Source organism: Magallana gigas, chromosome 7 (assembly GCF_963853765.1).
Source record: "Magallana gigas chromosome 7, xbMagGiga1.1, whole genome shotgun sequence".
In the NCBI taxonomy this organism is placed as follows: Eukaryota; Metazoa; Mollusca; class Bivalvia; order Ostreida; family Ostreidae; genus Magallana; species Magallana gigas.
This window is the reverse complement of record NC_088859.1, coordinates 9,962,421-10,028,368: the sequence shown is the minus strand read 5'-3', so window position 1 is coordinate 10,028,368 and position 65,948 is coordinate 9,962,421. Positions and strand designations below refer to the sequence as shown.

Here is a 65,948-nt window from a genome sequence, read left to right as displayed (position 1 = left end):
AATCAATAGCAATGATAGAAAAATTGGTAGATAATTATCTCGCAGAAGGCCTATCGATCGATAAGTGGCCGGACTACGGGAGATAACTCTCACTAATTATAAGCAGTCGGTTTTTTTCATCGCGGCGGTTTACAGAATAGACAGGATCCGGATTGCACAACATTTTTTAAACAAAGATGTTAGAAAAATGTCAAGGGGCAGTATAACGTCGCCGGATTGGACAGCATTCAGGAATACACAACATCCGGATTCAACGAGTTTCAACATGTACATTATTTTTCATAGAAATATGGCTTAATTGACCGGGAAAACTACTGCAACGTATATTATTGCACACATACTTAGCATAACCATCGTTTAAAAGCCGTACAATTGTTTCTTGAAAATCGGACCAAGCAGCTTTAACATTAAGAATTACATGTGTAAGACACTTTATTTGTCATATGCATGATTCTGTGCATAAATTATTTTCAATACCTGTTTATTCTCCGAAATGATCTCCAATTCCATTCACAACTGTTGTCATTCAAAATCACGTCAAACAAAATTTCAAATTTTGATTCGATCTCAACTGTTATAAATCCAAGGAATCTATTGATTTTATCATGTGTTACGTTATTAGGTTTTTAGGGGTCTAACGTCCAAAATTTTGATCACCCATATATCATTTGATCTTTCATTCGACATGAAGAAAAGAGGGCTTGCCTCTCAAATTAGAGGACCAGATGGATAAGGGATAAGGGATCGGCCGCAAAAACTTTCTTTCACATATATCCCAGGAACGGAAATGAATTTCTAAACACTTGTTGAACAAAATTTGTTTAAAATTAAACGACCTTTCATTTGATATTAAGACAAGTATTCCTTTTAAAGGAATGATCGGCAATAATGATATATTGATAGCTAGAAGCAATCAACATGATCAGTTTGATGTAAAATAATTAAAAAAGTACTGTATTTTAACAAAATATAGAATATTTTGAATCTGTAAACCATAATTTCATCATTATAAACCGTCAACAAATTTAATTTTGAAATAAATTTGGAGAAAGCTGTTCGTAAACTCCTTGTCTAGTTTTATATTTTTAACGTAATTATTAAATGTTAATGTATCTTCTTCTTCTTCTTCTTCAGAATACTGAGTAGGGCTCTTCAAAGAGCATTAACACGTATACAAAGAAAGAGTTGTAATAAAATAATTTCATGTGACTGAAAAATATTGAATGCCATCTAATATAAATCAAGCCGTCTTCCTAGCTACTTTTATGCAACATCAATAGATCGAGGTCAGTTCATGGAGCATCTTCTTATGATTGAGGTCAGTTCATCGAGGTCAACTGCATTACTGAATGAATCTTTCGATCGAAATTCTTACGCGTGAGACAAAATGTGCATTCTTGAATTAACAGGTCGAACTGTATTTTAAGTATGTTTGCATTTCTTAAGGTAAATGAATTGAAATAAAACTGAGTAAAATGTTTTATAAATACTAAACCAAACTTCAAGTTTTTATAAGAACTACTTATGCAAGCGGAATGTGTGCGCACGTGGAAGCATTTGCCGGATGCCTCATATGGACACAACAGTGATCGGCCGAAGCCGATCACAAAAAAGGGACTCCTCAAATTAGGGATCAAGATGGGCCTAAAGTATCTTATCAATGTAGTCATTTACTGAGTGATGTTTTGTAATAGGTTATAAAAGCAAAATTAGGTATAATACATTTATATATCTTAACAATATAATAATTTTCTCATGCGCTACCTAACTAGGGATTTTAAGGGCCAGAGGTAAAAAGTTTAACCTTTTCTATTTCAATTGGAAGAAATGCAAGTATTTAAAAAAGCAATCTAAGAGAACTTATAAAAAGCATTACAGAAAAGCATTAGCACTAAACTACTATTTTCAGATCATGTTTTGTTGTCGAAAATTAAAGTCGATGACGTCATATCACCTTCTAAAAGTTGGACGGAAGACCTCCTCGTTGCTCGCAACGAGATCGTGTCTAGTTATTATTTTTTTTCTTACAAATTTTGTGCACGCCATTTCTCAGCAACGGCTCATTTAATTTTTGAGAAACTTTCAGATCTGATAGGTATTGCTCTGAACCTTATTGCAAATTTTTTCATTGTTGACGTCACTTCCGTTTTTGAGATATCGTAGATTTTATGATTTTTATAGAGGTATTTTGTCGGTGGAACCCCTCTTTAACTATCGCAGATATAAAGTTGAAATTTTCAGGGTTGTTAGACAAAAGACTGAAGTTATGCATGAAGGTCTTAAACCATTTTTATCTCGAAAAGCGCGGACGCTCTCCTGGACCCGAAAATTGCAATTAAAAAAACGTCGTGAATTTTCGTGCTTTTCTTTCTATATCTCTTTACTGATAATTATTTTGTTAAAACATGTAATGTAATTAAACGTTTGAATTTACAAGACCTTTCATTTGATAGCAAGAAAAAGGGGCTGACCCCTTTTATTAGGGACCTAGAGGGCTCTAAAGTCTTTTATCTATAGCTCTTTACCGAGGGATATTTTGTAATAAATTATAGAAGCAAATATGTTTATCTTACAGTTAAGAAGTTCAACAGCATAACGATTTTTTCATGTGTTACGTAATTAGGGGTTTTAAGGGGTCAAAAACCCAAAACTTTGATCACCTATATCTCCAAAAGTAAAAATATTTTGAAATGCAGTATAGAAGAAAAAATGCTCAAAATGATGAACCTAACAACATGCAACCTTCAAAATTTGGTTCAGTGGCCTTAATAAGGAGATAAGGGACCGGCCTCTGAAACGTTTTTTTTCTCAGATATATCAAAAACAGTAACGAATTTCTAAACAATTGTTAAACAAAATGTCTTCAAAATTAAATGACCTTTCATTTGCTACCACGAAAAAGGGTCTGGCCCCTAATATTAGGAACCTAAAAGGGCTCTAATGTCTTTTTCTATAGCTCTTTACCGGGGTATATTTTGTATTGTTATACTTTCATGTTAAATACTGAAATCTGATTGGTTAAGACGCAGTTAATAATATTTACTATTACCCTCAGCGTTAGCAACGCACTTGGCAACGGGTAACATTAAAAAATATTACATGCGCGAAAATTATGCGCGTACGGTTCGCTGTAGAATTCACGTTATTCCTATATAAAAGCAGTAAAATTTTCGTAAAAATTTTAAAAAAGACATTCAGTATAACAAAATAAATAGTGCCTGTTTGGGAGGATAACAGTTGAAATTGACACCCCTCGAAAACCATTGTCAACCTCCGCTTCGCGTCGGTTGACAATGGTTTTCTCGGGGTGTCAATTTCAACTGTTACCCTCCCAAACAGGCACTATTTATATAATGTATTATAGAAGCAAATATTTTTATCTTACAACCTTAATCTTGCAACCTTCAAACTTTGGTACAGTGGCCCTAATAATGGACCGGCCCCTAAAACGGTTTTTCTCAGATATCTCAAGAATGGTGACGAATTTCTAAACACTTGTTGAACAAAGCTCTTACACCTGAAACAAAAAAGTATCTGGCCCTTAGAATGTACACCCTGTTTTTCTATTCTAAAACATGTTTAGCTGTTTACAGCGAAATCAAGATCGAACATATATCTCAAATTCTAAAATCAGACGGAATACCTCCTCGTTGCTCGCAACGAGATCGTGTCTAGTTATTATTATTGGTAATCGTGGCTATATTCCAATCTGAATTTTATAAATAGGTAGTAAATGCACAAAACAAACCTGTACTTTTGTACTGAATAATATCATAGCATTTATCGCTTTTAAAATACAAAATAAAGTGTAAATTGCTAGAAGAAAATATCACAAAAGTGAAGGAATAGTATTATTTTTAAATTCATCACTCTTCCATTTCCCCTTGTAAACAAACAAGCACAAATATACAAACATGATTTTAGCATTTTGAAACCTCTCTCCAGAAATTTATTAAAGAGAATATAACATTCAAATTTTGACAAATTGTAATAGTATGTTACGATATTGCAATGTTATTTTGAAAAAATGATGAATTAAAAGTCAAAAATTGTATATCGGTTTTGTTTGAATTATGAGATAACATAAACATGACTGAATGCAGTATGTACAAAGTGACTGACAGTGAGATTATTTAGAAGCAAATCATACAGCACACTTACATTCATACTTAAATCATTATGTAATTACACCTACATGTATAATTTGTAACATTTCAAACTTTACCATTTCATTTACAATAAAAAAATAAAATAAAAATAGTACTGCATATAAAAAATGTAGTTGTTATACGTACACGTGCATGCATGCGTATGACTATGACTATATTTATGCAAATATGTTTTATGTGTGATACGGGTTGTTAGACGTTAGAGTTACAACCGTTAATGATACAATGCCGCTTAGTGATATAAAGATCATTAAACGATGCAATATTAATTGCAGCGCCTAATGCTATAAATTATTGCTTTATCAGTTGATATCGCCAACGGCTTATGATATATAACGCAGCTTAATGATATAATTGTATCATTAGGCGTCACAAATGCACGAGCAGCTAGTAGCCCTAACGCCAAAATAATGAAACAAGCACACGACTATATCCTTGAGCAACCGATAATTATATGTATACAAACTTTTTATCATTAAGCGTTGGAGTTGCACCCTTTAATGTCACAAAATTGTAAATTGAATTGTGAAAGCAGTCTTCTATAAAATAACACAATTTCATTTCCCTGTACTTGCTCACTCAGTATTACTATATAATGATGTTATATTTACTATATAACTACATGTAGTTGCATGTACACATGTACTGTTTTGTACAAGTTTTGCATTAATGATGTAACATGATGAAGACAGACAGATAGATGGTTTGAACATATTTTTATTGTTATGATGGTATATACAGTAGGATCGGGCACACGTTCTGTAAACTTAAAACGCCCTCTCCTGTAAAATTGTTGTCATAAAAGTTACATTAAATAATTTTATACGAAAAAATGGCAATATCAAAGGACATAATAAAATACCATCACTGAAATTAGATGTACATCGACAAAAAGAAAAAAAATTACAATGTATGATAAGTTAATTATATCAAATTTTAGACAATGTTAAAAATCTTCAGATCTCTTTAAAAATAACTGAACGTTAAAAAAAGATTCATATTCTGTAAAACTGATGGAGTTATCTCCTTATAACAAAACATGAGTGTCGAATATGTGTAAATTTTCTACTCTAAACTTTAAGATAACATTGAATAAATCATTTACTGCAGTATTATATTTTACACAAGAAAAAATTAACGATATGCATCTTCCAGTTCAAAATAAAACGTAACGTTGGCTTTTACTGACAATCATGCAGAACTTGAAAGTATTTTCACTGATTGTGAATTTTACTTTGTTTTTTTTTTTTTCTTGATCAGGTACGAATCACAGCAGGTGAGATTTGATAAAGGCACCGTGTTATCGTATCACGTGACAACGGTACTTCAAAATAAAACTTGCAGAAAGGTAAATATTGTAATAAATTTCAGCGCGGAAAGTCTATAATATTAGATAATGAAGTGGCAGTTTGAATCTGTATTTTATTATATAAGAAGTGTCATTCGATTAGGTTAGTTTAAATTGTTTAACCTAGACAAGTGGGGCATTCAATGATTCATGTAAAGGGGTTTGTGTATATAAAATTTATAATCTGTTATAACTTTTCCCACACCAATGTGCATGTGAAAATAGAATTAAATGTGCTCGTGAACAAAGAATTAGTTCCATGTTAAAAAACGGGTACCTCAGAGGAAAAATATCTGTGATAACAAAAAAAAAACATCGTTAAAAAGTTGGTAGCCTTGTGTTTGACACACTGACATGGCAACCCCCCATTCCATCCACATGCAGCATTTCCTATACATGAAAATGATGTGTTTGTTGGAATAGGGAGGGGTAACGTAAGCAATTTATAATCTGTTATAAATTTTCCCACACCGATGTGCATGTGAAAATAGAAATATTAAATGTGCTCACGAACAAAGAATTAGTTCCATGTGCATCATTATTATGACCTGATGCAAAACAAAACAGATGACCCATTCATTTTTCAGTGAACTAGATCGATAGGCCCATAATGATGTTTTTTCTCATGATTAATCTTAACAGCACTTGAATTTTGTTCCAGGTGTACAATACATATAATTTCGACAAGATTTGCCATGGCTTAATTGATATAATAAATTTTTTAACTGATGCTGTCACTGGTGTTGCATGGTCATCTAGACAAGTCAAATATTAATCAAGATCAAGATAAAGAACATGTGAAATCAGTGTCACTGTATAAAAGATAAAATAGAGAAAAGCCCATAAACATATTATAATCAGAATATTCTGATTTTCTGCATGAATAGTAATTGAATAATTCTAAGTCAGAGCATGGCTTACATAGCGGATGTTATTAAAGATAGCAGGCTGAAAGAGAAACATCTGCCTTTTATTAGACTAGTCGATCATCAGCTCTAATATAGATCAACACATAGTATGCAAAACCAATACAGACAATCCCACTGACCTTGCAGATCAATGCATGTGCATGTGTTGCACTATACCCACTGATACTATCACATGAATAAAATAGATCTTTCTGTTTAAAAACAGGGTTTTTTTGTCATGGATATGGTTTATTTTCAGACGAATAACACAGTTCTCTGAAAATCAGGTGAACATTAATTTTTCATGCCGTTTCAAAGAAAGTGTCAGCAGATAATCAATCATAAAAGCTATTATTACAAAACTTCCAGATGGCGGGATTTTTAAATGCAATGATGGAGGGGGTTTTGAATGTTGTGGACGTAGCACAAGCCAGCATCAAACCGTTCAAAGTCACAACGGTCAAACTAGACGATTACAAGAAGTAAGTAGTAGGGTACAGTATGGATATACATGTATTACATATATATATATTAATGTATTACGGTACTGCTGAACAGTAATAGATGGGTAAGTTAGGATAAAATTAAGCTATTGACTATATACAGTGAAACACTCTTATAACGAAGTGCCAGGGACGGACAATTTTACTTCGTTTTAAGTGTAATTTTTATATCTGTCAAGTTTACAACACGTAATAAAGGCTCAGGGAACTTTTCTGTAAACGTCAATTCATTGTTAGTGTGTTCTTTATAACCATGTTTTACTGTAGTTTATTTGTTTTTTCAGTACATATATACTAAATGCTAAAAATAAATGATCAAAGTCATTATCATAGTGATTAATGAAAGTGATTTTCTGGTATACAATTAATGTTAATACACAATAGATGTTTAGTACTCTATAAAATGAATGAAATGTATAGACAAGATTTATCAACATGCCTATTGGTCATGGTGGTTAGGAAGTAGAGTAATATAGACACTTTCTTTTCTGTAAAGACTGCTTCAAATGAATTCAAGTTAAAGTTCAAGTTTATGTCTTGATAATCAAAGTTAATAATATTTGACATTGAAGATCATTCAGATTGAATATTAAATTGTATCTATTTATCTGTTATCAATACACATATACAAGTACCGGTACAGATGATTGTACATGCATGTATAATAGATGTTTCACAGGCACCTGACTTTTACATACATACCGGTATATTTTTATCAAAGTAAAAAAAAATATATGTGTATTATTAGCAAGGGAGTATATTTTTTATTACAGGAAAGATATATAATCTGATGCCAGCCTGTGATACATTTGCATAATAGTAATAATTAAGTATTTTACAGGCTACCTATAAAAGCAGAAGATGCCGATGGTCACATGACCTTGTTTAAGCGACCTGGCTCAATGGAGTGTGTGCTTTCCAATAAAGTTGATAAAAGTTTTAGGTTGGTAAATCAGACCATATGAGACCATTTAACATTAAACTTATGTGTTGAAAGCTCCTTATAGGAAAATTAGAACTATGGCTATCATAAATGCTTGAAAGTATTCTATGATAGAATTTTGAATAATAAAGCTGCTGATGATTCTTCTGTGAAAAATTTTCATTATTACATGACATTGTATGTTAAGAGCTTCAGGGTGTCCAACAAATGTTATCTAATAATAAATGTGAAAATATATATCAGCAATGTGAACTTAAAAATATATTTGTGTTTTACAGATTTTTAACTTGTATCTATCATTTGATTGAGGACAATGTCTTTGCAGTATATTCCGCTTGACCAATGAAACAGATGCTCTCACTTATTTCCGACAGTACAGTTCAATAATCAAACCTCTAACACTAGCCAGCAGCTCTATATATGATGAAGGCAGGCTACAGAAAATATCGGACACCATCAAGGAGTACCCCCTATGGAAACCTGTCCACATCGCAGCTTATGTTGGTTTATACGAATGCTTCCACTACGACGTAATCAAGAGGTAAATTCCCCTCCACAGCACCACTCCCTACACTCTTGCCTAGGAATAGGCATGTCTAATTATACCCTGTTCCAAAGGAGAAGGAGGTTTACTATTTTACGCTTGTGCATCTGTCTGTGTGTCTGTCCATCCATCTGTCTGTCCGTAACAAAAAATTCTGTCCCATTTTTCACGGCAACTATTCAGGTGCTTGAAATTTTAACACACTCTTTGTTTAGGCATGCCAAATGATGGGAGTAATTGTTGTACCAATCCAATGTCACCTTCCTGTTGAATGATGACTTTGTTTATATTTAGCTTAATATTTTCAATCAAATTTTCATCAAAGATTTTTCAGAAAATGTTCTTTGCAGATGTTTGAAATTTTAACACACTTTTTGTTTGGGCATGACATACATGTATGATGGGATCTATTTTTGTTCCAATTTGAAGTTAACCTCTCGTTAAATGTTGACTTTGCTTATTTTGAATATTCATGTCAAGTGGGGGTATTACTAGTGAGAGTTGACTCACAAATATCTTGTTTGTCATTGAGTTAATTTAACTTCCAAATGTCTAAATAAATACAATGTATCTGGTTGCTTGATATCTTTGTAATAACCATGCATTGAGGATGGCCTGTTCAGATAAATATGAATTTTGAACATTATCTTTTCAGCCTAAAAAATATTTTTTAGATATAATTTTTTTCAGTGATTTTGAAAACTTGTGATTTAAGAAATAAATAGCATGTTAAAAAGTTCACTTGGATATGAACTTAGTTGGTCATGTGATGAAATCCTGTGAAACCCAAAGGGCCTCTAGGAAGATTTTATTTTGTGCCAACCAAGGTCATACACCGGTGAAGGTTTTAACATTGCTGTTTATTATTTACATTTACATTAGAGAAAGGAATAGTTCAAAATTATTAAAATTATCATGCATGATTTCAGTGTTTACAATGATGAAACCGTCAAGCAATTAACGCTTGGGGTAATCATTGTGACGTCATTATATTGAATGTTTTTGATATTTAAAGGGTCAAATACTGGTAAGGAAGCATATTTCTAAATGTTAACATACATGTATGGATATGAATATTTTCCAGAGATGTAAATCACCAAGTGACAAAGACACTGCTTTCCCCATTAATGACAGCTGTTCAGGGCAAGAACGAACAGTGTGTGACTGGGCTGCTGAACTTGGGGGCGAGACTAGACTTACAGGACCAGCACGGAGACACAGTGTACCACCATGCTGTCCTATTTTATCCAGAGATCATTCCGGTGAGTTCTCACATCCCCAGTCCATTGATTGGAATTCCAAACTCCATTGCATTGGAATTCCAGAGTCCACTGAATTGAATTCTAAACTCCATTGAATTTGAATTTGAACTTCATTAACTGTGCAAGGATAAATGATCATTAGCTTTTGAGGGTTTTCTAATGCATTAGATGCAATTTGCTTCTTTTTCCCCCAGATATTGGCAAAAAAAAATGATAACCCAGATCGGCCTCACAGAGTTGTACTTTTTTTCTCCAGATATTGGCAAAAAATGATAACCCAAATAGCGCTGACAGAGTTGTAAATTACCTGAACAATAAAGGATGGACGGCTCTATCCAGTGCATGTCAGAAGGGGAAATCTGACATTGTGGGGTTGCTTCTAGATGCAGGGGCCAATCCTAATGTCACTGCTCAGGAACTGTTTCCCATCCACTATGCTCTTAAAAATGACGACAACAAGTAAGGCTGTCTTCAGAGTTCTCACATACAAATTTCAGAAAATATTGCTGTCACAGCGTGGGCAAACTGTGGCTACATTTGGTCATTTTCTTGCAAATGAATTAATTAATGACATAGTAAGATAGTGATAGTTATGACATTTTTTTTTTGCAATGTCCCCACCTGCATGAATCACTGAAGACAGCATTTTGTTGTTAAAATAATGACATCGTTTTGATAATTATTTGCAACTTAGAGAAGTATCAAATAACTTTGACTTGATATAGAGAAATAGTTCAATAGGCAAGTTAATATTTGTGCATTTTGGTGAGTTATTGAATAGAAATGCAAAGGCCAGCATACTTTTGTCAAATATCTTATAAAATAGAACTTGTATTGTATAATGATTACAAACATCTTACCTTTCACATCAACACATTTAAAATTGATCCATGTATTCTAATAGCATGCCCTTGTGCCATGCTGCTGTTTTATTCTTTGACTATCATTGCCTATGGCATAATGGAGTGTTTTCATTCATGTAACAATCAAATAAATACGTAAGCAACACCCATCTATTAGATATTAATAAAAATGAAAAATCATTAAAGTAATTCAATATTATTCCAAAATTAGTACTTGTTTGTTTTTGTTTTTCATAACATATATTATCATTCTATTTTGGTAACATTGCCTAAACATACCCATATTATATTTATACGATATAAATTTATTTGTGATAATACAATGTATCTTACAATATGATGTTTCTTCAGGTCAGTAGAACTCATATTTAAAAGATTTCATGATCAGCTTTCAAAAACAGATGGAAAGTATGGAGGTACAGCTTTGCATTGGGCTAGAAACAGACAGGTAACTAGAGCAGAGCTCGTGGAAAAGCCACGAGTAGGTCTTCCGTTGTTGCTGTGAGTTGAAAATGTATGTGATATGGTGTCAATAATTTATAATGACTAAACTTTCAGTTCTGCTTTTGTTATAAAATGTGTTGTGATTGAAAGCCTGTATATAAAACGTGTTTTGAAAAAGAAAGAAAGAAAATGTTTTAGGAAAACTATCTGTCGAACACAGTTTATGTAATCGTTTCAAACATTCTTTAAAAAATGAGATGTGTAATGGCGAGTTAAATTTACAGAGGGTAGCAAGCATTGTTACATGTACTCATGATTCATGTGAGGAATTGTGTTTTTTGGGAGTTGATTTTAATCAACTCTCCTATGCAGTTACTCTAGCATACCGAAACTGAAACTGTGCTTGCACCTAAGCACAAATCATCGCCGCTGACAAGACAAGTTCTTGAAAATAATGAAGCATTTTTTTAAAGGAAACTTTTTTATAAATACCTTGGAAATAGTCAGATTTTAAATGGTACGAACAATTTGAAGTTTTTTTAGTCGTGTGTATTCCTACGCCAGAGTTCAATATATAGTCTCGTTCAACCATCGGCTGTCTCCTTACATCTCCGGCAAGTAGAGAGTCAGTCTTTATTTAGAGGTCGCATTATCAAGCTATCACGTGAACTGGTATCTCTTACTTGTCGGAGATTAACGGAGACAGCCGAGCATCTGGTTGAACGAGACTAGAGTTCATTAATTATTGGTTGGATCCATACAATTTTTGAAATATTTGGAATACCAAAACATAGTTTGATGAAATCAATTCTATTTTAAAATATTACACAACATGATTCATTAGAGGTTTTCTCGAAATTCTAGTCGGAAAAGTCAGAGAATTCACATTATAAAAATGTGCATAATTCAAATGCAGATTATAAACTACTTGCCAAGCAAACTAGCATATCGTTGATTTTAAAATAAATAATATTCGATAAAATCAACTCTCGTCAGGACATCAGTACTTTGATTAAAAAACCGAACCCGCCTACAAAACACGTAACCTTTTCTCTAAGATAACTTCTTTATTTGAAAATATTTCTAAATTTTTGAAAACTATGTGCAAGTTTAGAATTGTTGCGTGATGACAAAATTTACAGACCCTGCAACGTACTACTACACCAAAAAACGTGCGACTTACGTGCGAGAAACGTTTCGTGTAAACCGTTTAGCGTTTCGTGTGATTGTGAAGCGTTTCGTGTAAACCGTTTAGCGTTTCGGGCAAAGCGTGTAAATCGTTTCGGGCAAAGGGTGCGAGAACCGCGTGAAACATTCATCAGACTTCATTCGGAACTCACTGACACTTCAATTCACTTTCAATTGATGAAAGGGAATATATCCAAGATATCTTTATTGAACAATTTTCACTCATAAAATTTGACAGGAACGAAAACAATTTTCTTACGGAGATTTATAATGGGAAATGTTTACATCTTTTCTCCATTCGGAAGTACTCGGGATACCTCGCGCAATTTTTAAACGTTATCATCCGGGCTTATTAATGGCTTATGCAATGCAAAATCCCCGTAGACTTTCAATATTGGGAGTGTATTGAAACCTGAAGCGGTACAGGGGGCGTTTAAACACATATAATCTGGACATTTTTCATATAAGTGGATGAACGTAGTTTGAGCACAAAGGTATTTACTATTATTGAAATATCAAGCAAAAAGTGGTGGAAGAAATAACTCGGGACATAGTATATCTTATAAATTTATGAAACTTTGAAGTGTTTTGAAATTCTTTCACCAGGGAACAACGATGTCTATAATTTTATATAGATCAGTAACAGGATAAGGTAATATCAAACATCGAAGACTGTACGAATATTTAAGAAACTGTTTTTATTACAAGTGTTACCGTTAATAATTAAATCAAAGTTTGCCGAATCTTCCTGGAATTAAACATAGGTTGTAAATTTACTTTGTATAAAAACTTTCTTCATGGTTACTCAGTGTGAAACATTCTTTTCCTTAGACGTTTTACTTTTCCACTAAGCATCCGCCTTCGTTGCCTTTCCTTTACACTACATCTAAATTCATCATGTTCATAAGTGATTATTCGTTCGCATTTTAAAATATTTAATGTCCGTATTCTCGGACTCCATGCTAGGAAATTTAGTTGAATATAAGCTACGTCATGCTTATCCATGTGCATGTTGTCGACGGCGCGCGGCCAAAGAAATTTTCACAATCGTTCTTTAGAAAGCTTTAAAGTTATACAATATAGGATATACATGTAATTTTTATATACAGAACTTAATTAATTTGTTTGCAAGTTTATAACTAATGATTATTCCTTTATCGGCACCACTTATAATTTACTCAACTCTCTCTCTCTCTCTCTCTCTCTCTCTCTCTCTCTCTCTCTCTCTTTTCCTTCTCTCATTCAAGTCCCGAGCGGCAATGCCTTAACTCCGCCCAGCTACGATCTGATTGGACAAAGGTCAGTGAAAACATTAGGTAGAAACTTTTCTGGAGTAAACCCCTATTAAACGCTTCAATGTACTTCGCTGTAACTTAAACGATCATGTTTTGATAAGCATATATATTTTTTTATTTATTTACATCGATAACTCTTACTGAGACCATTCGACTTTGTACAAGCAGCACACATAACTTCGGACATCGGGTGTCTCCTGCACCTGGCTGAACCTGTCAATCAACCTCTGTGTATTTGTTTTCATTGGATGGTCAAGCGTCTCTTTTTTTGTCAATAGCCAGTGGAAAATTAATGACTTCAAGGTAATCGGAATCAGTATTTGATGAAGCATACAATTCAAATGACAAAATTTTTATTAATTATCTTAATTTTTTTTAAACCACTGTTAATGGAAAACAAAGAGTCTTAGAAGTAATTAACACACAGGGATTTGCCTACAATGTACACAGTCATGCAATTACTAGTAATTATTATGGGAATCTTTACGCATGGTACTTAATTCGAACAGATTATAATAATCTATATACACTGTACGCCATTACACATATACGAAGCGCCGGTAATATATACGAATATTGAGTCAAAAATTTAAATAATTTTTATTTCTTGTTCTTTTCAATACAATGTGAAATTACTTTCAGAAAAAAATTCCGAAATACTAATTACAACTTTCTTTTTTGTATAATCATTTGAATTTTTTCTGGGTTCATGTATATATATGTACAGAACATACTTATTTACGCGCGAATGATACGACATAGGAAAAAAATAATCGGTTGTTCGTAGAACATTTTTATCTTACGAATGTGACTAATTTAATTTTAAATATTTTTCAACATTATCAATGTAAATAATATCAGGTGTATTTACTGTTTGTGTTTTTACATCGTAATCTCTGAAACCATGCAATAAAAATACTAATGTTAGCAGAAAAATAAAATCCCGCCGAATACTGAAAAACCGATTTCAGTTAGCAATCATACGGATTTTATTTTTGGTATTGACTATTGAGTTACGGTAACTTTTTTTCTGGATGATTTTATTATTTATTATTTTATGTAAAAGCACCATTCCAACAGTTACTCAATTATATAACAATTGATGACCAGGGGCTATATATGTTCCGAGCTGTGTGCGCTGAAGCGACACAAGATTCTCGGTCGCATGTGGCGATTGAATTTACACAGACTGACCGAATAAACAAACGGGTGGGAAAGTGAAACAAAATGTTACACATGAGAAGAAGCCACCAAAAATGAATTTTCGATAGATCTTGATATCGTTTTGACAATTAAAAAAGTCCAGCGCGAGCTCCTGTCAGCCGGGCGGGAGGGGGCAGCAATGAGTTCGCTTCTACAAAGAAATGAACGACCATGTAGAAAAACTACAGAAGTGATTAATATGTGACCGATAGAATCTAATCTAAAGTTGTTTAAAATTCATGTGAATTTTTTTTTTAAAAATCATCGAATGCCTCAATTCAGGACATTTTTTATCGTGTTAGCACCTACTGCAAACATGTTACATGGAACTTTGATCTGTTGATTATAATTTGATTTTTAAACTACCTTGTATGCTATCTATAAATCAATGCTTAATCAACTGTACAAGTTTAATGAATTTATCTTTTCATCTTAAACGAATATAATAGTTGAAAACATAATAAAATATAGTTGTGTCCGTGCAAAATATGAAACATGAACGCGCGATAAGGTACATGTAGAAGAACACGAACCGACCCCGGATTACTTGTCCACTCGCGCCGGTTCTCCTCAGCCATGTGCGAGGGATGATCATCATTTAACTGTTTAAAGGTTTACTATTTGTGTGTGTGTGTGTGTGTGTGGGGGGGGGGGTTGATTTAAAACATTATTTGTGCAGTTTCTAAAATATTTTACATAAACAAACTAACCATTAATTTATGTCTTACATGTACGATGTTTACGATTTGGAGTAATATCGCTCATTAATATTAATTTACACTCAATTGTTCAATTGAATAAATACAAGATGGACAAACTTTTATAGGATTAAATTAAAACAGTTCCTGTTTTAACGGCTATATTAACTCAAACACGTTCATATGCATGTAAGTGTGCGTCGCGGTGTGAGAATCTTGTGTATTAAATACCCGCTTAATTACCGCTAGGTAGTGCAGCCGTGGCTGATCTCATCGGCCGTTCGCGAAGAATATATTACGTAAAGGTACATGTACAACGCACAGACAGGCACAGTTCAGAACCCAGGAAGATTTGAAAAGTTTGCAGTATAATGACCATACTCTATCAAATAGAAGTTATTTATTTTAAACTTAAAACCCACAATTGATCTGTGTCTATTATTGCTTTAGATTGAGAATGACATTGCTTTTATTAATTAACTGAACAATTTCTTAATTGACACCCAATCGTTTAATCCATTAAAAAATTATGTGTAATCAAAACGAAACCAATTATCGAGTTCGCGGCTAAATACACTCAAACATGTATATGAGAGACACATCTCTCGTGTATTAGATAACCGCTGACCGCTACAGCCGCGAGCATGGTGACCGATTTTCTCGGCCGCGGGCGAGGGAGAGCTTACGTAATGGTACACACACACACACACAGCTCTGATTCAAGGTAGATTTTAAATGTATGGAGTTAATAAATAAAATGTAATTCATAGAGTTTTTTAATTCCATATTTTGTGGTTAAATAGAAAAGAAAAAGAATGTTTTGTTTTCCAATTGCCGTTTTTAATGATTGTGCACTATAAGAACTTAACAACAATGACTTAAACTCCTAAAAAAAAGCATGTACTTCAACAAAAAAAATTCTCATAAATTAATGCCTCCTGTATAAACCAGCATACTTTCTACGGCAACTTTATGCCAGTTGTACGCACAAAGACTTTCGTTAACTTGTCAAATGAAAACAGGTACATGTCAACATGTAAAGCTTTTTACACTCATATTACACAAATCACTTACAAAATAATATTGTTACGACCTTTATGAGATCCCAACAAACAACTTTTCCAGCGACATCTATATCAAAATCCTAACCGTTTTTGAGTTATTAAGCAAAAACTTTTAGGGGCTATTGGCCCTTAATTTAAGGGGCCAGCCCTTTTTTATTGGTGTCAAATGAAAGTCCTTGATATTCTGCACACCTTTTATTCTACATGTCTTAACAAAATATTTTTCGTTAAAAAGATATAAAGGAAAATATGTCTAAATTTTTGCACTTTTTGGAATCCTGTTTTTTGACCCCCTACCTTTTCCTAAATAAGGAACGTAATCCAAAAACAAAAACCGATGTATACAACTTCAATGTCTTTGTTATTCAAATTCGTTGGATTCCCATTCCCTGCTATCATAGTCTCGGAGCCTTTGTCTGGAAACCAAAGGCCCTAAAAAAATTTAAAAGGGGAATAACTCGTTAACGGAAAGGGAATTCTAACTTTTATGAATTGATGAAGATAGTGTTTTGTAAAGTCCATTAGCCCTGAAAATTTGAGCAAAAACCGTTCAGAAATGAGCACGATATGAAGCCTCAAAGTTCGCGTCTAGGAAGAAAAAAAGAAAAATAAGAACTAGAGCAAAGCTCGTTGCAAAGCAACGAGTGGGTCTTCCGTTAATGTCGAAAGTAAAGCTTGAAGTTCCTGTAAGAAGCAGAGCTCTTAAAACAATAACAAGAGAACCTAAAATAAAAAGATGAAAAAAATCGAATATTCCTGGTACGACTTGACAAAATACGAATGATTTTAAGTACGACTTAACAAAAACCTTTCCGATTTTAAGAACGACTGAACAAAAAAAATCCGAATGTGTTCAGGTACGACTTAACAATTATTTTTGGTACGAGTTAATTTTACTTTGAACATTACGCTAGTTTTCAAACCAAGGACGCGGAATCAAAATTTCCGGAAAAATCTATTTTTAAACCCCGATATCTCTGTAATGCATCGTCCGATTTTCAAACGGATTTCAGTTTTGTATTCAGCATGACCAACTCTACAAACCTCATAAACATTTGAAATTGAAACAAAAAATTCGAAAATTGGAAAATTTTAAAATACTTCCGGTTTGGACCGGAAGTGACGGAAACTAAATTCCAGCCTTATGTCCAAAAAAAAACGATCAATGCTTCAACACAGAAAATTCCAAGTCTCTATCTTAAAGCGTTTTTGAAAAATGCCCTAGACAAAATCACTTTTTTTAAATTTAAAAATTGACGTAACGTAAAAACGGAAGTAACGTTGTAGTTAAAAATTTAACATCTTTAAGGGACGATGATGTTTCATAATCCCTGAAAGTTTCATGTAAATCCGTTGAAAACTTTTTGAGATATTAAGCTTTAAAAAAGTCAGAAAAATAAAGAAAAAGAATAATAATAATAATAACTAGAGCAAAGCTCGTTGCAAAGCAACGAGTGGGTCTTCCGTTAATGTCGGAAGTAAAGCTGGAAGTTCCTGTAAGAAGCAGAGCTCTAAAACCAATAACAAGAGTAACAAAAATAAAAAGATGAAAAAAATCGAATATTCCTGGTACGACTTGACAAAATACGAATTATTTTAAGTACGCCTTAACAAAAACCTTTCCGATTTTAAGAACGACTGAACAAAAAAAATCCGAATGTGTTCAGGTACAACTTAGCAATTATTTTTGGTACGAGTTAATTTTACTTTGAACATTACGCTATTTTTCAAACCATGGACGCGGAATCAAAATTTCCGGAAAAATCAATTTTTAAACCCCGATATCTCTGTAATGCATCGTCCGATTTTCAAACGGATTTCAGTTTTGTATTCAGCATGACCAACTCTACAAACCTCATAAACATTTGAAATTGAAACGAAAAATTCGAAAATTTTAAAACACTTCCGGTTTGGACCGGAAGTGACGGAAAATAAATTCCAGCCTTATGTCCAAATAAAAACGATCAATGCTTCAACACAGAAAATTCCAAGTCTCCATCTTAAAGCGTTTTTGAAAAACGCCCTGGACAAAATCACTTTTTTTAAATTTAAAAATTGACGTAACGTAAAAACGGAAGTGACGTTGTAGTTAAAAATTTAACATCTTTGAGGGACGATGATGTTACATAATCCCTGAAAGTTTCATGTAAATCCGTTGAAAACTTTTTGAGATATTAAGCTTTAAAAAAGTCAGAAAAATAAAGAAAAAGAATAATAACTAGAGCAAAGCTCGTTGCAAAGCAACGAGTGGGTCTTCCGTTAATGTCGGAAGTAAAGCTTGGAGTTCCTGTAAGAAGCAGAGCTCCTTAACCAATAACAAGAGTAACAAAAATAAAAAGATGAAAAAAATCGAATATTCCTGGTACGACTTAACAAAATACGAATGATTGTAAGTACGACTTAACAACAACCTTTCCGATTTTAAGAACGACTTAACAAAAAAAATCCGAATATGCTCAAGTACGACTTAACAATTATTTTTGGTACGAGTTAATTTTACCTTGAACATTACACTATTTTTTAAACCAAGGACGCGGAATCAAAATTTCCGGAATAATCAATTTTTAAACCCCGATATCTCTGTAATGCATCGTCCGATTTTAAAACGGATTTCAGTTTCGTATTCAGCATGACCAACTTTACAAACCTCGTAAACATTTGAAATTCAAATGAAAAATTCGAAAATTCAAAATTTTTAAAACACTTCCGGTTTGGACCGGAAGTGTCGGAAACTAAATTCCAGCCTTATGTCCAAATAAAAACGATCAATGCTTCAACACAGAAAATTCCAAGTCTTTATCTTTAAGCGTTTTTGAAAAACGCCCTGGACAAAATCACTTTTTTAAAATTTAAAAATTGACGTAACGTAGAAACGGAAGTGACGTTGTACTAAAAAAATTAACATCTTTTAGGGACAGTGATTTGCCATAATCCCTGAAAGTTTTATGTAAATCCGTTGAAAACTTTTTGAGATATTAAGCTTTAAAAAAGTCAGAAAAATAAAGAAAAAGAATAATAATAATAATAATAACTAGAGCAAAGCTCGTTGCAAAGCAACGAGTGGGTCTTCCGTTAATGTAGGAAGTAAAGCTGGAAGTTCCTATAAGAAGCAGAGCTCTTAAACCAATAACAAGAGTAACTAAAATAAAAAGATGAAAAAAATCGAATTATTCCTGGTACGACTTAACAAAATCCGAATGATTTTAAGTACGACTTAACAAAAACTTTTCTGATTTCAAGAACAACTTAACAAAAAAAAAAACGAATGTGTTTTAGTACGACTTAACAATTATTTTTGGTACGAGTTAATTTCACTTTGAACATTACGCTATTTTTTAAACCAAGGACGCGGAATCAAAATTTCCGGAAAAATCAATTTTTGAACCCCGATATCTCTGTAATGCATCGTCCGATTCAAAAACGGATTTCAGTTTTGAACTCAGCATGAAAATTACTGTAAGATACGTACGTAAAATTTTTAAAATTGAAAAACATGAAAATTCAAAAAAATTGATTTTGCTTCCGGTTTCGACCGGAAGTGTCCGAATTGAGTTTCCGGCCTTATGTCATAAGTAAAACGGTAGTTCTACCTTCTCTGTAAATCTCATAGCTTTATCTTAAATCAAAAAGAAGAAAAGCACCGGACAAAATCACTTTTTAAAACGTGAAAAACGTCAATATCTGACGAATTTGATGACGTCATCAAATAATTTTTTCACATCATAGAGATCTTTTAGATATACATTAAACCTGTAAATTTCAAAACAATCGATGCAAGCGTTTTTGAAATATTTGAGTTGGAAAAAAAATAAAAAGAATAATAATAATAAGAATAAGAAAAAAAAGGAACCGTAGAAAAACAAAAGGGTCTTCCGTTGGAAACGGAAGACCCTAAAAAGAAACAATAGAATAACAAGAGGGTCTTCCGTTGGAAACGGAAGACCCTAACTAGAGCAGAGCTCGTGGCAAAGCCACGAGTAGGTCTTCCGTTGTTGCTGCGAGTTGAAAATGTATGTGATATGGTGTCAATAATTTATAATGACTAAACTTTCAGTTCTTCTTTTGTTATAAAAACGTGTTGTGATTGAAAGCCTGTATATAAAAAGTTTTTTTTATTTTTTGGAAAGGAAGAAAATGTTTAAGAAAAACTATTTGTCGAACACAGTTTGTGTAATCGTTTCAAAAATTCTTTAAAAAATGAGATATTTAATGGCGAGTTAAATTTTCAAAGGGTAGCAAGCATTGTTATAAACAGTATGTACTCATGATTCATATCAGGATTTATATTTTTTAAAAACCGAATCCGCCTACAAAATACGTAACCTTTTCTATGGGATAACTTCTTTATTTAAATCTTTCTAAATTTTTGAAAACTATGTGCAAGTTTAGAATTATTACGTGCTGACAAAATTTAGTAATTAGTCAAAATTGATGAACTTTTCTGCCGGGAAATGTGTGTCGTCTGATATTATTTAATGATACAAGTAGACTTGGACATTCAAAATAATATATAATCAGCTAAAAAAAAAGATCAGCGGGAGAATTTATGCAAAAGCGAGCATCTAAATTTTACACCAGATGGTGCTGTTTCATAGAGACACCGCTATGTAACGTGAATTAAATAACCTTATTTACAGAAATGAATATTACTTCTCTCGACAATGTAATAATATGCAAAATCCTTATTTTTATGTCAGTGGGTTTACTAATTAGATTGAAAAAAAACCTTCAATTGCGTTTGCGTAAATTGGAATTATGGGAAGGAATTAGACAGTCCGTGTTAGAGAAATTCGAAGAAGTTATGAAACTGGCCAGTTTCTAGATCAAACTGCGCATTGGTGTATTAAAGGACTATCATGGGTATCGTCTGTACCCACGGTCCGGAATCCGTATGTGCAGTCATACATTGTATGTACATCCCCACCTACAGCCATACAAATCAGGTTGCAACCTTCATATACACATACATAGTAATATGTTTTACGGTGCTACCGTTATGGCGAGCGCAGCAAGAATTACACATACCTTGCATCATTGTCAACTTATAGTTTTATTTAGGTATCAACGAACGTCGAAGAATTTTTGAGAGAGTATTCCTCTACAATAAGTATGCCAAATGTACTAATTTTAATGGTTATGATACATACAGCGCAACCCCCTTCCCAGAGAGAGAGAACGAGCAAGAGCCAGAGAGAGAGAGAGAGAGAGAGAGAGAGAGAGAGAGAGAGAGAGAGAGAGAGAGAGAGAGAGCCGGAGAGAGAGGAGAGAGAGAGAGCAGTTCCTGTTTGTAGGTGTGTAATTTCCCACTTTTAAATTTAATGGTCTGACTATATGCAATATATACATAATTTTTTTAACTATTTATTTTTTCATTTTATTCCTTTTTATTTATTTCAAAATGTCCTATTGTTTATTTCCTCCCTACTCATGCATGCACAATTAGCTTAAAAATGGATCGTTATGACAGTAAAGTATGGCTCTTGCTAATATATGTATACATAAAATCTCTATATTAAAAAAAATTAAAAACAAATCATCCGTCAATGAGGCAGGTATCGCAGTCTATTCTGGAATAGCTAGTACACGCATTACAGATGTTTGATCCACCTCTAAATTTATCGCGGGAAATATAGCGCGAGTGCACTGTGACGTCATCTATGAATTTGTTCGTCTTTGTTTACGTTTCTCGACTCAATACTGAGGTATGCATACGTATGGAAGCATGTAACAAATCTTTTGAGTCTCGCCATAGCATATGCGGTACTCAAAACGTGTCTTCAAACTTTAAGTCACTGTAAATTACGAGTTAAAAGTCGGCCATTTTTGGCATAGCACCACGGGTGAAAACATTAGAGAGCATTATGGGACGTAGACAAAAAATTTTGTTTGATGAACTGTAGGTTTAGCTCGTTCTTTTTCCCGCGCACACTGGTTCTTAGAGCTCGCTTCGCTCGCCGGCGCTGCTCGCTATTATAGTTCAGGAAACTATTCATCTTGTATTTTAATATATTGGGTAGTCATTGTTCAGCTAAAATTAGTATTCCACTTGCTGTAGCTAACCTTGTAAGTAAATTAAGTTGCATTACAACCTCATAATACACAACTTCAATTAAAAGTTGTTTTTTTAACAATTTTCATACAATTAGCAATAAATAAAATCCCTAATAACGCACATCTATCTCACTTAAGGTAGCTCCATACTCGTAAAATTCTCTGAGGAAAGTTGAAAAACCGAACTGATTTCGACTTAATAGACTTAAAAGTCATCAATTGTTAGAAAAAATATACATGTCATCACACTTTTTGAGATGCCAGATAAACATAAACTAAAGCATATTTTAGCATTAGAAAAATGTATTTTTTTTTCTGTTAAAAGTAAAATCTTGTAGGCAGAAATTTGTTTTTCTTGTTTAATTTTAATGTCAACTTTATCAGAAAACTAAAATTACAAAAATATTTTAAAATTAATCGTTGGAATAAGAAAAACTATAGCATTTAGACAAACAACTGAGAGAAAAGTCAGAAAAAGAGTTATTTCCCCTTTGCATAGATAAAATATATAAACATTTGGAAATTTAGTATAAAATTAAGTGCGAAAATATCTTTAACCTACCAATAATTCTAATTACATCCATGTGATTATATTCACATAAAATAAATAAAACTATCTTGCACAATTTTTAAAGAATTCAAAGTTTTACAAAAAAGTGTGATGTCACAGAACACTGGATCTACTTTAAGTGTAACTTTGAGAAGCGCATATATTTTTGGGAGGCAGATATGTCGCTATATTATAGTCTGCAAGTCAAGTGAATTATCATGGTTTTTCAAAGAAATAAGAAATCTGTCGACACTTGCAGTATTTTGATGATTTCTATGGAGATCGACTGCATTGCATAATGTAGTCGCATTTCCCAAGAACACAATTTCCTTTGACTTCAAGCTTTTAATTATAATACATTATGAATTAATCTGTGCATAACTTAGAAGTTAAGCGTGTTTAACAGGTTAATTTATTAGCCACATTCTCAGGTTACGATTTCACATCTTCAATGTGAAGATGATTGACTTCGAATAATAGTCTTATTGTTTATAAAACACCCTTCCAACTGTTACTCAATTACATATGTTCTGAGAAGCGACACAAGATTTTCGGTCGCACGTGGCGATTGAAATAACACAGACTGACCGAATAAACAAACGGGTGGGAAAACGATACACGTTGAGGAGAAAATGTTACACATAAGGAGAAGTCACCAAAAATGATTTTCGACAGATCTGGATATCTTTTCGCCAACTTAAAAAAAACAATCCAGCGCGAGCACTTGTCAGCGGGGCGGGAGGAGGGGGGGGGGACGCAGCAATGAGTTCGCTTCCACACTGAAACGAACACCCATGTAGAAAAAACTACAGAGTGATTAATATGTGGCCGATAGAACATAATCTTAAGTTGTTTAAAACTCATGTGAATATTCTTTAAAACAATCATCAAATGCCTCAATTCAGGACATTCTTTTATCGTGCTAGCACCTACCGCAAACATGTAACATGGAACTTTGATTATAATTTGATTTGATTTTTAAACTACCTTGTACGCTATCGTATAATTAAATCAATGCTTAATCAACTGTACAAGTAAAATAAATTTATCTCATCCTCTTTAACCTATAATAGTTGAAAACGTAATAAAATATAGTTCTGTCCGTGCAAAATATGAAACATGAACGTATGATAAGGTACAAGTAGAACACGAGCCGACCGCGGATCACTTGTCCACTCGCGCTGGATCTCCTCGGCCATGTGCGAGGGATGATCATCATTTAATATTTGTGTGTGTGTGTGTGTGTGGGGGGGGGGTTAAACATTTTTAGATTTACAAACTAACCATTAATTTATGTCTGACGATGTTTCCAATTTGGAGTAATATCGTTCATTAATATTCACTTACACTCAAATTTTTAATAAGATAAATACAAGATGGACAAACTTTTATAACAGAAACAGTTCTTGTATTTACGGCTATATGAACTCAGACACGTTCATATTCATCTAAGTGTACGTCGCGGTTTGCGAAACTTGTGTATTAGATAACCGCTTACCGCTAGGTAATCAGCCGTGGCTGATCTCCTCGGCCGTGGACGAAGGATAGATTACGTAAAGATACAACGCACAGCTCAGTACCCAGGAAGATTTTAAAAGTTTGCAGTATAATGACCATATTCTAAATAGAAGTTCTTTATTTTAAACTTGAAACCCACAATTGATCTATGTCTGATATTGCTTTAGATTGAGAATGACATTGCTTTTATTAATTAACTGAACGATTTCTTAATCGAGACCTAATCTTTTAGTCCATAAACTTTTGTGTGTAATCAAAACTAAAACAATTCTTGAGTTTGCGGCTAAATAAACTCATATTTGAGAGACGCAACTCTTGTGTATTAGATAACCGCTGACCGCTAGGTAGCCCAGCCGCGACCATGGTGACCGATATTCTCGGCCGCGGGCGAGGGAGAGTTTCGTTAACTTGGCCAAATTGCCGTGAGAACTGGTCAACACGTATTACTTTTTACCCTCATATTATGCAATACCTTAACACAAAAACAGTTTGATAAGATCAATTAAGTCACAAACAACATTTTTTGCAGCGACGCCCATATCGAAAAATTTACCGTTTTAGAGTTATGAGGCAAAGACTTTTAAGGGATCTAGACCCCTCATTTTAAGGGTTAGCCCCTTTTTGATGGTATCAAATGAAAGCTCTTAATATTCTGCACAACTTTTGTTCTATATGTGACTAGAAAAAATTTACAACTAAAAAGTTATGGAGCAAATATATAAGCAAAATTTAACATTTTTTGAAACATAAATTTCGATATAATTTTTTAAGAAGTAAACGTGGGTTAATCAAACATGTAAAACTAGGAGGACAACGTTCAAGATGTCTTCATTAAAGATTTGTAAATTAAAACTACTTGCTACTGATCAACTCGGAGCCTTTGCAGGTACACGAGACCCAGTAAAAAAATATTCAAAGGGGAATAACTCAAAACCGGAAGTAGCGATTTCACAACATTTTGTGCTATAGTAAGCTATTGTCATTTCCAATAAACCCTGAAAATTTGAATAAAATCTAATGACAAACAAGCGAGATATTACAGTTTAAAGAAACGTCTAGAAGAAAAAGAAGAAGAAAAATAATAATGAAGAATTTCCAACAGAATCAGTACAAGGTCTTCCGTTGGAAACGGAAGACCTTAATAATAATAATAATAAAAAGAAACAATAGAATAACAAGAGGGTCTTCCGTTGGAAACGGAAGACCCTAATAAAAAGAAACAATAGAATAACAAGAGGGTCTTCCGTTGGAAACGGAAGACCCTAATAATCTTAACCCGCACAATAATAGAAAGGTCTTAATAAATAAATACCTGTATGCATGTAAATAAGAGAGAGAGAGAGAGAGAGAGAGAGAGAGAGAGAGAGAGAGAGAGAGAGAACACACTGGTTTTTAATCTAAAGTTCTTACTCTGATATTAATAAATTCCTTCGTGAAGGAAAAATGATTGATACATTAGTATGATAATGTGAATTGATAGCATTATAAAATTCTCTTTGAGTATTAATTGATTTTTACATGTGATATATGACTGATCTGTGTGTGTTTGCTAGTGACTAGCAACATCTTTAATACATATAGCTCTATAGGTTTGACATGTTTGAATTCAAATTTAAGTTTGAATGAAATGCTGTTTTCCCACCATTTTATACTGTTTCCATATAAGGAAACTTACCAGTTTTTTTTGACAGATGATTATAGCTGTCATATATTGCCTTAACGATAGTTTGAATATGTTTTTCACATGTTTATTTACTTTCATTCGTTTCAATCATGGCAGATGGTTGAGAAGCTCTGCAGAGAGAAAGCTGACATGAATGTGAAGAGCAATACAGGTCACACGCCCCTACACATCATGCAGGAGAAGGGCCGGGCGGACTGTCTGATGGAACTGTTGTGTTGGGGAGCGGATCCAAGCATCGGAGATGACGATGGAAACACTCCCCTACATATTGCAGTCACTGTAAGATTTTGTTATCAACACTTACTTGTGAGAGAGAAATCTAGAAAAAGAAATACATTTTTTGTGGATGAATATATTGGGTGCAAAATATTGTAGATTCCTAATTTAACTTGAGAAATTAATATCTGTGTAAAACCGCAAGAAGAACATCTTGCAGATTTTAGAATCTCACTTTTATATTTTGGAGAGATCTAAAGCAAATGAAACTATGATGATATTTTGATGTCTGCGATTTTATATTCTTGTGATTTGATGCAAAACGGTAAAATTGTAAAATTAAGGATGTAAATAATGATAAGGAATCTACAGTCAATCCATATCATATAGATACATGAAGTTATATGTTTAGAATATGCTCTAGGCATGAACATTTATTGTCAGAGTAGGCTGGTCATTGAGTGCAAATATATGCAGTAACAGCTAATTAATTTTGGCATGTTGGAAAAAGGTTTTCATAGATGGTAATTTGATGTACATGTATGTTCAAATTGAATTACTGCCAAAATGTGATGGAGAAAATTGGAAAGCTGATATTTAAGACAATAAATACCCAAATTTTTTTTATTCATTTATGAAATGATATTAGAGCTAAACATGTATTATCAGAATTTTATGAAGTGGTCAACTTTGAATTGTTGTACTATTGTATTTAATGTATTTATTATTCTAGAAAGATAATGTTGAGATGGTGAAGAACTTTGTTGTATATGGTGCTGATGTAAATGTCAAAAACAAGAAGAATCAAAGTCCCCGGCATTTAGCTAGTATTTCAAATGGGAAAAACAAGTAAGAAGATTTTACCATTCTTTATGTATGTCCAAAGTGTTGAAAATGAGCTAGCAAATTGAAACTGATTTTCTTTCAAAAAATACCTCACATAATCCTTATTGAAGTAATTTAATTCAGTGGGAAAAAGATAATGATTTTAAAAGCTAGTACATAAATAGCTTCTGTTCATATACTTTAAACCAACTTTTATTCGCGTGCGAGTAATTTTCGCGAGGGCCTCATTGTAGCGAATTTTTCTCACTGCGGACCAGTATTTACCATATAGTTTTAATAAAAGAAACAGGTGTGAATAAGTTTATTTGCGAAAATTAGTCGCCGCGAACCAGTTCATCTCGAATAAATCGCGAAATAAAGTCTTAGCAAATAATAGTTGGTTTACAGTATATTGAGAAAAAGAGCAATTAATATTGTTTTGAAAGGGAATCAGTTTAATATGTTAAGTTCAACAGTAATATGTAACTTTTGTGGTATGTATGTAGTGTTACAATACCGGTAATAAGTTCTTGATGGTAGTTTTTACTGGTAACATTAATTGATATATTAAAGATTGGTCTTAAAAATCTGCCTACACAATAAATTAATGTATTCTTGATTTCAGGGAGCTAATTTTGTACATATTACATGTATCTGGTGCCTCGAGGTGCAATGACCAAATGAAGAAATGTCTTGAAGGGTGTTATGTGAATGGAAATAAGGATGGAAAACCAGATGAACACATAAATCAACTTTTAGAACGGGATCAAAGTGGTAAGGGATATCAAACAGTAATGAACTTCCTAATTTACATCTACAAGATTGTACTGAATTTGATTTATCATTAGGTGTTATATAGGGAGTTTTTTAGAAGAAGTTGCATTAAAGAAAAGTCTTTCTATATAACACCAGTACAACATTTTTGGCCACATACATCATTAAAAGATAGCTCATGATAAAAAAAAGTCACATCATTTTCTGGTTTTCAAAATCTTCAAGGTCCATGAAAACAAGACCCTGTTAAATTATTATATAAAAATGGTATTTATGGAGCCTTTTTACATTCATTGTCTGAAGAAATTATAACAAAATGATCTTATTGTGATCTTCCATTTAATATGATAATTCACAGTCACTTGGAGTTTATTGTTCATTATACTCTATGTTCTTTATGAAGGCCTTCTAGATGAAATGTTATCCTCAATGTGTGAACCCTTCGGCCAGCTGGATGGATCAGACAAAGACCCGGGATACAGGGTGAGCAACTAGAGGAGAATTTCAAGAATTTATGTATATTTAATAAAACAGAAAATTAGAATTCATATTTATAGGCCGAACTTTGTACAAACACACCTTTTTTAACCTGTACAAACTTCAAAATGATGCGGCTTGTCAATCAAGTTTGAAACAATGGCACCCAGTTTGATTGACATGATCGCCCAAGTGTTATCTGGCCAGGTCCGTCGAATTCTGTGTTCTAGCAATTAACAACATTATCTTTGATATCTTCTGTCAGATTTTTAAAGGGGAAAATAAAAATTCGATTTTTATCATTTTTATTATTGATTATGAAAATTAAACTTTTAGTAATAGAAATTACTGAAAGTGTTCTTGAATTTTCGTGACCTTATGAATTCCATAAAGATGAGCAGCTCCAAAACATATTAAATTTTCTTCTTAAAACAAACTTATGAGCTACTAAAGCTTTATTTACTGGAAATACAGGCAATTTGAACTTTGTGCATGAGTCGACTGGAAACAAACTCCATCGTCATCATAACATGGCTGCCTTTACATTCCACATTCTTACATGTAATGATCGTGTAGTTTTCTTATACAATTATTTGTTAAAATTAACTACTAGCGAATATATATACTCTCCACTTGGCAAGTTTGACTCCTACTTTATGATAACAGAGCTTTTGGGTTAATGGTGTGCATTGGCTCTATAATTTGAACCAAGTCAATGTGAAGGTCGTAGCAGATCTCTTTATAATCAGTTTTAGATCGTAGATTATTTCCTATTTGCTATCTCACTCAGGTTGAACAAAAATGCCTGTACATTGTATGTAAGGTGTAATGAGATTGAATTAAAAGTTTTATGTCGGCTTGAAAATTTCTAAGTTATAGGTCAAAGCAAAATTCTCTGAAATGCTCTTCATCATATTGTCCATTATATAAGCGGGGCCCTTTGAGATGGCCACCATCTCGATGTTGTCTAGTTTTTTTTTTATATTTATAGATTAATCATTTAGAAGGACAATAAAGAATTCAAAATTTTAAAGTTCCTTATGGACCACAGATATCAAATTCTACTATTACAAATCCCTCATGAAAATTTCTTGACATTATTGTTTTGTTTTGCTTTCCATTTCAATGAATTAACTTTTCAATTAATTTTGTTTTTATTAATATAAATGAATTTATCAGCAATAGGTATTTAAATTTTGTATCCCTGGGAAATATTCCAAATGAGATACATAAAATCCTGGGATAGAATGCTCATGTACATATAATACAAACATGTAACCTACGTATGGGTGCATGTGTACTTTAATGTTAAGTAGATATCTCAGAATGATTATCACTAATATGTACAAGACATGTGCAAACTGATTTCTGATCTGAAAATAATATGCTTTTATACTTAAATATTGTGTGTGAAATATAATGTTACTTGTTTGTCTTTACAGCTTTTATCTTTGGATGGAGGGGGGATCAGAGGAATTGTTCTGTGTCTAATGTTGATTGCTATTGAGAAAGAGGTTGGGAAACCCATTAAGGAGTGTTTTGATTGGATAGCTGGGACAAGCACTGGCGGGCTCCTAGCTCTGGGAATCTGCACAGGTGAGATAGAAATCAAGGTTTGGTAAAATGACCAAGATACAACTGATGGATAAGACTGGGATTTTGTTTAAAAGAAAAAACCCCAGATACAACTTAATGCACATGATTCTTTATTTAGAGTCAGTTTTTTTTATTTGATGCTATATCTGACTGAATGGGTTTTTTTTTTCTAACTTAATTGTTTCAATTTATCACAAAATTACCCATACTTACAAAATTATGTTCATTAAATAAAAATTTAAACAAAATAGGATTGTCAGAGGTCAAGGTAACAGAACTTTTTTATATTGAAATTATATCCAGTTTTCATCAAATTTCCTAAGAAAGAAGAATATTATGCATGTAAATTTGTACTCCTTCCAAACGTTGCCAATATCTTATCTTTTCTAAAGTCATTTGTGATGATCTTTCAAATATGTTGAGTCAATTTTTTGTCTAGTTTTAAAATGAATATCATAAGTATAGGATTTATGATGCAGAACTTTTATTGAATGAAAATAATGAAAATGATGAAAATAATTTCATCACTTAAGCGTCATTATTTTGGACAAAGGGCAAAAAGAGATACTGTATTCTGGGAAATATTCTACCCCATATTAATTTTGCTCCTTATGCCCTCGTCAGAGAATTAATTATCTCTCTTTAAACATAGGGCATAAATAACCCTGTATACAGTACGTGTTCTCTGATCCTAGAAGTTTTGAAGTTATTCTCTTTAAATATATGAATTAATGATTTGCTATTGTAGGTAAACCTTTATCATACATCAGAGGTCTCTATCTGAGGCTTAAAGACGAGGTGTTTGTTGGATCACGGCCGTATCAAAGTGATAACTTCGAGGCAATGCTGAAACAAGAGTTTGGAGAGGATACAGTCATGACAGATTTCAAAAATCCAAGGTTTGGCAAAATATGATAACACTAATGTTTATATTATGGGATTTTTTTATGAAATAACTAGAAAACTTAAAGAATAGCTCATTCAGTTGACTTTTTCTCTTCATTATTCATAACTGCATTATTCATAATTATAATGGATATCGGAATAGTAGTTATTGAATTTCACTCGGCTTTTTGAGTCACTGAACCTAAAAATCATGTCTTGAAATATATTTCAAAAGTTTGTCTTTCAGGCATCCAGTAATTATAGCGATGAGCTAATTGTCGCTTTTTTCGCAAACTTTTTGAAATCACAAAAAATTATTGAATATGCAGAAATTATATTCTGTATCATTTTCTATGAGAAACTTTTTAAATCACAAAAAATGATTGATGCAATAAAAAATGCTTCACATTTTCCCCATTTTTGCAAATTTTGTTACATGCAGAAAAAAACAGATATATGTGGTATGCCGTATTGGTAATTTGAACTAACAATTAAATTCGTACTCCATGTTTTTTTTTCCTTTAGAACTATAGTGACAGGGGTACTGGCAGACAGACATCCCACCAAACTTCACCTGTTTAGAACCTACAAACCAACACTTCAACAGCTAGAGGTCAAGGGGATTTGTCAGAGAGAAGGAAGCAAGAAGAAGAGGGATTCAAAATCAAAGGACAAGAGGCAGTCGTGCAATGAGGAAGATTTGTTTTGTCCAGCCCCTCCCAATGGTATGTATGTAATTCACTTACACATGACTTTTTATTACTTTCTGTCATGTACATGTATGATACATTTGAATTGATTAGCTTTTTATGTTATAAGTAGATAGTAGTGTACATAATGTAGGTAATTTCACATGGATGTGAACTTGACTGATCATGAGATCAGATCCTTATAAGCTCAGAGAGGTCTTCTCAGAAGATTAAATCACATACAAGTCGAGTTCACATCCATGTGAATTTTCCAATATAACATTCATATTTAAGTTTATTATACATTATATAAATTTCGTTAATTGATAAAATCTTCTACCCATGTGCTAGAGCATTTGCTCTTTAGAGCATTATATGACCTCTTTACTCCAGAATAAGTTTACACATATTTTTTTTTATTTTTCAGTAGTAAGAGAAAGATATTTGCAATATATTGTAAATATTAAATTTCAAAATTAAACTTTTTCAAGTACTTGTCTTAACATACTATATACATATACTCTGTAAACATATTTGTCAAACATTTGTTTTAGAATGGAGTTGATTATTTTGTGTTTTACAACTACACATAAACAAAAAAATAGGAGAATATTTTTTTCTTTCACAGAGCAAAAGGTATGGGAAGCAGCCAGATGCAGTGGTGCAGCACCCACCTACTTTAAGGCCTTTGGTCCGTACATTGATGGAGGCCTGGATGCCAACAACCCAACCTTAGATCTGATGACAGAAATACACGAATACAACTGTGGATTGAAACTGAGAGTAAGGGAACCTGCTTTACACTCACAGCTACATATATGATGTAATATCCAGGAACAGATTGCTGAAATAATTACTGTAAATTCCTTATATTACGCAAGTACTCATACCTGTTAACCCTCCCGCATTGCGCGGGAGACTCCCGCAAAACGGCCTAAAAATCTAAGATCTCCCGCATCCAACCTATCTCCCGCGTGGGAGACAAATTTCTCCCGCAATCGTATTTCTTCCCCATACCCCCCCCCCCCCCCCCCCAACTTCTGAATCTTTACATGCAAATTTCAACAACCACTGCGGGTTTTTCTCTGATTTTGAGCTAAAAAAGCTGCTGTGTAGCTTGAATATATCAAAATTCATCCAAGTACTGTCTACCGTGATCATAGTATGACATGTTATAGTCCAGTTTACTTTTTACGATTACTTCCGGTTTTGACTTAAATCAGTTACGTATTTAGTTATGCATAGGCCTTATAAAAAAAAATAAGTGAAAGCTTAAAACATCTTGATTTTACTCTGTAACACCAAAGAAAACAATACACAGCCAGTGGTGTCACTTAACAGGTGCACAGGTAAAGCACCCAAGCCACGTGCAGTGAGTCGTGACTAATTCTGTCTGGCCAGCACGGTCGGTAAAAATCGAAGTGAGTTTGGAACACTGAGTGTTTATACAAGCTACCGATAAAAAAGCATTTCACAAGAATTTTTAAAGTTTATAGTACCGGTACTATGAATTACAGCGAATCGATGCTATAGATATTACAACAGAGATCATTTTTAAATGATACTGAAGAAATACATGTTGTTTTGTGAATTAAAAATCTATCCTATATATAAGGCAAAAATTAATTTTAATGAATATTATTTACTGGTATTTTCTTAACTGGGTTTCACTGCAAATAAATTTTCTGTGTTTACCCTAGATGTCAGCATGCAGTGATGGTTCAATACTGAACAATAAGACTTAATATAAAAAGTTGCACTACTGACTTCTTGTATTGTACCATGCAAACAAAATAATAGTTTTCTGAACATGTACAGCAACACAAGTTGTAATTGCACACTGGTAGTCATAGAAATAATAAGATTTAAAATGATGCAAATGCATTAATTACAATGGTAAAATAAGGTATCTAACAGTATTTTTAATATATATTTGCATTTCACGTGAAAAAACGTCGTTTACGCAAAATCTCCCCCTTAGCCAAGTTGGTAAGGGGGAGATTCTCCCACATAGCAGCTTTGAAAGGTTAACAGGTATGAGTACTTAATTTTGCGATCAAGCTGTTTTGTATCAAATGGCGAGAATATAAAATCGCAAACGCGGAACATTTATCCATATTACATATAGTTGTCAACTCTCAGAAAATAATGGCGAGGTTAAAAAATCTGCGAGGGGTGCTTCTCGCTATTTTCCACAAATATAAATTCCTCGTGTTTAATAAGGAATTTACAGCAGTACTATGTACATGTGATGAAGTTTTAATACAATTTTTTACTTTTCCAGGAAAATAATTTGTATGTTTTGAAATAATTTTATGATAGAATTCTGTATGACGAATGAAAATGTTGTTATTTTGTGTACCTTGTAGAATGAGCCACATTTAGTTCGCCCCATTGGTGTGATGGTCTCCCTTGGTACAGGGCAGGTCCCCATTAGAGCAGTGGACACAGTGGATGTCTACCGGCCAGAGGGAATTTTTGATGTCACTAAGATTGCCAAAGGAATCTCAAACTTAATCAATCTAATGGTAGACAAGGTATGATTTCTTTTTGTGTTTATCTTTCAGGCATCAAGTAAATGCGTGACTTAGTTATACATAACAGGATTTCTTTTAAATTCACATTGGAAAATTTAATATTTATGTATTAAGTGTACAATGCACAGGTACCTGACAGTAACAATATTTCTTTATTATAATAAAACTATTCCCTGTACAATAAAAATAACCTTGTTATTATAATAGTAAAACCAAAGAATTTTTTTTTTATTAAATAAAAGTTTTTAAAAATATAAGGTGCCTGTGGTACATTGTACTTACATGATATTTGATGTGTTAAGTAAAGAGGTAAGTGTGATAGGATGACCATTCTTATATACACAAGTGTAAAATATACCGGTACTTAATTTTATGTGTTAAGTAGAAAGCTCATTGTGAAGGACAATGAATGCAGGAAAGAGTCAAGTTTAGCCCCCATACATCATTTTAAAGATATATAAAACTGTTTTTAGAAGATTTGGTTTAAGATATATTTTTCTTCTATTTATCTCATTTTATTGTTCTCACTGGAAGTATATGGCATCAGAAGTGACACTTCATTTAGAATTGTATCAGAAGCAGTCAAAAATATGCATTTTTTGTATCTTTTTTTTCAGATTGTTAATAAAATTAACATAGAGCACGGCTTTTAGAAAACAAGCTCTCAGTCAGTTATCAGTTTTGAATTGATTAAGTTTGTTCAAGCCTGCACTCAGTGTTTCCTAAAAGAAAAACTGTTGAAAGATGGGCCATTTTTATTATGAAAATGCATAATAATGGGGAACAGTTTACCTTAATATGGTGCTCTATTTTGGAATTTAGGGCATTGGATAAAAATGAAAAATATCAAAAAAACATGTGTACCAAGAAAAAACCCATAAGTACCGTTAAATATGTGTTCATTTTAGGTGGGGGCATTTTATGTCTTAATCATGTATTGTTGTTTTGGCTAATGTAAACTTTTTTGATCTAGGCAACAATTGCCGAAGGTCGGCCGGTAGACAGATCTAGAGCTTGGTGTGGAATGCTGGGAGTCCCTTTCTACAGATTTAGTCCTCCAATATCAGAGGTAGAAATGGATGAACATGACAATCAGAAACTCACTCAGCTGATGTGGGAAACACAGTGCTATATTGTGGCGAACAGGGATCGCATTAAAAGACTAGCGTCATACCTCAGACGCGAGTCATAAAAGTTTCATTTTCATTTATTTATCATTTCTATATATATATATATATATAATTGAATTGTATGTAGGATGAAAATAGAGTGTAGATTTGATCATTCCATAGGATTACAATAAAACTCATTTAGTACAAACACAGATATAGCGAAGTTTTGTGAAGTTTTTGTGAAGTTGTAAATTTTCTTACAAATCATTGCAAACTTTAAAGGTTGTAACAAATCTACAGACTTAGCGAATCAAGTTTGAGTCCCATAGATGTGCAATTTTTAAAAAAAATTACATTTTTTACAATAAAATGATTTTTAGTTTGAAAACATAGCAATACTAATTGATATAATGGTACATGTAGGAATGAATTCATTTTCACAGAAATCCCTATACAGTAAAACACGGTTATAGCAAACAGGCTTAATATAATGAATTGACACAGCGAATTGATTTTCATTCCCCCTTGACTATATTACATGTTGCAAATTTGATGGTACAATTTATAACGAATTACGCTTATAACAAAGCAAAATCGACCGTCCCTTGCGTTTCGTTATAACCATGTTTCACTGTATTTACCATCTTGAGGAAAATATGTTTATAGCAATTTGCTATACTTATTATTACGAATTCATAATACTGATACATGTATAATAAATTACAGATATCCACTGGTCCTTAGGACTTCGCCTTAACTGAGTTTCACGGTTATTATTTTTTATATTCCTGAAATCATTCATGTATTTATATGTATCTATGACAAGAATTCCAATATACAAGATATTACTTGTAGCTATGTAATGTTTACTATCCATGTAATATGTAATATTTCTGAACATGAAACAGTTGGGTTTGTTGAATGTTAAACAAAGATTTGCTCTTTGAAGCATTAAGCTGTGATGTCCCTCCATATTACCGTGGAGGAAAAATAGTTTAACCAGTGAAAGTGATTGTAATGAGAAGGGTACATTTGTCAAAAATTTAAAGTGCCAATGCATATAGCCTTTGTGTTATTGAAAGGAAATAATAAAATAATTATGTCTTTCCTTTTCTAACTATTGTCTAATCATATTTAAGACTCTTTTTTTAATTTTGCCAAAAATCGACCAAATTCATGAGGAGGAGGTGTATGATAGGCATAAGCATTTCATGAACTGTTAGAAGCTTTTACAAAAGCACAAGAAGCATTTTAATTGGCTGCGTGTGACATATTTCAACTGGTTTAGGCTAAGCTTGACTTTTGTGATTTAGCCAAGATGAAGAGTATGCAGTTATGTATTAATTGGACATTTTTTAGCACTATGGATACATTTGTATATCTACTTGATTTTAAGATATGTGCTTTGTTGTGCCTTACTTTAACATTATATGCGGTGCCAAGTCCTTCCATTTTTGATTTTTCATTAATGTATGTAAAATCTGTCTTCTTGTCTTTGTTGTTATTTAGATGTAGCACACTCTTATTAAGATTTGAAATGCGTATGCATGTATGCCAGTTTTGTATGCAAGGTAAAACCTTATTAAAAGCATGTTCCAATCAGTTCTGATGTGTACATGTATTTTAATCATTGTATAACTTAATCTTCTCTAAGGATAGAAAAGCATAAAATATTGCAAGAAATAATAATTACGTTTACTTTAAATTTTATTGACTGAGCTTACCTGAGATGAAAGCTTAATTGAACATTAAAAAATCATTGTTTTCATCCTCTCAAAAACTCCGAGTTAGAGATTAATTGTAACTGAACTAAAGACAAAGAAATTGAAGAAGGGTTCCTCTTCTTCTAAAGTCATGTGATTCTGTTCCGCTGCGCTGTTCGATCAGAAACTCTTGGCTTGGGAAAATGAAGGGTTGTGTGAATGGACAGACCCTTTCCAGGAATATGAATAATATCGGAGAATAGTATAATTATACCCCCGCAAACGAAGTTTAGGGGGGTATATTGGTTTCACCCTGTCCGTCTGTCTGTCTGTCCGTCTGTCTGTAGACGCAACTTTGTCCCCCCTATAGAATTTTTTATCACTGCATGGAACAGTTTGAAAATTTGTACATATGTTGAACACCATCTGAAGATGTGCACCTGCTATTTTTTTTTTAAGATCAGACAAGATTTAATGATTTTATGACAGTTTTCATTTTCCTTATTCTATATATTGTACACTAATGTTGAAAAGTAAGGGAGGTAATCCTTACAGATTTTATTAATTAATTAATAGTATTAAAACGCTCAAAAATATATTTATATAAATACATCCAGATGGAGGTTTTTGTCTTTATGTCTTAATTAATAAAAAAAAAATAGTTTTTATAAGTATTCTATCAACTGACAATGCAAAGTTTTTGTTTGTCAATGATAAATTCTTGGGAGCTAATAAGAACATCAAAGACAAGTGTGGCTGAATTCATTTGTCCCAAGGGAGCCATTATCTGAGCCATGGTTCAGATGGAGCATGTGTTTAGGGGAAATTGATAATCTGTAAAATGGGTGATGGTTTTGGGGCTATTTTAAAACTGTTTTATGTAAACCAAAAGTTCTATCATTATAAGGAAATAAATAATATCATTATTAATAAAGAAGTTAAACTATTTTTAGAGGTTGTTTAAATTTATTTGTCAAGTAAATTGATGAAGTGACCCTATTGGGCATTAATTTAAATGAAATTCAAAATTACTGATATGATTGTAGTGTTTTGGCAATTTTAAAATTGTTTGTAATATTAAATTTTCTTTTTTACATATTTTTACATAGTATGGTAATTATGGTAATGTTTTGGGAGTTTATTAAACTTAACAAGCTCATCAAGAAAATCATAGTCCTATGGGATCAATTTTCTGATATGGAGTTCCATTGTGCCATAGGAGAAAGTGAGGAAAATTTGAAACAACTAATTAGGGCCCCGCAAGGATTTGCGGGTGCCCTATAGTAATCACTCTGTCCGTCCGTCCTTCTGTCCGTCCGTCCGTCTGTCACTCTTCCGTCCACAAATTTCCTGTTTTTTTCTAATAACTTTTTTTATGGTTGCCCAATCAAGTTCAAATTTGGTATGGTAGTTCAGTAGGCAGAAATACATATTTTGATGCTAAGTTTGGTTCTCTATGTCTTCTGGTTTGGAGCTGGGGTGGTGGGGTAGATTCCTAACTATGCATAAGAAGAATGGGCAAAGAGAGATAACTGCTGAGAATGAATGGGCAAAGAGAGATAACTGCTGAGAATGTTACCATTGTATACATGGAAGGCTGTGCAATATTTGTCCTTTGGGATTAATTAACCTTCCACAGGAAGAAAATCCTAAGCTTTATCTTTATCTGTCACATTGAGATTAATTACTGCACTGCCTGTGTCTGCAAATGAACTTTGTTTTGAAGTTAAGGTCAATTTTGAATGATGTGTAGTATTGTGTACATTCTTTGAAATATGGATTTGAAATATAATATTCATATTTTTTTTGGTTAAAATACCGTACACAATGATTTATGATCGTTTTATTGAATAGAGGCAAAGCCTAGGTATCATTGCATTGGTATCAATTCTTTGTTTTTTTAACAAATTTTATTTCATCCCATGTTAACCCACTTTATCCCGTGGATATGACTCATTGGATATTTTTTTGATATTCCACAGTTGTGACTTTACAATGGGATTTGCCTAGGCATAATGAAGTAAAAATAATGTAGAGTTTTATAAACAGTGTAAACATTGATTGCGGTGTATAAAATATGGGATAAATAGAATCTCATGATTTTTAGTATAATATGATTTTTATCCAACTTGTGTGTTTTATCCCCTCACTAAGGCTCAAGAAAAAAACACTTTAATTGTTGGATGAAAATCATATCCAACTACAAATCACGAGATCCTATATATTCCAGTTCTTTACATCTTCTGCCGGCCATTTATTTTTCATCATTATTAATATAAAGAGGATGGAATTCAAAGTTTTTTTCACTTCTCTATATTAATTGTCATAGCGGGGCCCTTCCTGACTGGTCAGTTTTCTAGTTGCATCTGTCAAGACTCTTATTAGAAAGATATTGAAAGTTTTATCAACAGAAGAGCATTGCTTGGCTACCGATATTTCCATTTACTGCAAAGGGAGGGGTTATTGTCATTTTGTTGGTTTCTCTTTAAAGCAATTAAATTAAAATATATATATATCATCAGATACATACATTTGTAAATGTATTACTGTTATAGATATGTTGTTATTTACAGTGAAATTCTGAAAATTTTGATTTTAATTTTTCTTTGTTTACTATATTTTTTTTTTTTACAATTCTAGAATTTTTTTTTGTATGTGTTCCAAACCTTTATTATTCAATTCAATTATTTGTCCCATTTGAAATTAGCCTTGCGGGGGTATTAGTCCCATTAGGACAGTTCTAGTTTTTTTTTTTTTTTTTTTTACAATGTTTTGTATAAATTTTGCCTCCATAAACCATAAACTCATTCACGATCTGAAATTTTTGCATTCAAGTTTGTCAATGGCATGAGTATCAGAAGACGCATCATCCATGCAAGTTTTGTAAAGTTAGGACCAGTAATAACTAGGATATAGTCATCAATGAGCACCACAGCTTTAAAAGCTTTAACAACTTAAAAACCAAAACCTTAACCTCATTCAGCATCCGAAACCCTTAGCTCAAATTCAGCATTCAAGCCTAATTATCTTAAGACACACCACCCATGCAGGGTTAAGGAAGATTAGGACCATTAATAAGATATAGTCACCTGCTCCGAAACCTTTGACCAGTTCTAAAAACCTTGATCTCATTTAGCATTCGAAACCTATGACTCGGATTCAGCATTCAAGCCTGTTCAGTGCATAAGTTTGGTGAAGTTAAGACCAGTAGTAAATTAGAAATGGCTATCATAAGGCACCTGCTCATAAAACTTTAACATGCTCCAAAAACCTTAACCTCCTCCAGCATCTGAAATATGAAATTAGAATATGAAAAAATTGTTAACAAACCCCATTTTAATAAACTATGGACACAACAGTCTGTGAATTTCTTTTTTAATGATGCTTTTACTTAAAATAGAAGCCGCTGACAAGGAGCTTACATGTAATTAATCCTTTTTTTTTCAAAGTATAGGCTACTTTTTCTTACTCCACTCCCACCCCAGTCCCCTGTCCTTTTGTTTATGAAAATGAAATATATATGTTTATGAATTTTATAATAATGAATATATAAAAATTATTACATTTTTATGTAGATTTTATTAACATGATGTAGTATGAAAAAAAATTATTTACTGAAATTTAAATCATTTATGTTCAGATAAGTTTTATGTTGCTCGTGTGAGCATTGTGGTCCATGGGTATACTCTTGTTTACCTGTCCTTGCGATATTTATCTTTACAGTCATGATTGATTGGCTTAATTTGAAGTTGGACTTATTGACATTTGGCAGATTATCCATTTTCTGATGATGAATACTGTTATAAATATATTGCAACACGGGATTTATATATTCTTTAAGGCGATTTATCATTTTGATCAATGGTAGATGAGCTGTTGAAAAGGTCAATTAGTTGATACCGATGTCGTTCATTTCCTTTGTTTGATTGTACTTTACCATATCGATTCATTCCACAGAAAGTACCCATTGCTACTAGGAGTTATCATTTTGTTTCTTTTGCGTGTATATTAGAGCATACGGTGTGTTCTTCATGCACGCTCAAAGTGAACACCATTGCATTGTGTTTGCGGCGTTCAAACTGCGTCAAATTGAGAAACCACCGTTTTGCACCACGATTTTCTGCATTTTCATTGACACCGGGAATCCTTTGGAGGAGGCATACCTAAGGCGTCATTCAGCAGACTTGTGTTACATGTGTAGGAGACTATTGGCGAGCGCCCTCGATCATCCTCTCTGCTGAATCCGCCTCTAGCGTGACGGGAAGTTCTGAGGCATGTAAAACCATCTTTTTATTAAAAAATCACGTGATAATGATAAAACATGTCATAATGTCTCGTAGCGAAAAATCTTTACGTGTAATTTGTCTAAATATTTAAATTGATTAAATTTGGGCGGGACCTGTCAGAAGAGGATGCTACTCCTCCTAGGCACCTGATCATACCTCTAAAGTTCGTAGATGTCTGTGTTTGCTCTGCTCTTTTTTTGTATTTTTCTTTTGGGTTTTTTATTTTGATTTCGAATACTGTTCACTGCATTTCATTAATGTATAGTGAATCTTATATAAATGCTAATGATAGATCATTTTCTTAACCAAGATGAACTGTAAAAACTTCTCTTGGGAACATTTGCGAGTAAAGCTGTGTAGGAACTACATGATTTTACATTGAGAAAATCCAAATTGGTTTCAATTGTTTTTTAATCAATAAAAAAGTAAAATGAAGTTGAAAATACATTGTTTTTTATTAAATTCAACATTATTTAGTTTGATCCACAGCATGCGTTATACATTGACCGACACGTGTCGTAGCAACTGAATCTTCTTTGGCGGGCCATTGTTTCCATGACATCACGTTTACCGATGTTGTTGATGATGGTCGAAATTGTGTTGTAGCAGGTGTTCATACAGGAAGAGCTGGCAGTGTAGCAGCGACTGGGGCACGGTGCTTCTGTGGTAGTGGTGGTGGTGGTGGCAGTCGTACATAGAGACACGGTCAGGACCAAGAAACAAAGCATGCAAGCCTTCATGTTGAATTTGGAGAAGATTGGACTTCTGTAATGAGTAGTACAGTTCTTCAATGACTGCTTTGATATTTTCTTTATACAAATAGAATTTTTGTTTAATATGAACAATTACATTGTTTAAACGCCAACACTTGTTTGCTGTTACAGACAGTGCATGATAATTTCAAATTAAAGCATATACCATAAAACATAAACCATAAAAGAACCATGTTTTACTGCTTGCCAAATGAATTTGTAGCTGACTTGGTTAAGGAATATCTTCAGTTATTAGCCAACGTAAAAAAGTCCAAAAGTGAAATACCATTTTCAATTTTGCTCACGTTAAAAGACTACAAGACAGATTAATTCTTACAATGTATATGGTATGAATATACGACACTTACTGATCCTTGCGATTCTGCAATTTGTTAGTGCGTTTTTGCTTTTCAATTTGAGTTCTGTATAATTAGAGGGATTCCCTTTTATATACAATTCTAATCAAGAGACATGTGCTACTACGTCATTTTGTCAGGCAGTAAATTCCACATATGGTCACTGATAAACCCTCTGTGACAAAAACAAGAGGTGACGTGTACATGTATATCGCAATGATAATTTATTTGCGCACCGATCTATATGATACATAAGCAAAAGGGCAAAGCACTGAAGTGTTTGTCGCAATAATACCTAAAAATTTGTTTGCACTTTGTTCGCTCAAATCTTTATTCACTGAAACTATCATTTGTAAAAAGATAACTTATACACAGTGTATAAACTGGTAGTAATGACTTTAATTCAGTGAATGCATAATATTTCTTTTCTCGTTTTATTTTAAGGCTAACAGTTTTCGATGAAATTATCCCCTTTTTGTTACAAGTAACAAACTATCAGATTTACCGAAGCTGTGTAAAACTGTATTCAGAATACAGTTTCTTAGACATACGGAAAGACATCAATAAACTGCAAAATAATTTTTAAAAATAAGGATAATTTAGAATGTTTTGTATAATGCGAAAATTTTTATCAATTATCGCAAATAATTTTGTTTAATATCAAGAGGTGACTAGAATATGTCAGTAAAGAATTAATAAATCTAAGCAATAGACTTATCCTTATGAATTCATTGCGTTGCAATTAAATGATTAAAACAATTTTTTAATGCTATCAAAATTATCACGTGACAAGGTTGTGGAATAATTCCAGCCTTTGATGATACAATTTAAAATAAATCATCTTTTACAGTAGTGTTGGGTTTAGACTAAAAGATTTTTTTCATTTGCACATGTTCAAATGGACCAAAGTCAAGCTAGCACGCACTAACTTCAACGCACTAACTCCGTTCTAAATATGCTTATCGACTAGTTTTTCGATCCCGACGGGAAAATATCCCTCGGTAAATAGGCGCAAGGCGCCTAAACTAGGACTTGTGACAATTAGGTGACCCCGGATTCCTGAGGGTGGGGGTCCTGCCCGGGGGTGACCGGTCTCAGAACCTTCAATAATTATGCCGTTCTTGGCGCCACGGCCCCCTGAATAATCGTTATAATAACTATATTATCATATTATATAGGGACATAAACAAGGCGCAGGGCGCCTAAACTAGGACTTGTGACAATTAGGTGACCCCGGATTCCTGAGGGTGGGGGTCCTGCCCGGGGGTGACTGGTCTCAGAACCTTCAATAATTATGCCGTTCTTGGCGCCACGGCCCCCTGAATAATCGTTATAATAACTATATTATCATATTATATAGGGACATAAACAAGGCGCAGGGCGCCTAAACTAGGACTTGTGACAATTAGGTGACCCCGGATTCCTGAGGGTGGGGGTCCTGCCCGGGGGTGACCGGTCTCAGAACCTTCAATAATTATGCCGTTCTTGGCGCCACGGCCCCCTGAATAATCGTTATAATTACTATATTATCATATTATATAGGGACATAAACAAGGCGCAGGGCGCCTAAACTAGGACTTGTGACAAATAGGTGACCCCGGATTCCTGAGGGTGGGGGTCCTGCCCGGGGGTGACCGGTCTCAGAACCTTCAATAATTATGCCGTTCTTGGCGCCACGGCCCCCTGAATAATCGTTATAATTACTATATTATCATATTATATAGGGACATAAACAAGGCGCAGGGCGCCTAAACTAGGACTTGTGACAATTAGGTGACCCCGGATTCCTGAGGGTGGGGGTCCTGCCCGGGGGTGACCGGTCTCAGAACCTTCAATAATTATGCCGTTCTTGGCGCCACGGCCCCCTGAATAATCGTTATAATAACTATATTATCATATTATATAGGGACATAAACAAGGCGCAGGGCGCCTAAACTAGGACTTGTGACAATTAGGTGACCCCGGATTCCTGAGGGTGGGGTTCCTGCCCGGGGGTGACCGGTCTCAGAACCTTCAATAATTATGCCGTTCTTGGCGCCACGGCCCCCTGAATAATCGTTATAATAACTATATTATCATATTATATAGGGACATAAACAAGGCGCAGGGCGCCTAAACTAGGACTTGTGACAATTAGGTGACCCCGGATTCCTGAGGGTGGGGTTCCTGCCCGGGGGTGACCGGTCTCAGAACCTTCAATAATTATGCCGTTCTTGGCGCCACGGCCCCCTGAATAATCGTTATAATAACTATATTATCATATTATATAGGGACATAAACAAGGCGCAGGGCGCCTAAACTAGGACTTGTGACAATTAGGTGACCCCGGATTCCTGAGGGTGGGGGTCCTGCCCGGGGGTGACCGGTCTCAGAACCTTCAATAATTATGCCGTTCTTGTCGCCACGGCCCCCTGAATAATCGTTATAATTACTATATTATCATATTATATAGGGACATAAACAAGGCGCAGGGCGCCTAAACTAGGACTTGTGACAATTAGGTGACCCCGGATTCCTGAGGGTGGGGGTCCTGCCCGGGGGTGACCGGTCTCAGAACCTTCAATAATTATGCCGTTCTTGGCGCCACGGCCCCCTGAATAATCGTTATAATAACTATATTATCATATTATATAGGGACATAAACAAGGCGCAGGGCGCCTAAACTAGGACTTGTGACAATTAGGTGACCCCGGATTCCTGAGGGTGGGGGTCCTGCCCGGGGGTGACCGGTCTCAGAACCTTCAATAATTATGCCGTTCTTGTCGCCACGGCCCCCTGAATAATCGTTATAATTACTATATTATCATATTATATAGGGACATAAACAAGGCGCAGGGCGCCTAAACTAGGACTTGTGACAATTAGGTGACCCCGGATTCCTGAGGGTGGGGGTCCTGCCCGGGGGTGACCGGTCTCAGAACCTTCAATAATTATGCCGTTCTTGGCGCCACGGCCCCCTGAATAATCGTTATAATAACTATATTATCATATTATATAGGGACATAAACAAGGCGCAGGGCGCCTAAACTAGGACTTGTGACAATTAGGTGACCCCGGATTCCTGAGGGTGGGGGTCCTGCCCGGGGGTGACCGGTCTCAGAACCTTCAATAATTATGCCGTTCTTGTCGCCACGGCCCCCTGAATAATCGTTATAATTACTATATTATCATATTATATAGGGACATAAACAAGGCGCAGGGCGCCTAAACTAGGACTTGTGACAATTAGGTGACCCCGGATTCCTGAGGGTGGGGGTCCTGCCCGGGGGTGACCGGTCTCAGAACCTTCAATAATTATGCCGTTCTTGGCGCCACGGCCCCCTGAATAATCGTTATAATAACTATATTATCATATTATATAGGGACATAAACAAGGCACAGGGCGCCTAAACTAGGACTTGTGACAATTAGGTGACCCTGGATTCCTGAGGGTGGGGGTCCTGCCCGGGGGTGACCGGTCTCAGAACCTTCAATAATTATGCCGTTCTTGGCGCCACGGCCCCCTGAATAATCGTTATAATAACTATATTATCATATTATATAGGGACATAAACAAGGCGCAGGGCGCCTAAACTAGGACTTGTGACAATTAGGTGACCCCGGATTCCTGAGGGTGGGGGTCCTGCCCGGGGGTGACCGGTCTCAGAACCTTCAATAATTATGCCGTTCTTGGCGCCACGGCCCACTGAATAATCGTTATAATTACTATATTATCATATTATATAGGGACATAAACAAGGCGCAGGGCGCCTAAACTAGGACTTGTGACAATTAGGTGACCCCGGATTCCTGAGGGTGGGGGTCCTGCCCGGGGGTGACCGGTCTCAGAACCTTAAATAATTATGCCGTTCTTGGCGCCACGGCGCCCTGAATAATCGTTATAATTCTTTATTTTTCATTTTCATAAAAAAATTTTTCCAAAAAAATTAGGACGTCTATTTGGTCGTCCTTGATATGCATTTATAGATAATCGTATTTTGCATAAATTGGTACCATATTTTCAGCCCTATATTATTTAGTTCGCAGCCAAAACGAAACTTCCGGTTTTCGTTAAAATTGTAAAGGAAATTGGAAAAGTCACGGGGTGTGGAGGAACCTTAAGGTAGATCTACTGTGGTCATTATGATTTAAAACCTTTTCCACTATCAAATTTAAAAGTTGCCTGAATCTATCCTAATAAAAGCTGTTGTCAACTCTAACTTCATTAGTACTTGGACATTTAAATCTCCAGCTGTACAGGTGACTACTGATTTTTATACGACCGCAAAAATTATGGCGCAGTCGTCGTCGTCCGTGCACATTCGTTTTTGTGGAATAACTTTTGTTTTAGTGGAGGGATCAACATGAAATTTTCACACAATGTACCATGGCATAAAACGAAGCTGTATAAGAAATAAGGAATTTATGGCCTCACCCATTTCAGAAAAAAATACCAAAAAGGGCCACTTTGGGTGTTTTTCGCAAATATAGTTGCCAAATGTTTATTTTTTATTGAATTTTAATGGGGTTTCTTTTATTTTGTTGCTTATATAATTGCGCTTCAGTAGTATTCATGATTTGTATCTTTACATTCATCTTATGTATTCCTCTAGATGCAAGCTTTTAGTTGGGAGTCAGCAGATTCTGTGTGCCTCTGTGTCAAGTTCTTTATCGTGTCCATCTAATTATTGTGTCAACCTCTTTACTGTGTCCACATTCACTTCATATTACACTTGTTCGAATTTCAGTGGTCGACATGCTGCGGTCGTATCTGCTGCGCTCAGCGTAGCCTTTTATTTTTTACTTGAGATTTGTCTATAGGTAAAAAAAACTGATAGCCCTTAGATTTAAATGTCCAGCTACTTCTTTTCATCACCTGAGTTAAGGATTGATTTGAGGTTCACTAAAGATTGGTATCAGCTATTTTTCAATCCAATAAAGGATTAGCTATTGAAATATGACCACACTCAGAGTAAATTGCTTATTAAAAAAAAAGGGAAAAAGGGGGGTGTGATTACATATATAGTAGGTCTCAATGGGATCTAAGCAGGACATGGGATTGAGTGGGGTTTTTTTTATCTGGGATGTCGCTAATTGTTTGTCGAGAAAACAAAAATTTATTAGACAAGGATTTGGGAATAACTCAAAATTGATTTGGGAATTTGGGAAAATATTAATGTTCTTAAGCAAGAAATTGAAAAATATTTTTTCCTTAAAATTTTGATAGCAGGCTTTCGTATGTAACAATCATTATTGTCTCAAAAACTTGTATTTTTTTAGATTATCAACTTTGTGCATATTGTTACATGTCTCATGCAATTTTTATGTACAGAAAATGAACCAAAATTTGGGAAGCGGGAAATCATGAACTGGTACACCTAACATGGGAATTGTCAAAAGAACTTAACGTGATACGGGATTAGAACCCCCTATATATTACGATAAATTGGCAAAATAAAAATTTTCTGTATGAAAATAACTTTAACCATTAATCTGACCTTATCTGAAGTGATAGCAGACTTTGACGCGGAGGATGGCATGTGATGGCATAATGAATGAAAATTATGTCAGGAGTGTAACATTTATCGATTCTTTAATGATAAAGTTTTTATTTAGTTTAAAAAAATTCTAAACTTAACTGGAAGAGATTTTTTACACTTAATTTGCTCAAAAATTTTCAATAAGGTCAAATTTAAAGATTGGAATATATTATTTGCTTTTGATACAGTGTTTGAATATTAAAAATAAGTGCGATAACTACTAAAAGGACATTTAAAACAATTACACTATATAAAACTGTTGTGAAAGTATCAGAATTGTGTTACAATGCCTCAAATAAACACTAATGATCAGATCCTATCCTGTAAGTTGACAGAAACTAAAAGTGGAAAACCTAGCATTTCACAGAATTTTAGTGTTACACTCCTGACACCTATTTCAAGGCCATAAAAAAGGACTAATCAAATTTAGGCAGTCATGTTTGCATCTCATAGTAACTGCTGCACCTGCTGGTCAATTTAAAACAATAATTATGACAATTACTAACAGTGTTTCAAAAATATGACATTGCAAACTTAAATGTTACACTCCTGACCTACATCAGCAGGTGTGGTTCTATGAGATCAAGTGCACCAGAAACATGTCACAGATATCTACAAATACTTTTAATTTGATCTAGAATATTGTGGTAAAGTATAAGAAATATTAAAATGTCCAAAATCTTTCGGAACTTTGAATTATCATCATTTAAAATTAAGAATTAAGTTTTTTCCTTTTCATTTTTTTCCCTCATTAGGAAATTTGACAGACCTTATTTTACCATTGTAATTACAAAATATGTATTACTTCATATGAGAAAATTTAGTGCATATACACAGGTTTTCAACAAACCCATCATTTTATATTAGACATCATTATTTTTTTTAAAGACAGCTCTTTGAAGCACTTGCTTCTTTCAAAATGTCACACTAAAAGTGTTACACTCCTGACATTTTTGGCCCTATTTTTTGCCGGCATTTTTTTATTATCAAAGATATCATCACGAAAATTTGTACGATTAAAGTCACAGGTGGGATACATTTTTTAATTATCTAATACTTAGTATTTATCATCATGATTTGTAATAGGGTATGGTAATAATGTTGGGGTCATTTTTTTTGAAACAGCCCCTATGTAGAATGAATAGTGAACAAAATAGTCTGCATGGCAAACAGGACATACATGTGGTTCTGTGACTTGAAAGAACTGATCATTTATCTATATAGCTAGGTATTTTAGACATGTAGTTTCAGCTGAACAGAAAAAAAAAATGTCAGTATAAAGACAAAAAAAAAAATTGCATAATTTTAAATATAATGCTGAATTTTAGGTTTTTTCTTCTATGATATGCGTGGGTATAGTAATTTGAGCATGTTGAGTGGTATTATACACCAACAATTAAACTTTTATTAGAGTTTTCATGGTATTGACATTTTTACATATATTTTATATATATTTTCAATATCACTTGCTTTGATAGGTGCCATTTTTAGGTAAATGAAGGCTTTTTCCAAATTGAAACGGATTTTGTGATGCGTAATAGTCGATGTAATGATATCAACATGCAAAATGGACATAAAAATAACTTCATTTTCGAGGCTCTGTGAGACACCTTGTGTGCAAATACTGTAAAACAGCCCTGATACATGTGGAAATGAATAGATCTACACCGGTGATGTACGTTGGTTAAATTTTTCATTTTATTTGCAGGTCGTCGCCATTATGCCTGATGGCCATGTACGGGTGGGGTTATTTCCGACACTATCAGAAACAATAGTGTGCCAGCTGGGCACTGTGGCTGAACTCCCCCGTACAGCAACAAAGTCTTGGAAAAGTGGGAAGAAGACCGCCTTTCGGGTACGTCAAAACCTATATATTGGTGAAATGTTTTAGAATGTATGTCTAAAATGTCTGTTTTGGAAAAAAATTCTTTGCCCGGTTGCCGGTAAGCGCTGGGCCCTTGGTCCTATTTTTTCAAGCTTCGGTCATGTATAATTTTTGTAATGTTCATGTATAATTCTTGTAATGTTAGAACATTCGACTAATGGAGGTGTTTTTTTGCAGGCAGCCAAGGCAGCCGCCGCAGCCTCCAAGGAATCCCCCGCAGCCTCCAAGGAATCCCCCGCAGCCTCCTCCTCCAAGGACTCGGCCAGGAAGAAACGAAAGGTAAGAACTCAACCTAATTTGTTTGGTTGTTTGTTGCTATGAAACCTTTAATAACACCAACATTTATTTTTGTTGGCCTTACCGGCCCAGAACGCAGTGTATCATCAGTAGTGTGTTTGGATATTTGATTATTGAACATTCGACTAATGGAGATGTTTTTTTGCAGGTGGCCAATAGCCCTGAACTCGAACCCCCCGCAGCATCCTCCTCCTCCGAGGACTCGGCAGGCAGGCAACCCTCTGAGAAAGGAACGGTAAGAACCCAACCTAATTTGTTGTGTGCGCAATTTCGTGTATACATTGGACAATATATAACCGATGATACATTGTGTATACTTGGTGTACACGGCCTATACACTTGTATAATTTTTGTAATGTTCATGTATAATTCTTGTAATGTTAGAACATTCGACTAATGGAGATGTTTTTTTTGCAGGCAGCCAAGGCAGCCGCCGCAGCCTCCAAGGAATCCCCCGCAGCCTCCTCCTCCAAGGACTCGGCCAGGAAGAAACGAAAGGTAAAAACCCAACCTAATTTGTTTGGTTGTTTGTTGCTATGAAACCTTTAATAACACCAACATTTATTTTTGTTGGCCTTACCGGCCCAGAACGCAGTAGTGTGTTTGGATATTTGATTATTGAACATTCGACTAATGGAGATGTTTTTTTGCAGGCAGCCCAGAAAAGCCACAAATTGAGTTTCGACGGGTACATCGACTTGCTTGCTTCAAAAATTGAAGAAGGGAACAAAACAAAAGGGAATAAGGACCAGAGGTGCTGACGGCAAATTTGGCAATAAAAATTTATTGGACTGTTCCTGGAGGACCTGGTTGAAAAGCATGTTTACAGAATATCTAGGTGTGCTGTGCAAGTGCTCTTGTAATCATCGACCTTTGACTAGCGCACAAGCCTTAATAAAACACATAGAGAGAAATCACTATATCAATAATGTGGTATCATTTGGTGAGGAGGACCTGGAATTCACACCACCACAGTTTTAGCTCACCTCCCCCCCCCCCCCCCAAGTTTAAATAAGTTGTTGAATCAACTTTGGAAATTCACCCCAAATTCAAATTTGGAAATTCACCCTTGTCTAGTGGGTTCAACTATATTTTGTATGCTCTACCTATAGTAACCATATATCTTGATTTCCCAGAAACTTGTTGACGCTGCAATTGCACTTCATATAAATACATGTTTTGGCATTCTATGTTATTTGTAAATGCTGTTTGTCCTTATATTTTGATATATCCAGTTACTTTGTTTCTACTGTTTCGCAAGTATCTTGGCAATAATATCTCTTACTACTGTATATTTTGTATGAGAGTCAAACTGTAGAACTATGTGGGTTGAAGAATATCTCTTACTACTGTATATTTTGTATGAGAGTCAAACTGTAGAACTATGTGGGTTGAAGAATAAAAGTGTGCACTCAATCAAATATTGTTTTTAGGCCAATACTTTGTAAGATATACCAAGTGCACTTGTAATCCTCGACCTTTAGCTAGCGCACAAGCCTTAATAAAACACATAGAGAGAAATGACTATATCAATAATGTGGTATCATTTGGTGAGGAGGACCTGGAAATCACACCACCACAGTTTTAGCTCATCTCCCCCTCCCCCCCCCCCCCAAAGTTTAAATAAGTTGTTGAATCAACTTTGGAAATTCACCCAAAACGTTTGGGGGGGGGGGGTATATAGGAATCACTTTGTCTGTCCGTCTGTCCGTCTGTGCAGTTTTCCTGTCTGGTCCATAACTTTTATATGCCTTAATGAATCTTTATGAAACTTTGGGAGGTCGTTACATATAATTGTATCAGTTGGTGACTTTTGTAGTAACAAGGTGAACTTGCCATTAAAACTTAGGTATTGGTTATTATCAACGAGCCCAACGGAGTTAGAGAGGGTATATAGCGTTTGGTTCGTTCGTTAGTACGTACATGCGTACTTAAGTAATAGTCAGATTAAAGTTTTGGTTAAGGTGCATATCTCGGCAACTACAAGTGGTAGAGGGATGATATTTGGTCAGTCGATACATCTTGGGTAGTAACCAACATCTGTACTGAAATTAGGTCACTTTGACTTACATTTTATGCTTGAGCAACTTAGGTTAAAGTTTCGGTTAAGGTGCATATCTCGGCAACTACAAGAGGTAGAGGGATTTGGTCAGTGGATACATCTTGAGCAGTAACCAACATCCAAACCCAAATTAGATCACCTTGACCTACAATTTGCGCTTGAGCGACTTAAAGTTTCGGTTAAGGTGCATATTCCAGTAACTACAAGTGGTAGAGGGATGATATTTGGTCAGTGGATACATCTTGGGTAGTAACTAATATCGGTACCAAAATGTAGGTCCACTGATTTGAGATTTTGTAAGTTACTGCTACAAACTATATACAAGTATCCACATTAAAAAGTTAAGATACTGATCAATTATAATCTTATGAGTTTTTATACTTTGAAAAAAAAAATGTTGGTACCAAAATTAGGTCCACTTGACCTACATTTTACGCTGAGCTACTTACTACTTAGGTTAAATTTTAGGTTAATGGGCGAGGGGGTTTGCAGTCGTGGACGACAGCTCCATTTCTTTATTATATGTTTCTGGTGGTACCAATATAGTTGTCAGTAATTGAAATGGACTTAAACCATTCTTCCTAAATGAGTCCCTCAAATGTGAAATGTAGGTCACAGCCAAACTCTGAAGCATGCATTCTTCCTAATTGCATGTGGATGTGATATGAAGCATGCCAATTTCAATCTCTGTCATCTGTTAGCTCTGACAAAGTCCCAAAGTCAGCGAACCGTAAAAATATAGGATACATCTAAAATTATGTACCACTGAGTAATATTTGTATCAAGTTGGTGACTTTAGTGGTAACAAAGTGAACTTGCCATTAAAACATAGATAATCTAAAGATTACAGATTTCACCTTGTTGTTCAGAGTCGCCTAGCTTATTAACAATTTTAGTTCACCAGAACTATTAGCGTCCCCCATCATCTGTGTCCACTTTCATGTTACAAGTTAATATCTTAACAACTTTACATTGTAGGATCATCAAACATGGTTAAATTGTTATATGAATGTATCAGGGGTGGTATATCAGCATCTAGGTCAAACTAGATCACTTTGAACTACGCTTTTCGCTTAAACAACTTGTATCCAAGTTTATCTTATACATGTAGTTCATATCTCATGTAACAATATAGTTATGTACCAGAAATAGACTTTAACCATTCCTCCTATCAAAGTTGATCAACTGTGAAAAGTAGGTCAAGAGTCAGTATCTAAAGCCTGCATCCTGCTCAGCATCCCTAGAGGCACCAATACTCGGTGTTCAACTTGTTCAGTTAATTGAGAAATTGCCTTGACCCATTCTCCCTTAATAATTCGCTAAACTATGAAATGTAGGTCACAGCCAACATCTGAAGCTTGCTCTCTTCTTAACTGCATGCAGACATCAGGTGAACTAAAATTACCTCTTTTAGTTTTGAAGCATAGATGAAATGACCACCTAGGTAAATCTAGGTCAATGTGACCAAAATACAATTTAAACCTTGTATTACAAAGTTCTCTTTCTAATATCCAAATATACAGCAGAGACAAAGCCACTCATGCAGAAAATTTTGGTCAAATATACCCAGTGATCTGGTCATTACAATTGTAACAAGATGGTGTATTGTATTACCCACCTCATCCGAAAAGCAGATGAGTACTGAAATCTAGCAAAATTCTACAAGCTTCAATATTTACACAAAATTTGAAATCGAATGTTTTCATTGATTGTCACAACAGGACTGACGGAACAATATTCTGAATATTATCTGAATGCCATATATCCTACAGCAATATAGTTGTTGAAGCTGGATGTATCTTTGATCATCTTTGCTCTCACATGAGAAGATTGACAAACAACAATGGTCAGGGTTTTCCATAGATGTTCATGGCAAGCCAGTTATTTTCAAGTTGGTGTCAACATTTAACATTCTAGCAAAATTCAAATTGATACATTTTGTTTAAATCTGACATAAAAGCTGACAAGCTACTGTAAATTTTTCCGATGATATATTGTGAATACTTAGTGTAAACGGTCTATACGCTTTGTACATTGGGTATACGTCGTGCAAACGGCCTGTACAGGGCGTATACTTTGTGTGCACAATTTCGTGTATACATTGGACCATATATAACCGATGATACATTGTGTATACTTGATGTACACGGCCTGTACGCTTGGTACGTTGGGCATACGCCCTGTATAGGACGTATACTTCGTGCACAAATTTGGTGTATACATTGGACCATATATAATCGATGATACATTGTGTATACTTGGTGTAAACTGTCTATACGCTTTGTACATTGTGTATACTTGGTGTAAACGGTCTATACGCTTTGTACATTGTGTACACTTGGTGTAAATGGTCTATACGCTTTGTACATTGGGTATACGTGGTGTAAACTGCCTGTACAGGGCGTATACTTTGTGTGCACAATTTGGTGTATACATTGGACCATATATAACCGATGATACATTGTGTATACTTGGTGTAATCGGTCTATACGCTTTGTACATTGGTGTAAACGGCCTGTACAGGGCGTATACTTTGTGTGCACAATTTGGTGTATACATTGGACCATATATAACCGATGATACATTGTGTATACTTAGTGTAAACGGTCTATACGCTTTGTACATTGGGTATACAAAGTATACGCCCTATACAATTTTGTACACAAAGTATACGCCCTGTACAGGCCGTTTGCACGACGTATACCCAATGTACAAAGCGTATAGACCGTTTACACTAAGTATACACAATGTATCATCGGTTATATATGGTCCAATGTATACACCAAATTGTGCACACAAAGTATACGCCCTATTCAATTTTGTACACGAAGTATATGACCTGTACAGGCCGTTTACACCACGTGTACCCAATGTACAAAGCGTATAGACCGTTTACACCAAGTATACACAATGTATCATCGGTTATATATGGTCCAATGTATACACCAAATTTTGTGCACGAAGTATACGTCCTGTACAGGGCGTATGCCTAATACCAAGCGTATAGGTCGTGTACACCAAGTATACACAATGACACAATGTATCATCTGTTATATATGGTCCAATGTATACACGAAATTGTGCACACAAAGTATACGCCCTGTACAGGCCGATTACACCACGTATACCCAATGTACAAAACGTATAGACCGTTTACACCAAGTGTACACAATGTACAAAGCGTATAGACCATTTACACCAAGTATACACAATGTACAAAGCGAATAGACCGTTTACACCAAGTATACACAATGTATCATCGGTTATATATGGTCCAATGTATACACCAAATGTTTTGCACGAAGTATACGTCCTATACAGGGCGTATGCCCAACGTACCAAGCGTACAGGCCTTGTACATCAAGTATACACAATGTATCATCGGTTATATATGGTCCAATGTATACACAAAATGGTGCACACAAAGTATACGCCCTGTACAGGCCGTTTGCACGACGTATACCCAATGTACAAAGCGTATAGACCGTTTACACTAAGTATACACAATGTATCATCGGTTATATATGGTCCAATGTATACACGAAATTATGCACACAAAGTATACGCCCTATACAATTTTGTACACGAAGTATATGACCTGTACAGTCTTACATCATGCAATACCAAATCATTTATAAAAATTATGGGATACGATACCTATCAGTTTGACGCACAGCTTCTCGTATTAGGTTTAGGTTGAAGAATAAAAGAAAATATTCCAACGGAGATGCATTTCTCGCCGGCATGTTCTTTGGCCCTGGGTTCCCAGTGAATGGCTTATTTTGCACCGGTTCAGGCGGCAATACACGGAACCACACTCCAGCCATCTTGTACGGCGCAAGGCAGAACGCACGTGTTATTATGACGTCATTTACGTAAAATGACGTTATAACAAAATACCGCGTTATGGAAGTCATTTATGTCATTCTTTTCAATGTTGATATTATTTTTAAGAATTATATGTTTCGAAAATAATATACATGCATGCATTGCGTAAACATTTTAAAAATAATTTAGGGCAATAATATTATCTGTTGCTTGAATTTTTGAAGTTATTGAGAAACAAACAATCGGAACAAAATTATGCAACAATATGTTAATTACGATGAATTAATAAAATTAATGCACATGAACATATGCTGTTTTAGTGTAATGTTTAGCAATAAAAAAAAACACATTAACTTTTATTTCAACAATTGATATAATAATTATGCAAATTTTGATGGCAGATAAAAAGATCTTAGTTTGTGTAACTATGTATCAAGAAATCCGTTAATTCTAGCGCAATAAATCTCTTTTAAAAATCAAAATAATAAATTAATATGTCAATAAATTACAATTGGATACTTTATTGTTCATAATAACATACGATGCTTTTATATTTATTGACGTATATTTAATAAATCATATGGAAAAAGTGCAAAGTTAAAATCGGCCTAAAATCGGCCCCGTGGCACTCTGGACAACTGTGTGTTCGGCCCAAAATCGGCCCTGTGGCACAGAAGTGGTTAAAGAGTGATTGAAAACGTGTTTTCATCGACTTTCATTTAAATTATATTTACCTATACCAAGGACTGCACATTTTGGATATATATATATGTATATGTAATGAAAGCGCTTACGTTTTATATATCGTGTTGTTAATTTCTTTTATTTTAACCACTTATGTGCCACAGGGCCTATTTGGGCCTATTTGAATATCTACGTTCAGTGCCACGGGGCCTATTTGGGCCTATTTGGAAAAGAAAAAAATATTTTTTTTAAAGATACAAATTAAGTGTTACAGGTTTTCCGTGTATTTCATAAGCTATAGTTCATTAATATTTTTATCAAAAGGAAACAATATCGAAAATTTGCAACGTCAGTTATCTCTCTCAATGGCCGAGTGGGTCATGTTTTGACTTTTGAACAGACCGAGTGCATCCCTGGTTTGAATCCCGCTAAGTGCCATTGATGAGTTTTGCCTGCAGATTTATACTCGGATGTTATTGCCGGATTTACGTATAAACTTATGTACGTGCATACATGTTCTTTATATTTCCCATGAACTCTTTTTCACGTGTTTTTTATAAATGTATTTCATACGCAAATTATTTGGGGGAAAAAAAGGAACTTTTCCTAGGTGTATGGAGTTGCAACTGTATGTATAAACGAATGGATTCTGATTCAATCGTAATAATTTATATAAACTTTGAAAGGGATATTTCTATTTTAAGCAACTGATTGCCGTATGATTTAACTTGTTGAAAGCTTACATGTAGAAGAGCAATGCATTACAACAAGCCAATTTGTTTTCTTCTGTGAATTTGTAGCTCTTACAACAAGTTAAATATACCAGAAATTGATTAACATTTAACGTCTCTTTATTAGTTAAAAAAAGGAAGCATTTTTAACACAGCTCCACAAAAAAGTTATGCAATTCAAAGATGTCTGTTTTGTGAGTATACTAATAACACCCCCCCCCCCCCCCCTCAGTTCTACATGTTCTTTAATGTGTCTTCCTTTATTTTCTAATATACAACCTTACCTTAACCATTTATTTTTAATGCATGAGAGGGTGTACGTGTGCGTGTAAGTGAATGAGAGGAATGAGATGAGCAAAGGTCATCATGTTTATGCATTGACAAAATCTGTATGTCCTTTATTTTATTTGGACATATATATATATATATATATATATATATATATATATATATATATATATATATATATATATATATATATATATATATATATATATATATATATATATACACACATGTACTGCTCTGATAAGCTGTAATGCTTAAAGACATAAAGAATTGAATGGAATTGATCCTTCTGACTACTCGAATGACCCTACAACCAGTGTTTGATAACGAGCCATTTCACACCACACAAAAGGAAAATATATATGCGCTTACAATCTTTCCAAAAATAAAATGACCATCTAATTAACAAACGATTCTGTCATAAAGATGAAAAATAACTTAAGTTATGATCTCATATACAGACATCATAAGTGTTAAGGATAAAACAGTTTGATTGGAGGTAGCACTACAATATTAAATATTGTAGTGCATGAAATATAAAATTTTACCAAATATTTAAAACTTTATTTGCATGTAAAATCAAAACAAAGTTTTTGAAATATTCCCGTAAACAGTTTATCAAATAAAATTACATTGTATAAATAAAACATTGGTAGCAAGAAACACACACACCTTCAAATTTGAAATCAAGTCAGGGCCTTTTCACTACCACCCCCTCCCCCACACCGTCCTCTAGTGATCTTGATTTTTTTTTCTAAAAACTAAGAATGTATCAGACTCTCAGACTTCTAACGTGTTGAGTTTTATCTCATAAAAAATTCAGTCCCTGCCATCGGCAAATAACCCGATGTAAATGGAATAACTCTGGGATTATTTTTCGTCAGCCATGTTTTGACGTGAACCCTGGTATTTATAAATGATATAGTTATTATAACGATTATTCAGGGGGCCGTGGCGCCAAGAACGGCATAATTATTGAAGGTTCTGAGACCGGTCACCCCCGGGCAGGACCCCCACCCTCAGGAATCCGGGGTCACCTAATTGTCACAAGTCCTAGTTTAGGCGCCCTGCGCCTTGTTTATGTCCCTATATAATATGATAATATAGTAATTATAACGATTATTCAGGGGGCCGTGGCGCCAAGAACGGCATAATTATTGAAGGTTCTGAGACCGGTCACCCCCGGGCAGGACCCCCACCCTCAGGAATCCGGGGTCACCTAATTGTCACAAGTCCTAGTTTAGGCGCCCTGCGCCTTGTTTATGTCCCTATATAATATGATAATATAGTTATTATAACGATTATTCAGGGGGCCGTGGCGCCAAGAACGGCATAATTATTGAAGGTTCTGAGACCGGTCACCCCCGGGCAGGACCCCCACCCTCAGGAATCCGGGGTCACCTAATTGTCACAAGTCCTAGTTTAGGCGCCCTGCGCCTTGTTTATGTCCCTATATAATATGATAATATAGTAATTATAACGATTATTCAGGGGGCCGTGGCGCCAAGAACGGCATAATTATTGAAGGTTCTGAGACCGGTCACCCCCGGGCAGGACCCCCACCCTCAGGAATCCGGGGTCACCTAATTGTCACAAGTCCTAGTTTAGGCGCCCTGCGCCTTGTTTATGTCCCTATATAATATGATAATATAGTTATTATAACGATTATTCAGGGGGCCGTGGCGCCAAGAACAGCATAATTATTGAAGGTTCTGAGACCGGTCACCCCCGGGCAGGACCCCCACCCTCAGGAATCCGGGGTCACCTAATTGTCACAAGTCCTAGTTTAGGCGCCCTGCGCCTTGTTTATGTCCCTATATAATATGATAATATAGTTATTATAACGATTATTCAGGGGGCCGTGGCGCCAAGAACGGCATAATTATTGAAGGTTCTGAGACCGGTCACCCCCGGGCAGGACCCCCACCCTCAGGAATCCGGGGTCACCTAATTGTCACAAGTCCTAGTTTAGGCGCCCTGCGCCTTGTTTATGTCCCTATATAATATGATAATATAGTTATTATAACGATTATTCAGGGGGCCGTGGCGCCAAGAACGGCATAATTATTGAAGGTTCTGAGACCGGTCACCCCCGGGCAGGACCCCCACCCTCAGGAATCCGGGGTCACCTAATTGTCACAAGTCCTAGTTTAGGCGCCCTGCGCCTTGTTTATGTCCCTATATAATATGATAATATAGTTATTATAACGATTATTCAGGGGGCCGTGGCGCCAAGAACGGCATAATTATTGAAGGTTCTGAGACCGGTCACCCCCGGGCAGGACCCCCACCCTCAGGAATCCGGGGTCACCTAATTGTCACAAGTCCTAGTTTAGGCGCCCTGCGCCTTGTTTATGTCCCTATATAATATGATAATATAGTAATTATAACGATTATTCAGGGGGCCGTGGCGCCAAGAACGGCATAATTATTGAAGGTTCTGAGACCGGTCACCCCCGGGCAGGACCCCCACCCTCAGGAATCCGGGGTCACCTAATTGTCACAAGTCCTAGTTTAGGCGCCCTGCGCCTTGTTTATGTCCCTATATAATATGATAATATAGTTATTATAACGATTATTCAGGGGGCCGTGGCGCCAAGAACGGCATAATTATTGAAGGTTCTGAGACCGGTCACCCCCGGGCAGGACCCCCACCCTCAGGAATCCGGGGTCACCTAATTGTCACAAGTCCTAGTTTAGGCGCCCTGCGCCTTGTTTATGTCCCTATATAATATGATAATATAGTAATTATAACGATTATTCAGGGGGCCGTGGCGCCAAGAACGGCATAATTATTGAAGGTTCTGAGACCGGTCACCCCCGGGCAGGACCCCCACCCTCAGGAATCCGGGGTCACCTAATTGTCACAAGTCCTAGTTTAGGCGCCCTGCGCCTTGTTTATGTCCCTATATAATATGATAATATAGTTATTATAACGATTATTCAGGGGGCCGTGGCGCCAAGAACAGCATAATTATTGAAGGTTCTGAGACCGGTCACCCCCGGGCAGGACCCCCACCCTCAGGAATCCGGGGTCACCTAATTGTCACAAGTCCTAGTTTAGGCGCCCTGCGCCTTGTTTATGTCCCTATATAATATGATAATATAGTAATTATAACGATTATTCAGGGGGCCGTGGCGCCAAGAACGGCATAATTATTGAAGGTTCTGAGACCGGTCACCCCCGGGCAGGACCCCCACCCTCAGGAATCCGGGGTCACCTAATTGTCACAAGTCCTAGTTTAGGCGCCCTGCGCCTTGTTTATGTCCCTATATAATATGATAATATAGTTATTATAACGATTATTCAGGGGGCCGTGGCGCCAAGAACGGCATAATTATTGAAGGTTCTGAGACCGGTCACCCCCGGGCAGGACCCCCACCCTCAGGAATCCGGGGTCACCTAATTGTCACAAGTCCTAGTTTAGGCGCCCTGCGCCTTGTTTATGTCCCTATATAATATGATAATATAGTTATTATAACGATTATTCAGGGGGCCGTGGCGCCAAGAACGGCATAATTATTGAAGGTTCTGAGACCGGTCACCCCCGGGCAGGACCCCCACCCTCAGGAATCCGGGGTCACCTAATTGTCACAAGTCCTAGTTTAGGCGCCCTGCGCCTTGTTTATGTCCCTATATAATATGATAATATAGTTATTATAACGATTATTCAGGGGGCCGTGGCGCCAAGAACGGCATAATTATTGAAGGTTCTGAGACCGGTCACCCCCGGGCAGGACCCCCACCCTCAGGAATCCGGGGTCACCTAATTGTCACAAGTCCTAGTTTAGGCGCCCTGCGCCTTGTTTATGTCCCTATATAATATGATAATATAGTAATTATAACGATTATTCAGGGGGCCGTGGCGCCAAGAACGGCATAATTATTGAAGGTTCTGAGACCGGTCACCCCCGGGCAGGACCCCCACCCTCAGGAATCCGGGGTCACCTAATTGTCACAAGTCCTAGTTTAGGCGCCCTGCGCCTTGTTTATGTCCCTATATAATATGATAATATAGTTATTATAACGATTATTCAGGGGGCCGTGGCGCCAAGAACAGCATAATTATTGAAGGTTCTGAGACCGGTCACCCCCGGGCAGGACCCCCACCCTCAGGAATCCGGGGTCACCTAATTGTCACAAGTCCTAGTTTAGGCGCCCTGCGCCTTGTTTATGTCCCTATATAATATGATAATATAGTAATTATAACGATTATTCAGGGGGCCGTGGCGCCAAGAACGGCATAATTATTGAAGGTTCTGAGACCGGTCACCCCCGGGCAGGACCCCCACCCTCAGGAATCCGGGGTCACCTAATTGTCACAAGTCCTAGTTTAGGCGCCCTGCGCCTTGTTTATGTCCCTATATAATATGATAATATAGTTATTATAACGATTATTCAGGGGGCCGTGGCGCCAAGAACGGCATAATTATTGAAGGTTCTGAGACCAGTCACCCCCGGGCAGGACCCCCACCCTCAGGAATCCGGGGTCACCTAATTGTCACAAGTCCTAGTTTAGGCGCCTTGCGCCTATTTACCGAGGGATATTTTCCCGTCGGGATCGAAAAACTAGTCGATAAGCATATTTAGAACGGAGTTAGTGCGTTGAAGTTAGTGCGTGCTAGCTTGACTTTGGTTTCAAATGGTACTCTAGAAAAACCAAGTGCTGGATAGATAATTGAAGTACTGCGATCCCCAGCTGTTTTCACAAATTCCTCTTGATAATCACAGGAGACCGAGTCACGTGAGTAATAATTGCAAATAATCCATATCTGTGATGATATATGTACACAATATATAACAAAAAAGGATAGTGCGGAATCCTCGTGTTAAGAAATTCTACACAGTTTCCTATCAATTATAAAATAAAGGCGACGAATACCTAAGTCTTATAGATCATAATAAGGCCATAATATTCATTGTTTGGGGTTCTGAGGTAACGGGGAAGGGAGTATATTTTATTCAATTTGAGCATCAATTCTTTTATGACCTTCTCATGAACTCATTGGCCGGTAGAAGACAAACTGTCGGTAGGATGAAGATACCTGATAATTATCTTTTAACTTTTTTCAGGAACATTAGCAACATGATTATTTTTTTTAGGAAGTTAAAGTACATTCATTATATGTTAATACTATAGCCCTTTTAATCCCCCTAAGGGCTATTGAAAGATCATTACAGTAACACGGAAGATATAATATCAAATTAGACGGCGAGCTAATCTATAATATATTCGTAATGCACTTAGGTGGACGAAAGATAAACATTGCATAATTCTGCAAATTAATCATAGGGTTTTTTGACAATCAAAGCTGGCTATTCCTTCAGAGCCGAATGCTGTCACCAGATAGATAAAAGTAAGTAATCACTTTATAGTTTTAATTTAATGCACACCTTATCACCTTAAAAATATCAATATTGATGAAAGTACATAATACTTTAAAATATTATCATTTTTAGAATTTTTGAGTTAAACAGTATTTGAACTTAAAGTGCATTTTAACTATTTTACACCCCCCCCCCCAAAAAAAAATAAAATGTAATTAAAGCTTCAGTTGGTTTCGTACTCATGACTTACAGTAAATAACTGACTTGCAGTAATGTTGTTATATATCGACTCGCGAGCGTATAGAAAAAAATTGTTAACCAACGCGTGCATTAAATTCATTTTTTTAATTTATCTTTATAATTAGTGTTTTTTGCAATTTGTGTGTTCATAAACATGCATTTGCTATAAAAATATCAAATTGCAATTTTACCACTCTTACTAAATCACAATCACCTTTGGAATGACATTTTTTTTTAAAGAAATGGAAAATCATGCTTAGCAAGACAGCACCAATTGTTACAGCATGTGATATTTTTCCATCTTTTCTTTTAAAGAAATATGTTCATATCTTCATAGACAAATATAATATTATATTATCAAGTTTGTTTCTGTAAAGTTTTGATTCTCATTTAGCAAGAATATGAGTCAACTGTTGGATAGCCCGTATATTTTCATCAGTGTTCGAATCATTCATAAATTATGTTTTGAGTTCTTTTTTCCAGACTAACCATAGCCGAACATGAAAAACCCTCTCGTCGTGATTTGCATCTTTATTTTCATCAATACAGTGCGTGTAAATTCATCGTCTTTTAATTTCACTAGTCTAATGATCCATCATTTCTCATTGTGCGGACCAGAGTCTTTTTGTAACATTACGAAGTTCAACTTTATAAATCTAGATGTCAATTTTCCGAGGAATCACAAACTGTGTCCTGGTTGCTTTTGTGACAATTTGTGTTTAGGGAGAGGAGATTGCTGTCCTGACAAATACTTTGCCTTTAGTGGTCTAGTCTGTGATAACGCGACATCTGTTAACGCCACGCGAGATGAAAGTCGAGATCAGAGATCATCGTTTCTTATGATTAAAAAGTGTCCTCTTGGAACAGAGGAAGACATTGCGAAGAACTGCGAAAATGAGTATAACGGTGTCGATAAAATGAAATATCCACCAGTTACTAGCGACATTTCTAATCTTTCTTACTCAAATAAATTCTGTGCGAAGTGCAATGGTGAAATATCACATCGGTTCTGGAACTTAGATATTTCTTGTCGAGTATTTTTAGATGTAAATTTTTTATCTTCCTTCAAAGAAGTGGTCTACAATGGAATAATTAATAGATGTGTCATACAGTTTGCACCACATGATGACAAGCCTGCATACAACTGCTACCAACTACAGAACTATCACTTTGATCGTTGTAACAAGACAGGGTTCTGGAAAACAAGAGACAATGATGTTTTGTATGCATGCGAATCATCGTTATACGTAAATAAAGATCGGTTGTTTAAGAACCCGTTTTGCAGACTGTGCAATCCATCTTTTTACGAAGGAGAAGTAATAACAGAGTGTAATGTTACAGGACTTTGGAATTTCTTTGATGAAAGTATTAAGGAAGCCTGCTTCCGTTTTGAATTGAATGAGGGCACTTTGCCATTCAAAAACATATTTTGTCGACTTTGCAATGCTCCTGAAAATATGCCAAACAGCTTTGTAGATGCATCTGCTGATGTAAGCACAGACGTTCTTTATACTTTGAATAAAATCAAATACTATTTTTATATACAAACTAAAACATTTTCCGAGGATTACCTCAATTTTATCAAGGACACTTTTCCAAAATCCGAGTTACAGATGAAACAAAAAACACCCAGTGTGATACTTAATGCAACTGAATTAATTTACAAATCATTTTCACTAAAGGAATCTGTAGGAGTATGTAAAAATCATAGCATTCCAAAAAGTCTCTCAAGTCTTTTACTTCCATGTACATGTGAACCTTCTTGTTTTCAGCATAGGGATTGTTGTGAAGATTTTGTATTGCAATATCCAACAGAATGTATTCATTCCAAGCAGCTAGCTGGAGAGGATTTTAAAAGGACTCAACCTAATGCTGAATACGTGGTTACGAATGGCTGCTACATGCAATTTCAATATCCAATGTACATGGAAAAATTATGTCAAACGGGAACACAGGGAAATGACATATTTTCTTTCTACCCAGTACGTGATATGAATACTGGAATATCATACCTCAATATGTATTGTTTTCTATGTAATACATCACCATTTCGACCTGCCTTTGAGTTTGGCAAACCTTGGGATATTGAGGTGTACTGTGAAAAATACATAGAGCATAGAAACTTTATAATGCTAACGCAATTAATCAATACGATCAGAGAAACCAACTGTAATGTAACATACTTGCCAAATTCGAAAGGAAATAATCAGCAAATCATTCCCCGTTGCAATGTGGGAAAAACAAGATATGATGGAATTTGTAACTCCACTGGTAAATGGTCGGTTAAGGATCAAGATGTACAATACGCTTGCGAAAATGTTTCGTCGGGAGCTTTGAACTTATATTCTCCAGAGTTTGATGACTGTAAATATCCTTTTAAGAATTCGTATTGTGCAATGTGTAATCCGGAAGGAATTGAGAATATCAGAATTAGTGAGTGCAATGTCACCGGAGAAGGTTTTAACTATAACGAACGTACTGAAATTGGTTGCAGGTTTTTTCCACAAATACACTTTCATTCGCCTTTCAAGAATTCATTTTGTAGAAAATGTAATTCGGTGAGTCGGGGAATGTCTTGTCCACCCCCCGTGAATCATTTATCTGATTTATTTTTGCCCAAACGTCTCAAATGGAGCCCAATA

At 35.1% G+C, this 65,948-nt stretch overlaps 3 protein-coding genes across 4 annotated transcripts in view; all 3 read left to right on the top strand.

Moving 5' to 3' along the window:
- The first annotated feature begins 5,409 nt into the window (after positions 1-5,409).
- LOC105325995 (85/88 kDa calcium-independent phospholipase A2) lies at positions 5,410-36,394 on the top strand. The gene is made up of 17 exons (XM_011425827.4): positions 5,410-5,517; positions 6,795-6,907; positions 7,770-7,871; positions 8,197-8,412; positions 9,500-9,677; positions 9,934-10,136; positions 10,892-10,988; positions 26,332-26,514; positions 27,185-27,300; positions 27,902-28,050; positions 28,454-28,533; positions 29,970-30,123; positions 30,872-31,022; positions 31,534-31,733; positions 32,326-32,480; positions 34,067-34,234; positions 35,208-36,394. The coding sequence occupies exons 2-17, from the start codon at positions 6,795-6,797 to the stop codon at positions 35,424-35,426; spliced, it is 2,484 nt and encodes an 827-aa protein (XP_011424129.3). The 5' UTR covers positions 5,410-5,517; the 3' UTR covers positions 35,427-36,394.
- Positions 36,395-49,031: 12,637 nt separating this feature from the next.
- LOC117685217 (uncharacterized) lies at positions 49,032-51,565 on the top strand. The gene is made up of 5 exons (XM_034459522.2): positions 49,032-49,817; positions 50,025-50,126; positions 50,293-50,379; positions 50,562-50,642; positions 50,798-51,565. The coding sequence occupies exons 1-5, from the start codon at positions 49,683-49,685 to the stop codon at positions 50,903-50,905; spliced, it is 513 nt and encodes a 170-aa protein (XP_034315413.2). The 5' UTR covers positions 49,032-49,682; the 3' UTR covers positions 50,906-51,565.
- Positions 51,566-62,879: 11,314 nt separating this feature from the next.
- Positions 62,880-65,948, top strand: part of LOC117684312 (uncharacterized) — a 5,349-nt gene continuing 2,280 nt past the window's right edge. The window contains exons 1-2 of one of the 2 annotated variants that reach the window (XM_034455912.2): positions 62,880-63,095; positions 63,790-65,948. The exon at positions 63,790-65,948 is cut by the window's right edge and continues 96 nt beyond it. In XM_034455912.2, the coding sequence (XP_034311803.2) occupies positions 63,807-65,948 (2,142 nt within the window). In that variant the 5' untranslated portion in view covers positions 62,880-63,095; positions 63,790-63,806. Of the gene's footprint in view, positions 63,096-63,673 lie in introns of those variants that run through there. The other variant, XM_066065941.1, reaches the window with a different exon arrangement.

What these genes read in the sequence shown, in the direction of transcription:
- LOC105325995 (XM_011425827.4), top strand. Translation starts at nt 6,795, where the DNA reads ATGGCGGGATTTTTAAATGCAATGATGGAGGGGGTTTTGAATGTTGTG. An exon ending in ATTTCAAATGGGAAAAACAA is followed by an intron (nt 27,301 to 27,901) that starts GTAAGAAGATTT and finishes TCTTGATTTCAG; the next exon opens with GGAGCTAATTTTGTACATAT. An exon ending in TTTAGAACGGGATCAAAGTG is followed by an intron (nt 28,051 to 28,453) that starts GTAAGGGATATC and finishes TTCTTTATGAAG; the next exon opens with GCCTTCTAGATGAAATGTTA.
- LOC117685217 (XM_034459522.2), top strand. Translation starts at nt 49,683, where the DNA reads ATGCCTGATGGCCATGTACGGGTGGGGTTATTTCCGACACTATCAGAA. An exon ending in CGGCCAGGAAGAAACGAAAG is followed by an intron (nt 50,127 to 50,292) that starts GTAAGAACTCAA and finishes GTTTTTTTGCAG; the next exon opens with GTGGCCAATAGCCCTGAACT. An exon ending in CGGCCAGGAAGAAACGAAAG is followed by an intron (nt 50,643 to 50,797) that starts GTAAAAACCCAA and finishes GTTTTTTTGCAG; the next exon opens with GCAGCCCAGAAAAGCCACAA.